This window comes from Papaver somniferum, chromosome 7, assembly GCF_003573695.1.
Source record: "Papaver somniferum cultivar HN1 chromosome 7, ASM357369v1, whole genome shotgun sequence".
NCBI classification, from domain to species: Eukaryota; Viridiplantae; Streptophyta; class Magnoliopsida; order Ranunculales; family Papaveraceae; genus Papaver; species Papaver somniferum.
This window is the reverse complement of record NC_039364.1, coordinates 265,730,087-265,791,034: the sequence shown is the minus strand read 5'-3', so window position 1 is coordinate 265,791,034 and position 60,948 is coordinate 265,730,087. Positions and strand designations below refer to the sequence as shown.

At 36.5% G+C, this 60,948-nt stretch overlaps 2 protein-coding genes and 3 non-coding genes across 6 annotated transcripts; 4 read left to right on the top strand and 1 right to left on the bottom strand.

Annotated features, from left to right (window-relative positions):
• The first annotated feature begins 16,846 nt into the window (after window positions 1-16,846).
• LOC113300856 lies at window positions 16,847-16,929 on the top strand. The gene has a single exon (XR_003335965.1). It is a non-coding gene; the product is annotated as a small nucleolar RNA R11/Z151 (small nucleolar RNA).
• Window positions 16,930-17,217: 288 nt separating this feature from the next.
• On the top strand, window positions 17,218-17,326 carry LOC113300824. Its single transcript, XR_003335936.1, has one exon. It is a non-coding gene; the product is annotated as a small nucleolar RNA Z103 (small nucleolar RNA).
• A 165-nt stretch (window positions 17,327-17,491) lies between these two features.
• LOC113300670 lies at window positions 17,492-17,616 on the top strand. The gene has a single exon (XR_003335877.1). It is a non-coding gene; the product is annotated as a small nucleolar RNA SNORD14 (small nucleolar RNA).
• Window positions 17,617-20,496: 2,880 nt separating this feature from the next.
• On the bottom strand, window positions 20,497-25,210 carry LOC113300340. Of its 2 annotated transcripts, none has more exons than XM_026549566.1 (6): window positions 24,965-25,210; window positions 21,750-23,187; window positions 21,539-21,670; window positions 21,363-21,419; window positions 21,066-21,220; window positions 20,497-20,911 (listed from the first exon to the last, which is right to left on the bottom strand). In XM_026549566.1, the coding sequence occupies exons 1-6, from the start codon at window positions 25,100-25,102 to the stop codon at window positions 20,660-20,662; spliced, it is 2,172 nt and encodes a 723-aa protein (XP_026405351.1). In that variant the 5' UTR covers window positions 25,103-25,210; the 3' UTR covers window positions 20,497-20,659. The 2 variants fall into 2 exon arrangements, with proteins under 2 accessions (XP_026405351.1, XP_026405352.1); XM_026549567.1 differs by having other exon boundaries at window positions 21,539-21,658.
• A 12,602-nt stretch (window positions 25,211-37,812) lies between these two features.
• LOC113296532 lies at window positions 37,813-38,397 on the top strand. The gene has a single exon (XM_026544837.1). The coding sequence runs from the start codon at window positions 37,813-37,815 to the stop codon at window positions 38,395-38,397; it is 585 nt and encodes a 194-aa protein (XP_026400622.1).
• The last annotated feature ends 22,551 nt before the right edge of the window (window positions 38,398-60,948 follow it).

The following is a 60,948-nucleotide window of genomic DNA, read 5'->3' as shown; positions in this document are numbered from 1 at the left end:
TTATTGGTTTTTAAATTCTAAAAATATTTGGACGATGATATTATTGCAGTATTAATCTGTTTTGAAGTATTGCAATATTTTTATGGGATATGTACTGTTTGCGTCCGTGAACTTGAAGGTCTCATTTGTCAAAATTAAAGTCGTTCATAAATTGATATTCGTATTCATAAACGGACGAATGGACTTTTGACAATTACAAAAGTTATGCCTATGCAGTCATGTATTTGATGGAAAATAGGATGAAATCTTTTGTTTGACAAGGATAAAGTCTATTATGTCGTTATGAAAATAGTGATGGAAAATAGAATAGATCCTTGTATGTTATCCACGGTATTGATCTTCATTGATCCATTTTGTTATGTGTTACCGTGAAGACTCCATTGTGTATCTTATGTTGAGCACCTTACAACTATGTCGATTAATATTGACCTTGTTGGTTGTTCCATGAGATGCTATATGTTAAGCATGTTTGAACTAAATTAATCATCTTGATTGTTTATTTAGTTATTTGCTTCGAAAGTCTTCTTTTATCGAGCAAAATCTTTTGACAATTAAATTGATTGCTTCGGTGATTAGTTTGGTTGTGTATTCCAATTAGATTAATTATAGGTTCTCTGGTAATTAATCTAGTTGAGTTTTCATATATTCCACAAGTTCTTGTGTTGAGATATGAAACACTATACTAATCATGTTCTATTGGTTGATGTAGTCGTATATTTCGTAAGGCTTTCCTTATGTTGAGTATTTGAACGGTTAAGGTAGTCATTTCCGTGTGGTTATCTTAGTCGTAGCTCCGTGAGTTTTCTTATGTTGAGCACAATCAATTAAATTGATCACTTTTGTGGTTTGATTTAGTTGTGTATTCCAATTAAATTAATCATGGGTTTACTTGTGATTAATTTGATTGAGTTTTGGATATAGAAAATCATTCATATGGTTTTTGGTGTCCAATTAAAAATCCTTCTTTTCCTTCGAAATTAAGATCGCTCTTTTTGTTCTTTCGGGAATGACATCAAATGAGGGAGAGTTCTTTTGAACTTGTGCTTAATGGTAATATCTTACGGGGTGTGCGGCTGTGGAATTTTATAGGGGTTATCTTGTATCTTAAAAACTCCTTAATGAATGCATTTAGATTTGGCTTTATGATTGCATCTAAATTAAGTTGGTATGTATTTTTCTTTTAGTCTATGAAATGTCTCTTGTGGAAATTTCATTAAGATCCCGTTCTTTTACCTTTGCCAATTTTATTGACAAAAAGGGGGAGAAATAATGTAGTTCACACTACAAATACATATGGTTTTCGGATCATTGTGTAAGGGGGAGTGGTTTCCATGATTGAGATGGAGTAGTGACTAAGAGGGAGTGATACATATCACCATAGTATTATTGTTAAAGCCGTGATGCAATTGGACTTTGATGTTACATAATGATACTATGACACTATATAATAATGATCGAGAATCTTGATTTCTCTCATTTTTATAGCTAAGGATCTTTAACAACGGTGGTGCCAAACTTACAACCTTTCGGATCATTGGAGTACTTGGAAGGACGAAGATTTCAAGGAACGTTGAAGATTAGACTATGGAATAGGAGCCACTTAAGTTTATCTTTTTTGTATTCCATATGTATTAATAGGTTTTCACTAAAATTGACAAAGAGGGAGATTGTTAGAGCATATCTCGGTCGACCTCGCATACGTTGCTATATCAAGCATGTTTTTCAATGTTAATGATCAAAACTATGAGTCTTGATTTCTAGTCTACATAGCTAAGTCTCGGACTAGGATAGAAAAGTGTAGTTGAGCTCAAGGACTTCATGGCGATTCATCATACAACGGCGAAGATCTACACAAGGAATCGTGGAACTTCATCAAAAAAAAGGTATGTGGAGACTTAAACTTATCTATCACTAAAAAGTATATCTATTTTATCTCCTACTTCTTATGAGACAAAAAGTCGTATGCTATATAGACTGGATCATACACATTTGACATTTCGAGCTGAGTATTCACTACTTATGTTTTTCTCGAAATCATGTGTTGGTAAAGCGTTTCGCTTTGATCAAGTTTATCTTCACCTAGTGTCGAAAGTCATGAAAAGTTTCAATTACTTTGAGAATTGCTCTCACGTGAAATGGTCTGTGAATAACGGCTATATAACGTCCTATGAGAATGTCTCAATGATTGGAATGAGGGTTTAAATTACATAACCATGTATTCCTTAATCTGAAGTTTTCGAACTTTGTTGATTGAGAGAAACCGGAGGAATTGGCTTTCCCAAGTCTGCGAACCCAGTCCGCGAAATGACGAAAGTTCTTTTACCGAGAATTTCTGCTGGGATTTTCCAAAAACACTTTTGCGTGTTTAGTCCGCGAACTGGCGGAATTCTCTTTGCCGAGATTTTTTGCTGAGTTTGGAAAACTCTGCCGGTTGCCTTAAGTTCGCGAACTTGTTTGTGAGCTTAAGTGGTTATGATCTAAAGATGTGTTCTGAACATGAAACTTAAATTACTAAGGAATTCTTTATGCAAACCGTGGATATAAAGTTCATGAGCCTATTCATCGAATCGAATCATCTTTGTTTCAATTGTGTCTTGCGTAGTTACATAAGATCTCATAGAAATTGAATAACTCTCTAACTAGTTCATTTGAGTCAATTGAACTAGTTATGGTAAAAAAGAACTAGGTTAATATGAAATGCTCATATGGTTAACCTTTTTGGTTACTATGTTGAACCAACATACACGTACACATTTGGGCATGGTTTTCGCAAACCCAGTAAACATCTACCCAAGTGTGTGTGACAAGCTAAGTTTTCGATCTAACGACTGAGAAATATTAGTTTGAATCTAAATCAGGTTTTCATCTAACGGTGAATATGGATTGCTTTGTAACTAAGGAAAAACCTTGATTTGAAGGCTATATAAAGGAGATATCTAGAATTGTGCAAAACTAATCCCCACACGTCTGTGTGATACTAGTGCGCTCGCTATAGTCGATTCTCCCTTAACATTTGGTTTTCTTATCTAAAACCAGGTTAACGACTTAAAAACTTCATTGGGATTGTGAAGCCAGACCGATACTACTTTTATCGTAGTTGTGTGATCTGATCTTGCACCTTCTGATCTGATCTTGCATCTTCTATCGTACGAGTACAATCTTTGATTGGCTTGAGATCGTGAGAGTTCTACGATAGGAAAGATAAAGAAGTCACAAACATCTTCGTCTCACTGTTAGTGGTTCCTCGAAAAACCGTTTGTGTAGTCAAGAAGGATTGTTGAGAGGTGATTGATTAATCTAGGTTGTTCTTAGGGAATATAAGACCGGATTATGAATTGGTTCATGTTCACCTTGATTTTATATCTTAAGACGGAACAAAACCTAGGGTTTTTCTGTGGGAGACAGATTTATCCTTTGATAGACTATTTTGTGTGAGACAGATCTGTTTATTATCAAGTCTGCGATTTTGGGTTGCAACAACTCTTAGTTGTGGGTGAGATCAGCTAAGGGAATCAAGTGCGCGGTATCCTGCTGGGATCAGAGGAGTAGGAGTACAACTGTACCTTGGATCGGTGGGAGACTGATTGGGGTTTAACTATAGTCCAGTCCGAAGTTAGTTTGTAGTAGGCTAGTGTCTGTAGCGTCTTAATACAGTGTGTATTCAATCTGGACTAGATCCGGGGGGTTTTCTGCATTTTTGATTTCCTCGTTAACAAAACTTCTGGTGTCTGTGTTATTTCTTTTCCACATTATATTTTATATAATTGAAATAATACAGGTTGTGCGTTAAGATCATCAATTGGAAATCCAACCTTTAGTTGTTGATTGATATTGATTGATCCTTGGATATTGGTCTTTGGTACCTTCCAAGTTATTCCTTGTGTTTGATTAAAGACTCGCTATTGTTTTAGCTTGAGTAAATCAAAACAAGTGAGAGATATGGACTCCTTGAGCTACTTTAATCTAGATTGAGTCTGACTGTCTAGTTGATTCTCTAGCAAAGTATTTCGGAGTTATCCCATACAGGCTAAGCGAAATATTGGGTGGTGTTGCTAGACCCCCGCTTTTTCACCTTTCAATCCAAGACTACTCATTTGTATTTTGTTTCCCCCACCCTTCTGATCCATTTTTTTTAGAAAAAGAACCAACACTTGAAGCAAAAACTTTAAACAAATACCTTTTCTTCTTCTCCTCATTCTACTTAAGAAGCAAGAGATTAAATTGAAAATGAATTAGGTATTTGAAGAGAATTTAAGGAGTGAGTTTATGTAATGTGATTGTGTTATATCGAACACAAAGGAGAAATATAGGTCTTCTTTCATAGAGAATTAATTAGTTGCAGATTGCTAGGCTAGCAGATGATAAAGGTGATGGAGTTAATAAGGAGGATTTGCTTTGAGATGTTGACTGCAATTTTTTTGAGACTGGGTGAGTAATGAATAAATTCAAATCAAAGGAATGAAGTTTGAAAGTAGAAGTCATTTACATATGATGGCACAAGAAAGCTTTCATTTTCAGTCTTTTTGAAGGATTCTTTTAAGGAAATGGTAAAAACTACCCAAGGAAAACATTAGAATGAGCACGATACTTGTATTGTTCCCAAGGTAGTCAATATCAGTTGTACAAGCCGATGTTACATGTTTTTACCGGATATCAAAATATAACTATATGATAGCGAATATACCGGCGATACAAAGACGGAAGAATAAAAACATTTATACCGGCTGGTACAGACCGATATATCGGTTTTACTTGCATACCAATGATATAGGGTAAGGGTATTTAGTACTGTCAGAGTATCGGTTCAAAAAGGTGACTAATGAATTTAATTAGTAAAGAACATCCTTTTAATTTCAGTTGTATGAAAAAGAGATCCTCTTGATTATGTTCTAAAGAAATTTAAGATAAGTTACAAAACTAATATGCCGACAAATGTGTGGTTTCTTTGCGAGCAATAAAGTCATCAATTGTCTGAGCATTAAAGCAATGGATGTGTTGCATTTTTTTTGTCATCTTTGTGTTATGAACTTCAGTTCACATATTTCCTTATTCTAGATTAAAGTATTCATAAATATTTATAGTTATAATCTTAATGATGTATTACCGATAAAAATTAATTTGTTATCTTTTGTATAGGTATATTAGACTCGGCCGATACGATACTGATACACTATATTAAATACCTTGATTGTCTCATGATATTACAAAAATGAACTAATAATATTTAAGTACTGGTGGTCATTTTGAATGGGTCTAAGACTTTGGTATACGTTATCTTTTGTATAGGTGTATTAGACTCGGCCAATACGACACCGATACACGATATTAACTACCTTGATTGTCTCATGATATTTTACAAAAATGAATTAATAATATTTAAGTACTGGTGGTCATTATGAATCGGTCTAAGACTTTAATTTGAGATGTATGGATACTAAAATAATATCTAGCGTTTTACCCACTGCACAAAAACTGTTCCAAACCATGACAGGTATTAACTCATCCAAAATAGGATAGTTGCCTTTCTAGTTATCCAACAACGGATTTTAAACCGTAGAAATTTAGGCTTGTTACTTCAACAATTTGTAAGTATTTTTATGGTTTATATAAGACTAGTAAGAAACAGATTGTTGTAATCGGCTTTAGTTCTACATTATATTTTTCTTCTTCTTTTAACTTGATGTGCGCGGGGCCCCGTAGAGATATATTGTTGATTTGGTGCACGCGGGGCTTTACCCCGCCCCGTGACGATGCATTTTTGATTTGGTGTGTCGGGCGATTACATTAAATAGGTGAAGAAAAGATAAGAAATATGTGTAGATGTTATCTATTTATTATTTTTATTTTCAAATATGTGTTTTTAACTTGGAAAAAAGAGTCCTAATATGGTAGGTATTCAACTTCCGAATTGAATTTGGACTTCCATAAAATTCCAAACACGGTAAGTTAAGTTTTCCTGTTGAGTTTGTAATTTTTAAACCGATCATACGTTATCAAGTGTCTTCACCAAAGCTCTCGTTTCTAAAAAAGTCACAAAATGCTTGTTTCGGCCAATAGAAATTGAAGGTTTCCTCACCATTCAACCTGAAAGTTTTTTTTGTCTAAGCTTTTAAGTCTTTATATACATTAACCGATTTTGGATGACCTGAGTTATTAAAAATCACCAACCAAGAATCGGTGTACGAGTACATGAGCATTACGAGTACATGAGCATTACGAGTTCTGGTGGGTGTTACGTATAAAATAAAAATAAAAATAACTTCTACAAAGACTTTTTAAGATTGGAGATTATGGTTCTTTATCGATTTGGGTCCAGTAAGACTGCAGTTGTAAACGCGGATTTTTTTAGAATCATCCGGGTTAGCCGAAGGTTAGATGGAGCCTATGGGACTTTGTCTTTTTCACATACACCCTACATTTATTATAAGGCGACATTTCTCTTCTGTTTTTGGACAACAAAAAGTTGGCGCCGTTAATGGATCGGTATAGGAGATCAAGTTTCCTTCCGAAAGGATTTCTTCCACATGGTTATTCACCTCGTTATAAACTGAATAGAGTTAACCTATTTCCTAGTGAAGTAGGTACTGCTAGTGATATTCAAGCTGATAAAGCTTATGTTTCTGATGATGTTAAAGAAGATTATGGTGATGATAATGGAGCATATTTTTCTGAAGATGTCGAAGAAGAAGATCGTGGTGGTGATTTAGATGGTTATAGTATAGATGGTGAAAGAAATACAGCCAGTGATAGAGAAGAAAGTAAGTTTTTTTTTCCTGTTGATGTTGAGGCAGCTTCGGTTCATTTGGATATTGAGGAAGATCCGGTTGATTTGGATGATTATAAAGGATATGATGCTGGTGATTTAGATTTGTAGGAATTACTGTTTAATCCAGTTTTTCATGACCCGGTTAATGGCTAGTCCACCCGTGAAAAACATTTACTCGCTAGTCCAAAAACTTTATGGAGATTATAAAGTGTATTTTCTAAATGCCTAAAACACCCTTCCAAATCTAATTAGTATCAACACATGTAAATTTACTAATAGTATGTTACTACATACTAATAGTATCATATGGTGATACTACATATTAATATGTATTATACTAGTAGTAACAAAAATATGTTACTAGTAAATTAGGTAAATACTTTACTATATTAGTAGTAACATATGTACTAGTAAACCAGTATACTTGTAGTAGCTAGTAGTATACTAGTAGTAACTAGTGGTAACTAGTACTAATAGTACTATACAAGTAACATATGTTACTAGTATTAATATGTAGTAGTAACATATGAAGTATAACATAACAGTATTAATATATAGTATCAGTACATAACATAACAGTATTGATATGTAGTACATAACATATTGATATGTGGTATCAATAATCAACATAACAGTATTTATTTATATGTATAACATATTTTACTACATACTACATATTTTACTACATACTACTAGTAACATACTACTAGTAACACATGTTACTACATACTACTAATAACATAACCTAACCCATAATATATGTAGTAACATACTACTAGTAACATATGTTACTACATACTACATATTTATTACATACTATTAGTAACATACTACTAGTAACATATGTAGTAATATATGTAGTAACAAACGTAGTATTATATGTTGGGGTTAGTAGAGTAATTTTACTCTTTTCAAAAAAAAATTAGACTAGCGAGTAAATATGTTTTCCCGCTGGATTAGCCATTAACCCGGGTCGGGTTTAGTGGACTAAACAACAAAGTTCTCTTTAGATGTAGAATCCGATGAAGATGGAGATTATGATCCTGGTGAAGATTCTAATTTCGAATAGGACACCACTGGTGGTTCAGATGAGTCTTCTCTGAATTCCGACGAAACTTATCTGGATTCCGATTAGAATGCTGAACAAAATGCTGACGAGAAGGCCAACCAGAATTCCAATGAGAATTCCGACCAGAATGCCGCCCAAGATTCTCAAGATTCTGACGAACCTAAATTACTCACTCCGCAACATTAAGCGGGCTTCTGTTTTGGATAAAAGAATCAATGAAACATCCATAATTGACGAATTTGATGAAGGCTTTATTAGGTTCAACGGGAATTCTTAAGGGAGAGGAAGGAAAAGAAAGTACTGGAAGAGGAAAAGAAATCAAAGTGTGAGGTGGAGAGGAAGAGAAGAAGAGTCAAGGTGATGAAAAGAAAAAGGACGAGGTCCTAGAAACGAAGGAAAACAAACTAAGTACAAGGAGTATATGATATAACAATTATGATCTACCTATTTCAAAACCAAAAAAAAAAAAAGCGGAGGATTGTGGTGTTTCTAATTTTCTCATAATATTTTGGTAACATTTTCTCGTCAAAAAGGTTTGTTTTGTGCGGAATCCATCCGAGCAAGCAAGTGATATTGGTAGTTTGAGCGGTATAACTTTTATTGAACATTGTTGGTAAATGTCAAGAAGAAAAGATTTTGGATGTAGTATTGGGCAGTGAAGAAGTTGATTCTCTTCATTATTCATTTGCATATATATGCTCCTTAGGCTCAATGAGTTACGTCATGTACGTACTTGGTTACAGTTTTTATTTTGTTTTTATAAATGGTTGAGAATGCTCTTATCTATTGCAGAAATATACAACATTGTGATTCATTAGTGTCATTGTTTTTTTTCTTCTTTTGTTACTTTTCTACCTCATACAACATTTGAGATATTGCTTATGGTGCTACTTGGTTTTCCAACCTTTACATGCACTTAGACAACAAGTACTCCCATCCCGTGACACACAAGCTCATAAGAACAATGACTTTTGCAAAGCAAAATAAATAAATATAGCTGTAGGATATCCCATAGTTACATCCAAAGAACAATCCTAAAACTATAAGCACAAGTGTTAAGCAAGTATTTGAGTTTTGAGATGAAGATTTGAGAATCAGCAAGTTAATAATCGATACACATGCGGTTTCCGTGTTAAAACCTAAGCCCACGGGGGTGATTTCACTATAGATGGAAGATGTAGTATTAGGCAGCGAAAAAGTTGATTCTCTTCATTATTCATCTGCAGAAGCTCAAGAGTAAATCAAGATCGAAAATCAAAACTAATTTTTTTTTAAAGTGAAGGCTAGATAGAAAATCATATCGCATTGGAAAGAAAGTTAGATTCATTAACGGAGAAAAGAAGTCGTTTGATACTATAATATAACAACCAACCTTTACATACCAACGCTTGGTGGGTTCAACCGAGAAATGGTCTAAGAACTATTCAAAGTAAAACAAAAATATACGCACTTTTTGGAAGACAGATAGAGTATAAAGTTGACAACTGCTAATTTCCAATCTCTCGATTTGCTAATCACTATTTAAAGTAAATACACTTGTAGTGAAAAGAAGGTGTCATAACTTATAAATGTGGTGGCTAATATGATATAAACAGAAGGTATATATCATAACTTATAAATATGGTGGCTAATATGATTGTTGCAAGGATGTGACTATCAAATACGATCTTGACATATCTCCTCAAAACTCTTCTTAGCTTACTCCAACATCTTAGTATCTCCTCAAAAGTCTTCTTAGTTTACTCCAACATCTTAGTATCTCCTCAAAAGTCTCCTTATGAACTCATTTCTTTTGTTGATAATTCATGTTTTGAGAAATACAAAACTCTCAAAAGAATAGGGTTTACTGCTGAAAAGAGATTTGATCCACAATTCCAAGATAAGGGCTATGTGAAATTCGTTCAAGATCGAAACTGGGGAAAGCTTTTTTATTTTGAAATTTTTTCATTCGATCTGTTAAGAACTCTTTATGCCATTATTCACAACATTGATCATAAAAGACTTACCTTTGTTACTCTTGTTGGTTGTTGTATTCACTATGTCGATCGTAAGACGATTTCAAATATCATCAAATACAATATGAAATGTAATCACATGATTACCAGAGTTGAAATTGAACAAGATATCACTTCAACCCGTCTCGTTGGAAAGGAGATTGACTGGGAAGAAGATAAATTACCAACCAAAGATATACTTTTTTACTTAAGGGTATATTTGTAAGTACAAGAGATAAGTCTGTCTGGAATAAGGAATTTGCAGAACTTGTTTACTTTCTGTTGGAAGGTGATTCACAAGTTGATCTTTGTGGGATCATTATCAGTCAAATGCTCAATATATCAGATTCTATCTCATCTCCAAGAGTCGAGAGACATCTCGGTTTTCCATGTCTCATTATCAAAATCTGTGAATTTACTATGGGAGACGACTTTGATGACATGAAAATGACTAATGATGTATCTAAAAAGACCATAAGTTAAATGATTGGAGGTCAACCCAGAAAACAAATTGTTAAAAGAAAATCAGAGATTTCTGATATAACAAGTCTGAAAATCTTTTAGTTTATCTTAAATTTCTTGGCATACGACTATGATGTATTCAAAAACAGTTAGCCATTGCTGCTGGAAAAGACCCTGAAAGTATGACATGTATTTTGAACATTGATGCAGAGTTTTGGAAGAGCATAGGGAACCAAGAATCGGAAATAGAAAAAGAATATCAAAAGGGACAGACCTGAAGAAAAGGAGTACTCTACTTCTTAAATTCTTATTTCCATAAAAATAGACATCTATGTTTGATTTTTTTCAATTATAAGGTCTATATTTGAATAAAAATATCAATATTAATGAATAAAATTATTTCTTTATAATTTCTCTTGTGATAGTTACCGATTACATAGCCTGTGAATGAATGTTTATATTTTTACTATGTGTATTCGGTTTATGGGATGTCTGATTTCGGTTTTCATTAACCTTAATATTCGATCTCATATGATGTAACCTTTATGGTTTTTGTGGATTTTTGATTTAGCGGGATTAAGTTCTATCCCATGTTGGTAGGTTTTATCAAAGGATCATAAGGTGTTCCGATTGAAACTCATATGTGAAAAGTCACAATATGTTGAATCAATTTATGTTTACATGAGTTGTGTTCAGTATAAACATATGCATTTCGGGTTTTCAACTTTTTTTATTGGCACACATTAATTAAAAACCATTTCAACCTTTCTCTGGTAAAGGTTGTTCTCGTTGTTGTTCTTTTGTTCTTGCGAGAGGATGACAACATACTGGGGGGGAGTTCTTACTTGAACTTATGCTTAATGATATATCTTTTCGGGGAGAAGAGGCTGCGGAATCTGAGGTAACAAACTTGTTAGTTAGTCGTTTTCCTGTTTAAGAAAAGCCTGTTTATATTGCATATATTTTGCTTTTGCTTAACAAAATTTCGGTACAATTGATATGTTCAATTATTGTGTCGTGTGTATGCGTATGTATGATTCAATTGTTTCCGGTTAAGAAAAACTGTGTCAATTTATTTGGCTTATTGTTTGGGATCTTCTTTATGGATGGGTATCAAGTGTTTTTGTTTAACGAAATTCGGTGCAATTGCGGTGCTATAATGTCTATTTTTGTTTCAGTTGCTTCCGGTTAAGAAAATAATTGTGCAAGTCAATTTATTTTGGTTTGTATGTATTATTTATGGCTTAACGATATATTGGATCATTTTTTAGTCCAAATCGATTCCGGATAAGAGAAAATAAGTTAATTTTGATCTTAGTTAGACTTATCAAATTGGAGGATTCGGTTATTCAAGTCTAATAGAATGCCTTGACAAAAACATCTAGTTAACTAACCTAGTGTTTGTCTTGTCTAAAGAGAAAGGTCTAAGTTATTGTCTGAATAATTAGGGGTCCAGATCCTCTGTTTCCAAAAACTATCTGTCTCTCTGTCCCAACCTCTTAGGGAATGCCACGTGTTTTAAAGTTTAATATTATTTTGACGGACGTTTATACATTTATCAATTTTCTGGTATTATTAAAAGAATTATGATAAAAACCAAACAGTTTCAGTAATTTTTGGCTGATCGGCGAAACAGTTCTTATCCCCATCATTAAAAGAAAAATCCACATAAAAGATTTGAATCCACGGAATAACTATTATCACTATGATGAGTATCTTTGATTTTATCAAGCTTGATTTTTTATTTTTTTTGAATTGATTTGAATTCTTTTCCATCACCATCAACGATCCATTGGAAAAATTGTTAGCACACAAAGAGAAATTATACTTCAAAACCTAATATTAACGTATGCTTGTTTCTTTTTGTAACTGAATCCATCACACCCTAAACCCCTATATTAAATTACTAAATCCTGACGTGCACTGGTTTGTAATGAACAAAAAAAAAGGAAAACATTAAATCCTGTCTTCCAATCTCGTTCACCTAGAAACTCAAATCAAATGTTGGTTCTGGTTTTTTATATCTCAACACAGTAAGAAGTGATTGTGAAAGGGAAGAAAACCCCTAAAAGGCGAAGAAGTTTCAGAAAAAAAATAAAGAAGGAAGAAGATGAAGCCGAAGTTGATCGTCTTTTTAATTTTTCTTTTAAATACATAAATAATTTTTTGTTAACGGTGTTAAATCATGATATTAGTGACACACATGTGGAACTCTCTAATGCGTCGGGACAGGGGACATGCAAGTTTTGGGTGCAGAGGATCTGAACCCAATAATTAAAGCCTGATGAGAAAAATAAAGTTAATTCTGATCTTTATTTTGGTTTTATCGAAATAAGCGATTGTATGGTTGCAATCGGTTTAACAAGGGAATTAAGTTTCTTAGTCGATTTGCTAAACTATTACGGAAAATTGCTTCGGGAAATTGTTTCCTTGATAAGATATTAAAACTAAATTACCTGTAGTTTCGGTTTTAATATTGGTTATCTAAAGTGGTATGCGAAAGCTTCGTGCTTAACTCTTATAGGTTGTTTACAAGTCTTTTAGATTTGTAAGATCCTTTCGGTTTGTGTTTTATTTGCTCGAATCTTTGTCATTTTGTGACAAAAAAGGTGATAAATATATGGAGTAAACTAGTGATTTGCAGTCACTAATTGTGCTTAAACGTTATATCTAACGAAAGAGTAAAACATTAACTAAGGGGGAGAAACATATCATATTGTTGTGTAGTATTCAAACTAAAATGACGAATAACAAAGATGTTCGGATTGAATATCTACCTATCTTACCTTTAGGGGGAGTATATTCTTTGTTATGTAAATGTCAACAACAATATTTATTGATTGAATATATGCAGGTTATTGTGTTGTTGAAACTTGGAATCAAGCGTATGTAAAATGAATTCTTGTAATTTGTTTATCCATATGTAATAAGATTTTTGTCACTACAATTGACAAAGGGGGAGATTATTAGAGCATAGATCGGTTGAAATCACCAAGCGTTGGTATGTCAAGTTTGGTTGTCATATTTTGGTGACTCAAAACTTATCTAAAGTCGCTTGATTGTATACTAGAGTCAACTTCGTTTAGCTTAGACTAGAAAGTCTAGGAATATTGAGACACACAAGTATTACTCCGAAGACCTGAAGAAAGTTAAGAAGAAGCGAACTACAACGACAACATCATCATTCCTCTTGAGGTTAGTAATATTGACTTGAGCTGCTTTCATTTCTAATGTATCTTTCAAGTAGTTCTATATTGAGAACATAAATGCGAAGCTGTATATGTTTTACATATTGTATGATACTCTAGTGATGTGATATGATCATATTTGTATGATCATAGTTTTAGGGAATTAGACTACGAAGTATAACGCTTATCTTTTGAACTTCGTAGGTATGACATCGACATAATCTTTTATATATTGTTATGATTATGTGAATGGGTTATGGTGAAGATTTCATCCTAGGAAACAATGTTTTAAATTTGTTTAAAGGAAGTACATTCATCAACTTGTTTTATGAATGGAAAGGGAAATCGCTAGGCTTATTGGTAAGACTATTTATTGCAAATCTTTGGATTATCAATATGTGTGAGATGGTAGAACCGATCGTAACTTTGTTATGTATCTTGATATAACTAATCACAATGCCTGACTTATGATTTTGTATGACTAGTTTTTATTAATTAGTATAACCGATCCTTAGTAATCACCATGATCCTAGTTTTTATTTGGTATGATCGATATTTGTAATTGGTGTGACCGATCCTAGTAATTGGTGTGACCGATCACAGAGTATGTGTAGTCGATCCTTGTAATTGGTGTAACCAGTCTTGGTAATTAGTGTAACCGATCCTGGTAACTGGTCTGACCGATCACAAGCAATACCATGACTATATGGTAACCGGTCATGGTTATTGATGTAACTGATCCTGGTAACTGATGTAATCGGTCCTGGTAACTTGTGTGACCGATCACAAGTGTTTCCATATTAAGGTATCACCGATGCTAGTGATTGGTAGAACGTATTGAACCCACGTATGTGATTTGATATTTGATCAATCATATAGTGATCTTGGAACACAGGTGAACCAATTCTAAACATGTTTGGAAGTGTGGTATAACCGATTCCAAGAATGTAAATCCATGTAAATATGAATAAGGATTTACAGTCAAAAGATGTCAACATACATTGAACACGTTAAGTAACTCTTATCATTTATTGTTCAAATATTCCTTAGTACTCAAGGAGATCCTGTGCCGAAATAAATTAAAAATCTTTTAATTAAGTTTTTTGGTTTTTATATGCTTTAATTACCAGCAATTAAATGCATATCTCTAAAGAATAAAAATTAGTAACGTGCATTAATTTTTCTTATAATGAATTTTCCAAGCAATCATATGTATGCCCTAATAAGGGTGACGACATGAGTTGTCTCTCTATCTCATGGTAAAAAAAGTCTAGAGATACACCTGACAAGCATGAGAAGGTCTCTTTTTTGGGCATATGAAAAGAAAGTCTTAATTCTCCCTCATTCATGAATGATGAGATAGAAGTTAGAAATCTGGGTCAAAAACCTAGATCTTCTCTCGATTTTTTTTCTTGCTAATTCTATCCGTTTAATATTGTTAGTAAATTGTAAGTATTTATACCGTGTATGATGCTGTATGTTCAGTTCACTTGCAGAGTATAATAATACTAAGAGTTCTGTTTTCAGCATAAGGTGTAGTTTTATCATAGTTATGTATAAAATAAAATATAATGATTAGGAGCTGAATAATAACAAACACAAGTTCTTATGCAGTAATGTCAATGATATGTGGTTCTGAATGGTTCTTGTGTGGTAATGATACTTTTTCTCAGAAGGCTGTTAATGTAAGATGATAGATAATCAGTCTAAGTAAGTATGAATTGATGCCTACTGGTCTGCCATTCTTTATTCACTCGTGCATTATCTTTTTTTTGGGTGTGAAGTTATCATTCTTGCATGATTGTGGTTGTCTTTGACACCATGTTTTGAATAAAATAACCATCTAGGTAATATGAACAAATGTGTTATACATCTAATAGGGAAAGTAGATGTCTGCATATAAGAGCTTAGTGAACTTAACTGATAATCCATTTGAATAAAGTAACCATTTTGTGATCATTGGCGAGTAACCTGTTTTAATTTGGTAGATGGTAACATAAGTAAGACATGAGATTTGACTTGGTGTATATGACCATATATGCTAGCCAATAAGTGTTGTGTCTCACTTAAACAAACGAAGCTCAGTTGATTATTAATTTTTGCAGTAGACTTACGAGAAAGTGTGGTCACAGTTTCAACTTTCAAGTTTAGCATGTCACTTGCGTATTTTGGGATATCCCTGTAAGTTGATTTTTGGTGTGTATGATTTATAAAGGGGGATGCCCATAACCATAATTAGTGAGGGTGCTACTATTTGAGCGATCCGGTCAGGATCTGTGAGCATTTATTTGTCCTATATGTAATGGCATCACCCGCGCTAATAGTGGTAATAGGAATAATGGCATATTTATCCATCTGCTCCTTTGTTTTCCCTGCCGTCTTAAAACCACCACCACCACGGGTCAACAGATAATGGATCACCACCACCAACAAAGAAGAACAAGATGCATCATGATTTCTTCACCCCTTTTCCTTTTGCAGTTTGAAAATTCATGAACAAGAGTTGGAGCTCTAAGTTTGATTTTCTTGTTTAAGTTTTAATGATAATTAGTAGCTTAATTGTTTTTAAGAACCTGTTCATAATTAGTTTTTCTACCACTAATTTTTTTACAGGGTTCTCTACCTTCAAAGACACCGATTTTTAAGCAATCAACAAATTTCAAAGGATGGATAGCAGTAGTGTGAAAGTGAAGTATTGCATGATTTATGGGATCCTCAAATAGTGTAAAATTATTACTGTGACTTCACTGCAAAAATTATTACTGGGATCCTCAAATTTAACAATGAAGGCTATGAAGAATCATGGGGGTGAGTTTCATATCCATATGAGATCTAAAAGTTAGATCATGTTTATTGTAGAATACTTGTCCTGACTTTGTATTTTTAAATTGTAGGTACCTTGAAAGATGCCTGCAAAAACAAGAGGTTGAGACTTCTTGGCAAAAGTGAAAAGGCTGTGAAGAATCATATTTATCACTAGTGGTGAGTTTCATAACCCATCCATATGACTGTCAAAAATAATTAGATAGACTTGTTTGAATTTGGTAGATGATAATAAGATTAAGATGCACATTGGGCATGAGATTGTACTTGATGTTATTACTGTTGTATATGTGGTAGCTAATGCGTGTTGTTCCTTTGTCAGGCAAACAAATTAAGCATAGATGATTATTAATTTCTACAGTATCTACCTATGAGAAACAGTGGTAACAGAAATTCCCCTTATTGTCTTGTAGTCTTATTATGTCTTAGAGAGTAGTTTTAACATTTGCTTATCCAGTTCATTGTTAAGGTTCTGTTGACATAATGTGTTCTGGTTTTGATTTGATCTTATATCAAATGCACGAGTGTCAATAGATCAGATTAAAGGTCTAATGATGATAATTGTATATCTTAGCGGATTTGAGTGAGATTTTATCAATGATCTGAATGTTACACACACTGAAACCTGAATCTTTTCTTATTGATCTACTTCCAAAGCTTGCTTCAAGATTATATTCTCCCAAATATTGAGGTTTTGTTTTGTATAAATTAGCCCAAACATTGTTTTGTTTTGTTTGATTGTGGGGATGACTGCATATATAAATTCTTAAGGGGCTGATGCATTAGCTCCATTTTGATCTAAACATTCTAGAGATTTGTGTTTTTTGGTGAACTAAAACAGTTTCTGTCCTTGCTATTTTGCTCTAAAACAGTTTATACCCAGTTTGGTTTGTCTTTGTGAGGAGAATTATTGACATGAAAGTGATGATTCTTTCCCCAGCTGATCAACTAAGATTATAATGTGCGTTTTGTTTAAAACTCTTTTTCAACAGAAGAGGTTTTCTAAGCCACTACTGTGATCCATCTTTACATTCCTTTCTTTAGACAACAATTGTTTTTATCTATTTCTTAGAAAAGCTTTTATTTGCTCATACGGCTTCTTTTACTATTAGGTTGCCTATGTTGGTTTGATCTCTTTCCTCACAATTTGGAAGAAGGAATTGGTCTAAAATGAGTTTTTTTTGTTGATTGTTAATGATGATAAACCGAAGGCTTGTTTCTCAAAAACACTCGTAGTTGCTGACTAAGAGCTTTCGCCTTTCGTCGGGCTTGAGAGCTAATGCTGCTTTATTCCTGCCTTGGATGTCTGAAACATTTTTTACAAATTTTAAAAACTTTACTTGGTATTCTTTAAAGCATGATTGGCTTCTTTTGATTTTAATTGGTGGCTAATTCTGCTTAATTTCTACAACTTTTGTATTAAGAGAGTGAGTCTGGATGGTGGAAATGTATTATGTACTTTGTTGTTTAGAGTACTCGAGATTTTGAGGCTCAATTGTTCAGCAATCGTTGAGAGTTTTGGATGATGGAAGAAATTATTATCAGCAATTATGTAGAGTACTCGCGACGTTGATCCTTCCAGAATCTACATTTCCCGTCTTCATTACAATTGCTGATAATGGTTTTTTTTTTTCCTATTCCTTCCTATCCTTTCTAGACAGTACATTATTGGTGCTTTGATTTCAATAGTTAGCTGCTTGTAATTGCTGTTTACTTCATCAATTTTGCAGGTCATGTAATTTTTGGAATATCATTGCATCTGAATATAGTTGATCAATTATAAAGAACTAGTAAAAAATTTATTCTGTAACTGAAGGATGATACATAACTGTTTTAACTTACGAGTGAATTTTTTGAAGCCATCAATCAATAATTGAAAGATGGATTAGATAGATTTCGTAACATATGCTACCAACTGAAAGAACAGCTGAACTAGTAGAATTGCACCTTTGAGTTCTCCACTGCTACCAGAATCAAGTGATTCTGTTGAACTGGATAACAAGTGAAAGAACAGCAGAATCCTCAGTGAAACCGTCTTCGAGGCTCTCCGGAAAACAGCTGATAGTAACTAGAGAAAGAAGAGAAATTTGTGAAAGTGGTTAAGTTATTCATTCGGACTTAACTTTATACACTGTGCGTACTCTTGTTTTGGTACATATATAATCTGTGTGGATTCGTAGTGATAGTACTTGTTTCTTGCACCTCTCAATGTGAATTATGATAGTTTGGTGATTGTTGAGCATATAAATTTAACTTGAAGTAAAGATTACAATAATATTCATGAAGAGTTGTCTGTTAACATTGGCACGAAATCACTACTAGTACTAAATCTTGCTTCGTCTAATGATGTTTGTTAACAACTTTCCTGCAGGAGGGGACCATGCAAATTTACATATTTCTCAAGTGCTGCTGTCAAGAACAACCATGAAATTCTGAGTAGATGTTAAATTTGTTTGAAAATATATATCAACAAAGTCACTCGCTGTGCTCCTGTACAAGGTGGCGACTCAAAGAGAGATTTTTCGAAGTCTTCAATCTCTGTTGATGTAAGTTTAATATCCTTGTTCCTTCCTTTCTACAATCGCCTTTGTTTCCTTAATTGTAGTGAGGGACTCTGGGTTTCACATGAAGCAGTCCCATCAAAAGATGCACTGTAAATGGAGGATTCCATTTCATATGTCTGGATACTTTTGAGTCTTAGTAAATAGTACCTCAAGTTCAGGAGAAAGCTTTCATGAGCTAGACATAAAAGCTTAGAGCAGACTAAAATATTATTGTGGATGCAAAAGACATGTTCTGATTTCATACTTGTCAAATGCAGGTGCCTTGGAGGACCTTGAGAAATAGAAGTGGTTGCAACTTGGCCGCCAAGAGTACAAAAGCTACGAGGAATCAAATTTTTGACATGAGTGGTAAGTTTCATATACATACGACTGTCTAAGAATTAGAAAGATAGAACTGTTTGAATACGGTACATGGTAGATAATTGGATAAGATGCACACACCGATATGGTGTTTTGACTTTTTGTAGTAAATGTGCTAGCAAATAAATCTCATCCTTCACTTGGGCAAACAAATCTCATCCTTCACTTGGGCAAATAAATCTCATCCTTCACTTGGGCAAACAAAGTGCAGATGATTATTAAATTTTACAGTATGCTTGCATTTGTTGATAAAAGATCTAGTCACCGTGTATGTTTAGTGTTTCATATGCTTACAACCATTTATTTTAGGTCTTACATCTTTTATCGAATCATCGAATTGGGAGATTCCCATCATTTTATCTACGAATATGACTATGAGCCATGTTTATTAGACCTTGTAAATTATGATACTTCGATAAGTGCAGAAATTCATCTGTAACATTGGCACTTAATCACTTCTAGTATTATTAATCTTGCTTCCTCTAATGATGTTTTGGTCATCTTTTCTGCAAGAGGGGACAGTAAAAACTGAAATTCTTAGGTCTACATCAAATGTGGAACCCCAAAACTGAAAGAAGGAAAATTAGTTTTAAGGCAAGTGAAGGTGCCTATGTCATACTCCCTCCGTCCCTAATAAGATGACCTAGTTGTAGTTTGCACAAATTTTAAGGCAAGGAGGAAAGTGGAGTATATTTAACTATTTTTTACAATTATATCTTTATGGGCAATAATTAGTAAAATTTAGAAACGATTTATCTCTTAAACTATATCACGGTTTTTCATAAATTTTATACCGTTGAAAATCATTTTAAAACACCTACGCAACGAATATAAACATGACTATCAAATTATACATATTTTTTATATAAAAAATAATCAATTAAAAGGGTAATTTTAGAAATATTCCTTGATTAGTGAAATAGGTCATCTATTTATGGGACAAAGTTTAAAACCAAGTAGGACATCTTATTAGGGACGGAGGGAGTATATTCTTGAAGCAATGTGTATTAATTTTTCTTCAGAAAGAAATGTATACAACCATTCAACATGGTGTGTAATCTGTATCAACGAAGTTTTGTACATCATTTATTTACTTTTTGGACTTGGCAGTCCATAGTCAGGTTCTTTTTTGTAAAATGGAAAATTAATGAAAATATGAGAAATAGTACAGCACAACTTACTCTGTATGGTTCACACTGCAGGCATTGAACATTACTCTGTCAGGTCTTTTATTTCTTCACATACGGTTGTTTTTTCACTGTGAACAACATTTCCATTCAATAGATTTTTCATTCAATAGGGTCAAAATATTCCATTCAATAGATTTTTCTTCTATTAGTTTTACTGTCATCTTTATCAAGGCACATTTAGCAAGCAGAGTTACATTCAGGTTATAAATAGTGGCACATATCATCAGATAACTTGAAACTCGTTTACTTTCTTTTAATTTCCAGTTGAAGCAAACCTTCGGATGCATTTTCCACACTCATGAGGCAGATATCTCCTTTTTGGAGGTTGTTTGCTTCTGCTAATGCTTTCCACCCACTTGCTAACACTCTGAAACTGGATCTCTCTTGGTAGACTACTGGCCACTTTCTCATGGAAGAATCTCTGAGCACTACAATTCTTTTGCCAGAAGGCTTCCTTCCCCTGACAGCAAACCATGGCAGATCTAATGCCAACTCCTACACGATGTGTTCAAAGCAAAACAGTACGCATTAACTGAGATTCCGCGCCATAACTTATTATCCTTTCAGCCATCAGAAATTCACATAGTAATCTGATGAAAACTTTATTACCAAGGAAATTAAACTGTAAGAATGTTATGGAGAAACTTACGAGATAAGATTGAGTTTCTGCAGGAGCTGATGTTGAGAAATTGACTGCATCGAGTGACAGGGGAGAATTGTAATCAATGTTTTCTGTTTTTACCGCTGTGCAAGCTTCGTATTCAAATTCTTCCGGCTCTGCTTTAACAAAAGTTGTGTGTCTTCCTGTTAAACATAGATTTCAGTAAGAGTTTATAGGTCTCAGGTAGGTAACAATTTCCAAAAAATACAGACATCCACACAGACAGCTATAAGAAGCAGAAACAACTATAAACGCACAGCCACAACAAGAGCAATGGAGACGAACCTTGTTTTTCCTTGAGCTTCTTTTCACGTTCTTTTTCAACTACTTTGGATACCTTCACTGTTATACAAGCATTATATTATTCAGTCCAATTGGATAATCTAGATGATAATCAGTATACTCCAAATACACACGAAAAGGTTTCTTGAAGGCCAAAAGCATACTGGAGAAGAACATACCAGTCTGGTGATCTTTCACTTCCATGGCAACAGGATTTTTGCTGGACCCAGGTGGCAGTGAAGATGAAAACCGAGTCACTCTTCTACTGCTTTCTTGGGGACGATGGTCTCCGAGCAGTACTACATCAGGAACTGCAGATAAATACCATGAATCACCAATGAAAGAACCTTCAGAATAGTAATCGTTAGGAAAACAATAGGAGACACTTACCTACAGCATTAAGTTCATCCACGAGAAGAGGTTCTTTAAATGATGCCGCATTTGATATTTTCAGATTTTCCCTCTCGCTTTCACAGAAACCCACTGCAGGGGTTGAAAGGGGTTGTTTGATGACATTGCAATAACCCGCAAGTTCATCAGCAGCCAACGGGATTTTATCTTCATTCTCAGCATTGTCTTTCCTCTCAGGCAATTCAAAGTCATGTGCGCTGTCACGAACTTCAACAGCAGGTATATCGACAGGAGGAACATTATTCTCTCCGTTCTTGCCAGGTTTTTCATCAACCACGTGATACTGTTCTCTCATCTCAAGGCCGTCCAATTCAAGAACAAATCCTTCTCTTTCCTCTGTTGCATTAGCGTGCACTTGTACTTCATCTTGGTTCTCGGAGTTGCAGTTTCCCTCGGGCATTTCCAAGTCATAGACACCATTAGGAACTTCAACCGAAGGTATATCAACCAGTGCTAGCATTTCTTCAGTTGCATCAGCGAGCACTGGTACTTTATCTTGATTTTCAACATAAAAGTTTCTCTCGAACATTTCCAAGTCATTTACACTATTAAGAACTTCAGTAACAGGTATACCAACAGACAATCCACTATTTCCTCTATTCTTGCAAACAGCTTCTTCATCAAACACATGGTTTTGTTCTTCCATCTCGTGGTCTGTTGATGGATGGGAAGATGTTGCTTTCTCAAGAGCCACTGGTGCCGTTTTCTGTGCTGCATTCATACCTGATTCTGTAATGGGCCTTTCGAAATTAGACAAATCAAAGAGAGGACTTGTACTTGTTCCTTGTTTGTCTGAGCTCCTATCAAACATGTAAAATGGTACTTCCGTGCATTCAACTTGGGTCGCAGGTTGCAATGTCTTCTCCTTATTATGGTTGTCAGAAGCCTTTTCTGCTGCCATCTTAACATTTGCTGTATCATTGGCACTTTTTCTCCTCTCACGCATTTCATCATCAAACCTAGAATGAATAGTTGAGTTTGAACCTTGTTCATGCACTGAACAATTACCAGCTGTTCCAGCAGGGAACTTTGAGCTACTTGAATTTGTTCTATCCCGACTTGCATCACCAAAAGAACGTTTTCCCTTGACTCTTTTTCCCCCATTGTTGTTGGTAGCGGTGCAGTTGGTATTGTTGTTGAAGTTGTTTGTGGTTTTCGCGGAGAAACTTAACTTCTCACAGCCAGTTGATTCGAAAATTTGGACTTGAAAGAATGTGTCAGCAAGATAGCTGAATACCAAAAAGTCCCCAAGTTTTATAGAGTGGTCTATCACAAAATCATTCCATCCTTTGGAGATAGCCAGCGACCCATCAACTTTTGCCAACTTTACCTTCCACTGTTCTCCCATTGCATCTTCAAGGATAATAACTTGGTTATCCAGGGTTGCTATTGATCGAGCATATACAGGAGGAATAAACTGCAGAGGCAGCATAAATAGAAATGAATAAGTGCAAACGTCTAACATAACTATCCCATACAACATACTACTAGTACATTTAGTCAGAATTATCCAAGTATCTATCAACTCTGACCTTTTTACATTAAACCAAGTATGGCTTCATTTATGGTATGAATATACATCGTACGATTACTTCTTTCAAGATAAATCAAAAATTACAAATTGAAAAAGATACCAAGACAAATTTATTCCCTGAGGCAACTGAGCTGCAAGGATCATGTGTGCCAAGCAATTCATAAACATAATGAACAAGAATTTTCACCTTTAAAATTGGACATAACAACAATAAAGCAACTATGGAATTTCACTACTCAGGACTGGAATATTCAGCTCCTGGAAGAGCTATACAACCCTGCTACGGTTAAAGCTATCAGATGTATCAGACCTCGATGGGATAACCAGGATGTGCTTAGATGGAGCCCGACGGAGACGGGTATTTTCTCAACTAAGTCTATCTATTCTAGGCTTGGAGGGGTCTCTGCTGCTACTCCAACATCTATCCTGTTAAGTAAGATCTGGGGAATCAAAGCTACCCCTAAGATTAAGTTATTTCTTTGGAAATGTGTCTCTAACTGTCCCCCAATAAGAGATATTCTAGCTTCTAGGATGGTTTTAGATAGAAACCGGTGTACTATGTGTGATTCTGCTAGAGAACTGTCTTATCATTTGTTAATGGAATGTCATTATGCTTGGTTGGTATGGTTTGGTCTAAGTAGTGCCTATAGAGACAGAAATAGTTAGGATATTCATTCATGGATCCTTTCATGGTTTACCAACCCTCGTAACTGGAAGGATGACATGAAAGACTGGGTTGCAGTGTGAAGCATAGTGACATGGAACATTTAAAAAGTAAGATGCGGGGTTGTATTTCGTCAACAAAGACAAATCCCCGAAGAGCTAATCAAGATCATTGAGAATGAGATAGAAGTCTACTCGGCAGTCTTCAACAGGGTTATTATAGAGCACATCAAGATACCTAAGGAAATGACAAAACAAAACTGGTCTCCACCACCTCCACGTACTGTCAAGATCAACTTTCATGCTTCATACAAGGAAATGGAAATTGATGTAGGACTAGGATCTCTGGACAGAGATAACAAGGGAGCATTTGGTATGGCCATCAGCATTTCCACTGTAGCATCATTGGCAACAATGGCGGAAAGTTTGGCGGCACTTGCAACTACAAAATGGGCAATGGACAAAGGAGCACCTAATGTAATCCTAGAAGGAGACAACCAAGATGTCATCAACTACCTAACACGGAAAGAAGTTAACATAGGTTGGCAGTGTGGTAGGATCTTAGAGGATGTTCAGGAAATGTTCAAAGTCTTCAACTCAATCAAGGCAGTCTACACAGGAAGAGAAGGGAATGGAGAGGCAGAATTTTCACCTTCAAAATTGTATATATACTAAGAGCAACTTCTAGGGGGGATTACATTGTATCAATTTTGGGAAATTTCATGAGTATCTGTAACTACTAAGACAGGAAAACCTACATTGTGTCTCTAATCAGACTACTAATTAAGCTCATATTCAAATGAACATACAAATCTACAAACCCCAAGTCATGGTAATTCTAGAACAACGAACATGTCAGATCCCAATTTCACACTGATCTACACATAAAAATGATACATGCAAATACAAGTAAAATGGGAACTTTTCAATTTCCAAGAACATTAAAAGATGGCCCAAAACAAGAAAATTCCAGAAGTTTGGAGGAAAGGGGCTATACCAGAAGTGTTGAAAAACGATCACCGAGCATGATTTTGAAGAAGGGAGTAACAATTGATGATGGATCTTTTCTACCTTGATGAATCATTACACATTTTTTGCTACATTTTTCACATGCTTCAACTACACCGGAACCCATCTTTTCTTTTACTCTCTAACCCTCTTTCTTTCAAAACCCTAGACTCTTTTCTTGTTCTTCAGCAGAAAGAACTGGTAGAGTTCAAGTACTGAAGATTGATGAGAAGAGTTTAAGTCATCACCTGTCTCTCTGTCGGTGCTGAACCTACATTAATATCGGACTAAATGTTCTGTTCACTCACTTGGGGAAAAGTTGGTGTACATTCAGATGGCCCATCTTGAGCCCAGTTGGGTTAGGCGAGATTAGCACACCCACTTTTCTTGTGTATGTTTTTTCATTTTAATACTCTTTAGTAACAAATTCGTGTATGTTTTTTCATTTTAATATTCTTTCTTAACAGAAATACAGGAAAGAGCCCTCTGTTGTGTGATGTGAAAAAAAAGTTCATAATTCCCGAATATATTCACAACGCAAGATTAAGGAAAAGAAGTCTTCGAATCACTGGCTTAAACCTATTTGGCGAATCCTATGTTGCCCTAGCTAAGTAGAGTTGGGATAGGAAATATATACGGTTGGTATAGGTTACTAAATCTATGGATAAAAGTTCTCTCTCAAAAAAAAAAAAAAGAAACCCTAAAATTATGGTCATTTTATTGTTATCTTTCTATTCATACTGGAGAATGGTGTGAGGGTAAATTACCCGATGGCCACATGTCAACATCTCAAGGGATGGTTTCATGATAAGGTGATAAGATAGAAGCATCGAATCACATGCTAAAAAGTGATTTCGTCCGAATCGAGACGCCTGCTACAACGTTACATGAATGACGCGTATAAGGAGTGGCTAATCGACTCAGACGGTCAAGTCTAAAAATAAGGAATGCATTTAATGAAGGATTAGAAGAGGCGTGCGAAAATCTATATCGTATCAGAAGGCTCGGGCGATCTATACCGTAATCCAAGGATGATGCAGCACGAGGTTCCCAAGGAAGAGCAACACGATGACGTACATGACGAGATGACCCGGAAGGAGAACCAAGCAGGCCATCACGAGGGATAATATATAGCTCGTCCGAAGTAATGAGATGATGTACGATTGATCCACCAGCTCGGTGATACCATTCCTTCACGAGTCTAATTTGTCTATAAATACCAGTCCATGTAGAAGGAAATGGACATGTAATTTTAGATGGTCTTTCTACAGCGAATTCCTGAGAGACATTTAAATAAAGAGAGTGTGAGAAATATAAGTGATATTTGTAGATCTTTCAAGGGTAAGACCTTAATCAATAAATAAGACATCTTCTTTCCCGTGGACGTAGGTCTTCATGGCCGAACCACGTTATATGTTTGTGTGCTTTACATCTTGTTTATCTTTGAATCTTGAATGTTAGTAGTTTTATAGCCTTTATATCTACTTCGATGTAGCCATCAGAAAAGATGCAGCTACATTTTGGCGCTAGAAACAGGGAGGTATGAAGATCTAATCTACCTCCCTAACAGCTCTATATTATTTTCATAATCTCTCCGAGAGAAGTGGATTTCATACCACTGTGTAGAATTCTGTTAAAGATCATGAGTAGATCTGACTCAGCACGATTTACACGATCAATGAAGTCCTGAAGAGCCTCAGAATCAACAGATCTACATCTTCTTCGCTGATTTTCTTTAAGATTTTCGTTCTTTTAAGATTTCTTGTATCTTTCTCAAGATGCTCAGGAGAGTTGAACATCAGAGTAGAAATGAAGCTTTAAACACTTCAAAACAACGCTCAGACGATCTCCTCCATGAAAGAGCTGGGAAGAAGTTTAGGTCAGTAAAATTCATAAGGGAAAATATCATCCTATGAAAGTTGAAAAGATAAGTTGCTCATGATGTTCTTCATCGTTCAAGAAACTCAAATAGTCCACAATCTTCTTCTTAGAAATCTATCTCTAAGTCAAGGGGAAGGATTAATAAGTACATAATCATTCATCAAACTCAATGTTTGTTCAAAATCAAAAGTTTCAAGATATTGAGAAATATTTCGAAAATGGGAAAATATGCTCAATCGTCTTAACTTGGTTTTTCCCAGTAAAGGTATGACGTGTAGAAGGAGGTATTTTTCTAGAAAAGAGAGACAAACAAAAGGCCTTTTTTCCGTCACTGAAACTTTATGCAAGTAGGGAATGTTTTGACATCTTCACATGTCTCCAAAATTTACTGATAAGTCTTCTTGCACTAAAACTGACCAGTCAGAACTATGACTTAGTAATTGCACATGACCTGCAAATTTAGGGTCCCACTTTTCTAGAAGAAGAGACAAATTAAGCATTATTGCATATATCACAGGTAAGGCGATGGTGACGAGACGATCCGCTCGCGGGAGCCAAGGTGAAACTGGTGGAGCCCAACCTGAAAGACTAGACGAGATGGAGCTTGGCGAAACTATGCACAACGGTGTACTCCCAGGAGAGCGGCAACCCGATAACCAATATCGGGAAGGGTTAAATGATAACTCTATCTATGACGAAGAGGGAAATCCCTTCGAAGGACAGGGCGATATCCATTTAACTCAACCAGGAGGGTTGAATCGTTTTCCAAGGCAAACAATAAACAATGAGGTAAAGAAGGATAATCCTTCTAACTTCGGAGACACCACTGCGACCATCCAGCCATCCTGAAAGCACAAAAGACACAGGATGAGAGAATGAAAAAGTTAGAAAGACGTAACAGGAGGCTAGAACGGAAAAATGATGCGAGTCGATAATGCAACAAATTAATAAATATATTTCCACTAATTAACTGGTAATATAGCGGTAGTAAGAGATCGTTCCCATAGAGAGCTGTGTAATTGATATGTCATTTGACTAGAAAAATAAAGTAAATAACAAGGGGGTTTTGGTTGTAAGATAAATATAAAAACAATAAGAAGAAAGGGATGATTAAGGAATCCTTTTCCGTTACCAAGCGATAACTGGATTAGTATACTTATCTATCTTTCGTTAACAGCCATAGCAATATTATCCCCGAAGTTCCTTATGTAACCGGATACCGAAGAGCTCGCACATCAAGTTCTATCCAACCGAACCACCAAGTAGTAGTGTACTCAAGGTGTAACCCAATCGGAAGTTTTAAGTTATGTGAACTTAGATTGATCCTAGCAGTTAGACTCTTAGCGCAAGGTCCACTTACTAGTGTTATCTTCACACACGATTCCTCCATAGAATCCCTCTACGAGGTCTCAAGTTCTCTACTTGTGTAAGGGTTATTCAACAATTACATGGATATCCTAACCCTTTACTAGTAATAAAATGATCAAAAGATTAATCCAATTATACACTTGAACAATCTAGAAATCAATCATAAACCCTAAATATAGCGAAAATAAACGATGATGATTAAAACTCTCAATATATATTTGTATTAATAATAAATCTTCACGCTTAGAACATTGAATTCATCCTTAATTAACAAAGGATTTAGCTATTCATATTACAAAGAAGATGAATAATGGCGGTTTCCCCCTAAAGGGGTAAAACCTAGGTTTTTGATGTAGAACTTGTGATATGAGATGATTGATTATATTTTTAGAGGACTAATACCTTTTTATAGGTTTACATTGCTTGGCCATCAAGTATCTAGTACGGTTCAAGAACCCGACCCAAACTATGAAATAAAGACCTTAATCGTGAGTTTTGGCCTTCCATGGTATGCATACCCGTTTGCATACTTGCTAAGTATGCGTACCGGTATGCGTACCTTAAATTCCAGCAGAAAATTTCGGAACTAAGTATGCGTACCCGTTTGCATACTTATGTCATCGGTATTGGATAAAAATCTTGTTTTGGCCACAACTTCTTCGTCCGAACTCGGAGTGACCTCATTCTTTTTGCATTCTTTTCCTATTTCAATTATCTTCAAGATGGTGATGAGAAATCCTTAATTTGAAAGAGTAAATCTTGGTATTTGGCCCGTCTCTTGATTTTGAGCATTTTGCTCCGTTTCGCCGCACTTCTTCCACTTATCTTGGAGTTGGGCACTTGGAATACTCCTAGCTATTTTCAGCACTTTGTAGCTCCTTTTTTGATGATTCACCTAAGAGAGGAAAATAAGAGAAAACAAGAGTTATAATACGAATACATGCAAGAATCATAGCTAAAACAAGTATGGAACGGACACTAAAATAATATGAATTATGCACTTATCAAATTCCCCCACACTTAGCTTTTGCTAGTCCTCGAGCAAACTAAATAGTACTAATCCTAAATATAACAACTCCATTTCGTTGAGAAAACGGTTACACTTAGCATGTATAACAAGCCTTTAAACCCCTAGGTATCCCTAGTGGACGAGTTATAGTCTCGTGAAGGTTTACAAGAGGTATACCCACAAAACCTACTCCAATTTCTCACCTTGGAAGAACTAATAAGGATAGACACAAACTTAATAAGATAATCAACCTCCATATGTTCTTTAGCTGCAAACATCCCACAAACATTCCAATCATCACACATAAGCAATTACTTACGTGTGACATTCAACCTGATTGCAGAACTCTACTAAGATAGTCATCGTACTTGTTGCAATGTTTGCCACAACACTCGCATACTGAAATCACATGGATAGATAAGAAAGTGGAAATAGAAAAGTGAAGTGTGCAAATGTTGACTAAAGTGAAAGATGTTACCCACAATACTTGTATGAATGTCGTCAAATTCTTATTTATAGCGCAATAGTTGAAAGAAACACCCATTTAACTCGACCACATGATTAGATACTCTAAGCGCATGTTTCTTTTCAGCAAGTATGTGATAGTTGCCTTGGATCCTACATTCCACGCTTGTTTAGGCGACAAATACATGGACAACGTTTCACACATACTGTTATCAAAGTGTCGAGAACCTCTTCAATAGTCTTTTTGACTTGCTATATAATGATGATAGGTTTTTGTTTTCATCGAGTACATGATTAGTCCGCAATTCCGGACCTATCATTTATTAGTGTCGATGAATGAAGAGGAGCCTTATATAAAAAAATTTCAGGCTCACTCTTTATGAGTATAAGACAATTGTCTATGAGGATTTTATATACTCAACCAATGATTACCTTTCTATAACATCCATGGCAGTATCCGGATCCCACCAAATCACTCTAAAGAAACATACAACTGCAAAAATAAAAAGAAAGTGATTCAGTAATGACTAATTGTGAGGATGAATCTTTCAAACGGCTACCATGCTATTGCTAGAAACTGATTTTCACAATCAATTATGAACGTATATATAATTAAGGTTTGTATAATGACAAAGTGGAACTCAATCCATAGTTGTAAGAACGGTTTCAACCTAAAAAGGTTTAGAGTATCATCCTAAATAGCTCATAATTAACTCCAAAAGATGGAGTCTAAAGAATGCAATAAATCAAAGAGTATTAAAAAAAATTATTTTGTATGCAAGCCAAATATGCTTAACTACTCCCCCACACTTAAACTCAACATTGTCCTCAATGTTCAAAACTGAAAATTCTGATTTCTGACATAACAGCCCTGAAAAACTCGAAAACTATACCAATGGGTAGGGAACTATCAAAAACATTCTAAACGAAAGTTGTTAGCCTATGTCTTTTCTATAAGATGTCAAAATGGCACAGTATTTCGATAAACGGTCTGACTTTTATGGCCTCCGGACTAACTGCAATCTGAAAAAGTTCTGTAAAAATACTGAAACTCAAATGTCCAGGCCTACCGCTCCAACTTAATAGAATCCATAATTCAAATTTTCTTTTTGGAAAAGAAATGTGAGTATGTCCTCTTTAAAAGTTGGGGTCAACCACTCAAATCGGACTTCGTATGAAGTCTCGAGAGATGTTTTCGTGACAAGTGCGTAGTCAGAATATTTTCTGACGAGAATTGTTTCGTCAAAATTTTCATTATAGATATAATACTTTGTAAAATCTAAGATGGTAATGCAAGATATGATATGAAAAACTAAGAAAAATAAAAATAAAAGGGATAGAGATACAAAACCGACGGGTTGCCTCCTATGTAGTGCTTGGTTTAACGTCGTCTGCCCGACATTATTGTTATCGTCCGTACACCAATAATATGAAAATTTTGTTATCCTCCCAGATAACAATCTGCAATTCAACTAACAACTTCACAAAAACATTAGCACAAAATATAAATATTGAAGCTATCACTTTATTGAAGTTTCCCCCATACTTAGTTTTTTCTACACTCGGAAGTGGATAGAGAACATAGAATTCGAGAACTTCAAAAGGTTCCTCATCTCGGTGAACCTGCACAATACTCGAATAAAACACATCAAGTGGTGGATACTTAGAAGTAAAATAATCCGTTAAAATTTTGGAAGCACACAACTCCAATCCTAAGTGAGGTATTTTCCTAAAATTTAGGTTAAAAACTCTTTTAGAAGCTCCTTCGATTGGATGGAAAGGATCGATAGATATAGAATTAAGCAAAGGATTAGATAAACCTTGTACTAGATCCTCATTAATTATCTCCAATGAATTATTTACCTCAAGTATATTGTGTCCTCTATCAAACTATTGTTATCTAGCTCAATTGGGTCTTCCACGACTGTAATCAAATTGGTTTCATTCTCAATCTCTAGCTCTTCAACAACCTCGTCATGGGAATCAAAATCCTCTCCTAAAACGTGTAGATCATTGATGCAACTCCTAATTTCTTCGTTTGAGTACGTTACACCATTTATAACAATAGATATGTCATACCCAATCTCCTCCTTTTGAATAGGCGAGTGATCGTTATTATGATCCGGAGTTGGAATAATTGTATCATTGTTACAAGGGTTTTCCAAAGGTTGCTTATCTTCATAATATTCGTCAATCTCGTGATTTTTCATATCCCAACGGGGTTGAAGTTCGGTTCGTATGGCTCTATAATTTCTTGAAGAGTCTTTTACTATGCTGCAGTTTCTTCCAGATGATTGTATCGCGTATAGAGTTTTCTGATGTTTACACGTTTTCCACCATTATGCGCAATCTCCTCTTTTGGAAAGAGTGAAGGAAAAACACGATGAAGAGGAGTAGGTCTTGATTCAGTATCATAACTCTTTAGTTCCAAACTCTCTGTCATCTGCACATTACTAGAAACAATTGATCATAGGCATAACTATCCTTCCATCCTCGTGATTGGTCACTTACATGCCCGTCATAAGGTTGTTGACATGTATGAAAATATCCATAAGGTTCCGTGGGATTTTGATCATACCAAAAGATTGGTTTTGATTATACCCATTGGATGGTTGGTAGTTGGTATATGAATGAGATTGAAAACCATATTGATTACCATTGTGATATGAGTGATCTTGTGCTCCGTACATGTTATTTCCATAAGGAAACATGACGACTCACAAGAGTAAAAGAGAAAATAAAACAAAAATCCAAAAAAAAAAGCTAAATAAATAACAAATCAATTAGCAACTGCTCCCCGGAAACGGCGCCAAAATTTGATGCGAGTCGTTAATGCAACAAATTAATAAATATATTTCCCACTAATTAACTGGCAATATAGCCGTAGTAAGAGATCCTTCCCACAGATAGCTGTGTAATTGATAGGTTATTTGATTAGCAAAATAAAGTAAATAACAAGGGGGTTTTGGTTGTAAGATAAATATAAAGACAATAAGAAGAAAGGGATGATTAAGGAATCTTTCGCCGTTACCAAGCGATAACTGGATTAGTATATTTATCTATCTTTCGTTAGAACCATTCATCATCAATCATAGAATAACAGCTAGAGCAGTGTTATCCCCGAAGTTCCTTATGTAACCGGATACCGAAGCGCTCGCATATCAAGTTCTATCCAACCGAACCACCAAGTAGTAGCGCACTCAAGGTGTAACCCAATCGAAAGCTTTCAGTTATGTGAACTTAGATTGATCCTAGCAGTTAGACTCTTAGCGCAAGGTCCACTTACTAGTGTTATCTTCACACATGATTCCTCCATAGAATCCCTCTACGAGGTCTCACGTTCTCTACTTATGTAAGGGTTCAACAATTACACAGACGTCCTAACCCTTTACTAGCAATAGAATGATCAAAATATTAATCCAATTATATACTTGAACAATCTAGAAATCAATCATAAACCCTAAATATAGTGAAAATAAACGATGATGATTAAAAATCTCTGTTAGAGCACTGCTCGGTTGAACCCACTAGCGTTGGTATGTCAAGTTAGTTGTCAATTTTAGTTGCCAAAATGCATTCTTGATTTAGCATACTAAAGATAGTTTCGGACTAGATTAGGTCTAAGAAGTTGAATCGAAGCTATCCTTAAAGGATGAAGATTGAAGATTGAAGACTACAAGAAGACATCAACAAGTACTTCATCAACAAAGTTATGTGATTGATTTCATTTGGCTTCTTGTTCAATTCTACCTTTCTAATCTATCAAGATAAATGCTCACTCTATGGAACAATTCCAATGACGGTAAATGTACATTTATGTATATATACTTGAGGTTATTTGATTCAAGACATTTGTGACAATAACTTTTATCCTTGGAAACGTTCTCATGTTATAGTGAATGAGCTTACGAATTCAACGAGCTAAGAATCGCTCAATTCCGAGTTATAGCGACAAAGTTATGAGTGATTTATTAAAGTAACGGTTACAAGTGTTGCTGCAACTGTTACAATTCGTTAGTAGGAAACAATCCATGGGTTGCTTGTAACGGTTCACGGACTTGGGCCCAATTACGTGACTAAAAGGCATTTTTGGTCTTGGTGATGTTTCCTTATCTAGGCAAGATGGCTATTGGTCCAAACATATTTGATTACCATATTAAAGTGTTTGTGTTTCCTGCCTAAGTTAAAATGTGATTTATTCACATAAATATAATTTTTGCTAATTAGTTATTTATTTAATTATTTTGGCAAGAGTTGTAACTTAGGAAAGACTCCCATATTTAGGAGAGTCTTGAAAATGGAAAATAGTCAAAACACTTGATTAGCTTCAAAGCTACATTTTTCACTATAAATAAAGGGTTCACGAGTTTACACGTTTTCATCCCCTTTGGAAAATTGGTGTAAGCTTTGAGGTTGTTTTCCACGTCTTATGTTCTTCGTTAAGAAGAGTGAGATAAAAGTCTTTGTATTGGGGATCACAAAGCCAAGTTGGATTTAATCTTCGTGATTGATCACACAACTTGTAATCTAGGTTTTCACCTCTTGTCTATTCTAAGGTTTTCTCTTCTGATATAAAACCATTCAAGAGTCATTGATCATAAACCCTAGGTTTTGATAGATTTCAGTTTCCGATCGTATACCAACACTTGTTAGTCAAAATCGAAAGCTAGAAAGAAAACTTCGATTAAGGTATCTCGTAAAAATCCTTAAGAAGTTGTTGTAGAATTATTAGGGTTTTCTAAACTTGGAAATTGATCTTTGGAATCACCCAAGTTCACTTACGAAAATCAGGTTCACGGACTCCTTGTGTGTACGTATACTGATTGTAAGTTAAAACCCTATTCTACAAGTTTGTTTTGATATTACTTTTACCTAGTAATTGTTTTTGTCAAAATAAACACAAGATTTCCAAAACCTTGATTCACATCTAAAGGGAAATCAAACCGGTGTTTTGTGCAAACAAAATATGGTATCAATCATGTTGTTGTATCTTCTAAAGAGAGCCTTGGGTTCTCCTAGAAGATTTGCGAGAAGAATTCCTAAAGACAATCAGTGTTGTGCTAGGAGTTCTATTTGTGCTGAAGAAGGTATTACATCTAGTCCGAATAGGTAGTAGGAAATTGGTATAACAACTTATAATCAGTGTGTCTTTATTCTGGACTAAGTCCCGGGGTTTTTCTGCATTTGCGGTTTCCTCGTTAACAAAATTCTGGTGTCTGTGTTATTTCTTTTCCGCATTATATTTTATTTATATAATAGAAATATCACAGGTTGTGCGTTAAGATCAATCAGTTCTTGTATCCGGCCTTTGGGTTGTTGACTGAATTGATTGACACTTGAACATTGGTCTTTGGTATCGTTCAAGTTAATCCTCATATATTCAATCGGGCTCGCAAATTCCTATTTGTTGATTGCGGATTGAATAAAGAGATAGAGATATAAAACTCTTTGATATACTTTTCTTAAGATTGAGTCTGACTGTCTAGTTGATTCTCTTGAAAGTATATTGGAGTTAGTCCATTCAGATTGCCAAACGAATTATTGGATGTAGTTGTTAGACCCCGCTTTTTCACTCTCAATATATATTTTTATTAATAATAAAGCTTCGTGCTTAGAACATTGAATTCATCCTTGATCAACAAAGGATTTAGCTACTCATATTATAAAGAAGATGAATAATGGTGGTTTCTCCCTAAAGGGGTAAACTCTAGGTTTTTGATGTAGAACTTGTCATATGAGATGATTGATTATATTTTGAGGGGCCTAATACCTTTTTTATAGGTTTACATTGCTTGGCCATCAAGTATCTAGTTCGTTTCAAGAACCCGACCCGAAACTATGAAATAAAGACCTTAACCGTGAGTTTTGGCCTTCCATGGTATGCATACCCGTTTGCATACTTACTAAGTATGCGTACCTCAAATTCCAGCAGAAAATTTCGGAACTAAGTATGCGTACTCGTTTGCATACTTAGTTGTCTTCGGTATTGGATAAAAAGCTTGTTTTGGCCACAACTTCTTCGTCCGAACTCGGAATGACCTAATTATTTTTGCATTCTTTTCCTATTTCAATTCTCTTCAAGATTCTAATGAGAAATCCTTAATTTGAATGATTAAAGATTGGTATTTGGCCTGTCTCTTGATTTTGAGCGTTTTACTCCGTTTTGTCGCACTACTTCCACTTATCTTGGACTTGGGCACTTGGATACTTGGAATACTTATCTTCTTAGCTCTTTTCAGCACTTTGTAGATCCTTTTTGGATGATTCACCTAATAGAGGCAAATAAGAGAAAACAAGAGTAATAATACGAATACATGCAATAATAATAGCTAAAACAAGTATGGAATGGACACTAAAATCATATGAATTATGCAATTATCAAAAAACTGTAGGATGAAACGCAAAAGAAAAAAAAAATGTACCACTCACTACCATAGAGGAATCCCCCGAGGAGGAGAATCCTTTTGAGAACTTGCAGGACGATGAGCGAGTCCATATCCCTGACAACTCGAACGAGGAAACAGCAGATCACTTTCTCAAGGGAAGCCGAGGTATTCCAAACCAGGAGGACAGTCCATCTGAAGGATCGTCCGATGTCGATCCCAAGCATAGATGAGAAAAGAATACATAAGATGAAGTTCAGACCAACTGTGAGGCCGAGATCCTCGCAGCTACAAACCCCAAGCGAAGGGAGACTTCAAAGTCAACTCGTTCTAAGATAGTAACGTATGTCGAACAATCGGACGAGGACTCAGGACGATCAAGATATCACCGCCCAGAAGCTTCCTTCTCGCCCGAAAGAGCGCAAGGAAGAAATAAAAAGGCCGAAAGAAGACACATTGATGAACAATTGCAAGTCCGACTCTGCCAACTCGAGCGATGTGCATAGAAGCTACATGAAGACAAGAGGGAAAAAATTTGGTGGAAGTATGTAAGAGGCTGGACAGTCTCCCTTATCAGAGAGTCTATTGGCCCAACCATTTCCAAGGAAATGCTCACTCCCAACGTTCGAAACTCCCTTTAGTGGGACTGGCGATGTAATCGAATATCTCAGATCATACTGCATGATACTAACTCAGTGGAATCATTATAATGTAGTGATGTATAGGTGTTTTACAGCCAGTCTAAAGGACGAGTCCCTAATGTGGTTTAATAACTTGCCGAAGGAGTCGGTCAAGTCATTTTCCCACTTATCCGAGTTATTCCTAGAAACATACATACATAACAACCGAGTCAAACCAGAAATCGACATGTTGTTCCAATTAGCTCGAGGACCAAACGAGTCAGTCCGCTCTCTGGTAACTTGTTGGAGAAAATTATGTGCCGAGATGAGAAGGATCCCAAAGGCCTACGCGATCTTGGGCTTCAAAAACGGTATAAGAAAAACAGACCCCATATTCGTCCGCATGTACGAAACCATGACACATTGTCTAGGGAAGTTGAGAGATTCAAGAGGCTTACATATCCCTTGAAGAACTCCAAGACGGTACCTATGACAAATTGGTAAAAGGAACCAATAGTGGATCAAACATGGTAGAACCACAGAACCCTCAGGCGCCAGCCCAAGGAGCAGGGCGACCCAACAACGGGTCCACTCAGTTTGATAAACATCAAAGTGGAGGATGGAAAGTGCGAGACCAAGCCCAACAAAAGAAAGGAAAATTCGAAGACCCAGTCTACACGAAGCTAAACGCACCCATATCCGAGATCCTTAAGAAGATCGATGAAAAATACAAGATTACCTACCCATGGAACAGAGGACAACATCCCGAGCGCACTAAGAACATAACAGATTTCTATGAGTTCTACCAGTTCCTTATCCACACGATAGACTCGTGGAGAGATCTGAAGAAAATGGTACAAGACATGATTGACGAAGGAAAACTCCAAGAGTACATCGCGCAGCCAGCAATCCAACAAACCACGGGAGCACCCGTACATCGCATGGAAATACCACGCGAGGTACAATACTTGGGATGCAACACGATACCGCATTCATCTATCACTACTCCCACACCTGAAGGAAGCATTACAGGACGAATCCATAAGCGAAACTTCGAAGGTGACGAAGTCTTCAGCGTAGAAAAAGACCCCCCATGGAGGAGTGGATGAAAATGCCTATCATTTTTTCAGCCTCTGAGGCACCTGATGGAGGACGAAACCACAATGATTCACTAGTGGTTACGATAGCTATCGCGCTCCCTGAAAACGAGGCCGAGGAAGAAAAGCCTAAGGTATTGCCATGGTCCATGCCTAAGATACTAATAGATGAAGGAAGTTACGTCGAAATTTTATTCTATGATACATTCAAACAAATGGGTCTTAGAGATGAATGCCTATTACCATCTACTTACAACATATTTGTCTTCAATGACTCGTCAACCCGCCCAAGGGGCGAGGTTATATTAGAAATCTGTGTGGGAAAAATCCTCACTTTAACTACTTTCTGTGTAGTGGATGTACTTTTACCCTACACATCTATTGTCGGGCGATCCTGGGTCCATGGTATCAAGGGAGTCTCCTCGACCTATCACCAGAGGCTAAGGTTCCCGACACCGAATGGGATCGCAGAGGTCATAGGGGACTCAGGCGAAGCTAAGTACTGTTACAACATGGACGTGAAAAACAGCGAGAACAGAGTAAACTCCCCAAAAGCAAAGAAGAAGAGGGATAAGAACACCAAAAATAGGATGAAATAGATGCTTACATAGCAGTAACAAACGAAGCGAGACGCTCGGACAATGTACCAGCCTCGGACAATGTCCCAATATCGGACTCACCCATTGTGCCCTTATAAAAATTACAAAACCTCTCGGATGTTAGAGAGCTTAAGTCAAACTTCTCAGTCTCAGAACCTATAAAGGAAGTAAATATCATAACACCCGAAAATTCGGGTATGGTTAAAATTGGAACTCTCCTTGACAAAGAGGAAGAAGAAAAGCTAGTACGAGTGTTAAAAGAATATTCTGATGTCTTTGCATGGCATATGGAAGATATGCCTGGGATAGATCCAGAAATCTGTTGTCACCACTTGAAAATTGACCCAAAGCACAAGCCTATGAGGCAAAAGATGCGAAAGGTGGCGCCAGAGTATCACGAGGAGATTCAAAAATAACTAAAAGAAATGGAGTTATCAGGAGTCATCTGAGAAGTACAATATCCGATATGGATATCTAACATGGTGATAGTACCAAAGAAAAATGGAAGAGTGCGAATTTGCATTGATTTTAGCGATCTCAATAAAGCATGTCCAAAGGACAACTTTCCACTCCCCAATATTGATTAGATCGTAGAAGTAACATCCGGTTATGAACTACTGTCCCTAATGGAAGGATATTCGGGTTATAACCAAATCCCACTCACCGAGGAAGACCAAGAGCATACTGCCTTACGTTTATACTGTTACAATAAGATGCCATTCGGACTAAAAAACGCCAGCGCGACCTATCAGAGAATGGTAGAAAAAATGTTTCATAGTTGGATACATAAAATCCTAGAAGTATACGTGGATGAAATGCTCATCAAGATCAAACTTCCACAAGACCATGCAAACGATCTCAAAGAAATTTTCGAACAAATGAGGAAGTTTAATATGAAAATAAACCCGGCAAAATGTGCTTTTGGGGTAACCTCAGGAAAACTCTTGGGATACTTGGTTACCAAACAAGGCATCGAGGTCGACCCGACCAAGGTTCAAGCCACACCAGAGATGCCCTCTCCTGCAACAGTTAAAGACGTGCAGAGGCTAAATGGTCGATTGGAAGCTTTGGGAAGATTCATCGCTATATCGTCCGACAAATGTAAATATTTCTTTAACACCCTGAAAAAGGGAGAGAAATTCTCATGGAACACCGAGTGTGAAGAAGCTTTCCAAAAAATTAAAGAACATCTGGCCGCTTTGCCAATCCTGCAGAAGTCCGATCCAGGCGAAAACCTTTATATCTACCTATCGGCAACTAACACTTCTATCAGTGCAGTGTTAACTCGCATAAACAAAGAAATGGAAAAACCTATTTACTTCATAAGCAAGACTCTGACATCTTCAAAGAAGAACTACTCCGAAATAGATAAAATCGTATTGTCCTTGGTTTATGCGACGCAAAAGTTGCGCACATACTTTCATGCCTACACAGTGACATTCATTACAAAGGCTCCAGTAGAATCTGTTCTAGACCATGCAGACAGAGCAGGAAGAATATCCAAATAGGGAGCCTAAATCAAACAGTTTGGGGTGAAATATCAAGCCCAAACAACAATAAAAACCCAAGTCTTCGCGGAATTCTTGGTTGATTTTCCTGTAGACGATACAAACGAGATCAAAGAAATCCCGGGAATGGAGGACGAGCTAGAAGATCCGCCTGAGCTGCTTCGCTCGGAAAACCCCAGGAGATGGGAAGTATTTGTAGACGGGTCATGTAATTCGTAAGGATCTGGCATCAGAATGGTCTTTACGACTCCGACAGGCCGCAGGATCGTCTACAGCCTGAGGCTAGAATTCCCCGCTACTAACAACATAACTGAGTACGAGGAAGTCATACATGCTCTACGATTAATAATTACGCTTGGCATCAATGAAGTGAGACTCACGAGTGACTCACAACTTATCATCCGACAAATTGATGGAATATATCAGGCTCTGATGCATGTTTGCAGCGATACCTTCAACTCGCCAACCATTATATCGGGCAGATACCAAACATCACGTTCCGACACCTAAACAGGAACAATATTAGGCACGCGGACGCCTTAGCTTTCCTTGCCTCCATGACAGAAGATCCAGAGGCTACGAACGTAAAAATCCAGAGGGTAATGCTTCCCTCCATACCTATATAAGGGGATATGGAAATCCTTAATGTAGGCACAACAAGCCAAGAAGAGGCTTTGCCCGAGGACGATTGGAGAACCCCGATCGTGAAGTACCTCACCAATGGTGATCTCCCAAGCGATCAGAAGATCGCACACAAAGTGATATCACGATCAGGAAATTACCATCTTAGGGACGACATACAATACAGGCAGTCATATCTGGGACCCCTATTTAGATGCCTTTCCTTTGGTGAAGGCCAATAAATATTAAAGGAAATACACTATGGTTACGCAGGAAACTATAGCGGGGGCATATCTCTATCTCAGAAAGCAAGATTACAAGAATACTTATGGCCTCGCATGGATGAGGACTCAAAGCAGATGGAGAAATCATGTCTAGAGTGCCAAAAATTTGGCAAAAAAAGACATGCACCATCAATGGATTTAAAATCTGTCTTAATCCCATTGGCCATTCACCAAGTGGGGAGTCGACATCGTTGGGCCCCTGCGAGCTGGAACAGGGCATAGAAAATATTTAATTGTTGCAGTGGATTACTTCACAAAATGGGTAGAGGCCTCAACCCTCAGACACATCAGAGACCACGATGTCTTGAAATTTCTTTTTGAACACATCATATGTCGCTTTGGTATCCCAGCAGCCATCGGGTCAGACAATGGGGCCCAACTCCGAGGGAAAAACATTGATCTCCTCTTTAACTGTTTCAAGATAACGAAGAACAAATCCACTCCCATATACCCCGAGAGCAATGGCCAGGCAGAGTCCACCAACAAAACGATCGCTGACATGCTCAAAAAAAAGATAGATGGATATGGGGTTAGTTGGTGTGAGCAATTATACAATGTTCTATGGGCCTATCGGACCACCCGAAGGAAAGCAACAGGGATGAATCCCTTCGCTCTCACCTATGGAACAAAAGAGATCATACCAACTGAAGCGATTATCCCAAAAACTAAGACCGAGGCTTGGGAAAAGAACCTAACCCCGTACATGATACTCTCTAAGCTAGACGATCTTGAGGAAAACCGAGAAATAACCCTTCAAAGAATATAAAACTATCATCGAAGGTTAGCCCGAGAATAAAACAAACGTGTTCATCAGAGGAAATTTAGCCCAGGAGATAAAGTATGGCGCGAGATTCCGCCATACCAGTGCGAGTCAGGAAAATTTGCTCCCACTTTGGCAGGACCACTTACAGTCATCGCCAAGGCAGGCGATGGAGCATACAGATTGCTCAAGCCTAATGAGGAATAATTAGAACGCTCGTGGAATATTAAGTACCTCAAGCAATACAATGCTTAAACAACCTAATGCCTAGAAGGTCAAACTATGAAAATAGGGTTTAAATCCCTGCTTGTAAAAAGGTCATGGAACCTTACTCGAATGTACTCAGGGCTTATAAACCCTCTTTTGGGAATAATAAAATTACTCCTTTTGCACACTTATTTCCGCTTTCTTCTTTTATTTACGTTTATTTATTTGTTTGTTTCTTTTGCTTGTTTGCTTGCAATTTTTTGATTTAATTTTTTGCCTTATTTTTTCTTGCATTTACATATAGAATAATCATACCATATTTGCATTATAACAAAAGCCCATCAATATTATGGCACGGTGCTAGCCACACCTTCGATTCTACAACGAATGATGCGGGTACAATACCTAAGATGCCCGAGACGGACACAGACCTAAGGCAATGCAATCTAGCCAAATGAAGCGAGATGAAGCGGGGGACATCCTAAGATACCTAAGACGGAGACAGACCTAAGGTAATGGCATCATGATCACGAAATCGGATGATGTCCTGCCATAACATTAGATATCCAGAATCAAGGTACCCGCCTTTGGCTAAGGAAAGAATCACTTGGCCGAGATATTCCCCTCCAAGCAACGGTTAATAAGAAAGTGACTCAAAGAACTGATCACTTAACCCAGGGGAAAGTGTAACCTAAACACTATTAAAAGAATCAAGCCCATGAAGACATAAGACTAAGGCAAGAAGGGAAATGTATTATACCCGAAGTCCAACCCGTAAGAGATGGCCTATCCGATTAAGGAACTGATCACTCCTTGTCATTGTCACCCATGGTTGGACCAACAGTATGCATAAAAACCCCTCAGAACCATCAAAATAAACACATTATGTGGAGCAAGAAAAAACTATCATCCACTCCAAAAAATACTTTAATTACAAATATTATTCACTTCACATACAACACGAGGGAGCATTAACCAAAAAAGCCGAAAAAGTTCACAAATCTAAAAATAAAACAAAGGAGCATCACAATTGTGCCTTGCCAGGAGCATCCCGCTCGGTATCCATCTGATCCTCGCCCTCGGAAGCATCAAGAGCAACTATATCACCCGACTGGGGCATCTACGATCCCAATCTCGGATCATCACCACCATCAGACGCTAAGTTATAAAACAAGGGAAAGGTATATATACCTTAAAATATTAAGACGCATCCTCAGCAGCTCGGGCGATCTGCATTCACCATTTGTAAGAAAAAATAATAGTATACACAGATCATGGATCTTTGAAGGACACGACTCATCTAGCACCAGCTAAAAACACAAGAAATTCTGTTATCTGTTGAAAGGCAATCCACGCAGCAGCAGAAAGTGTTTCTTAGCTAAACAGTGTGCAGAAACACACAATGTAAGGTGTTTCCAAGCTGAAAAGTGTGTAAAACCACATAGTATAAAGTGTTTCCAAACTAAACCATGCAAAGATATACAACGACAGATGGAAATCTTCCAGCAAAAATACCAATCCACTAGCAGAAAAATCAATTTCCCTAAACCACCAATGGGCTAAAGACGATATGCGAACAAATAGGTCTTTCCGAGAAAACATCGGTGACTATCTAGAGATTAGATCAAGAAGAATCGACGAATCAAACAAATGAGAGGGCATACCATCATGTTCAAGAAAATATGAATAAACACCTCGCTGCCATGGAGGACGAGGAGGAAAACGTTCACCAGGCATAAAAGAGAATAAAACTCAATTCTCCACCCTAAGAGGACTTTTATATGAATAAAAATCCTCAGAAAATCAACCAAAATTTCCAAACCCAAGAAAGTCAAGGCGCAATAAATAAAATAACGGAAATCCCGTAAGATGACCATAAAAGAAAGAGAAAAAAATTCTCTATCTTAAGAAACCTGTGTACAACCAACCGACGCCTCAAGTCCAACAAGTAAAAGCACACTAAAAAGTGCAGACGTGGCAAAAATCTCACACGCGGCAATAAAGACGGGAAGGTTATGAAGTTTTCTTCCGATCATGCCCTTGGCAAGTTGCAAAGAAAAAAAGCAAAATATGAGGGTAAATTACCCGATGGCCACGTGTCAACATCTCAAGGGATGGTTTCATGATAAGGTGATAAGATAGAAGCATCGAATCACATGCTAAAAAGTGATTTCGTCTGAATCGAGACGCCTGCTACAACGTTACGTGAATGACGCGTGTAAGGAGTAGTCTAATAGACTCAGACGGTCAAGTCTAAAAAGAAGGACTACATTTAATGAAGGATCAAAAGAGGCATGGACGAATCTACATCGTTTCAGAAGGCTCGGGCGATCTATAATATAACCCAAGGATGATGCAGCACGAGGTTCCCAAGGAAGAGCAACACGATGACGTACATGACGGGATGATTCGGAAGGAGAACCAAGCAGGCCATCATGAGGGATAGTATAGATCTCGTCCGAAGTAATGAGAAGATGCACGATAGCTCCACCAGCTCGGCGAGACCAGGCCTTCACGAGTCTAATTTTCCTATAAATACCAGTCCATGTAGAAGAAAATGAATATGTAATTTTAGATGGTATTTCTACAGAGAATTCCTGAGAGATATTTAGATAAAGATAGAGTGAGAAATGCAAGTGATATTTGTAGGTCTTTCGAGGGTAAGACCTTAATCAATAAAGAATACATCTTCTTTCCCATGGACGTAGGTCTTCATGGCCGAACCACGTTATATGTTTGTGTCAATCTTTAATTTTCATATTGTTTACATCTTCTTTTATCTTTGAACCTTGAATGTTAGTAGTTTTATAGCATTTAGATATACTTGGATGTATCCATCAGAAAAGATGCAACTACAAATGGAAAATATTTTGATCAAGAGTCTCGGGATTTCGTTGAAATTGTTCGTTTGGAAATTTCCCGAAAAGCTAATCATATGCTCTTCTCTCCATCGGAACAATAGGGTCGTTAGGGATTTGACAGTGGACTTGAAATCAAATTTCAAAGAAGACCACCAGGATAAAACAATCTCAAGAGGAATAAAAGGCTCGTGCTCAATTATTTTATTTTTTTTCTTTTAAAACCTCTATTTCCATTAATACTTTTAAATCAAGGTTACATAGAGATCAAGTATACCAGGAAATTGAAAACAACAGAAACAACATAGTTGAAGCAGTACATATTGGAATAATCCGACAAGGAAAAGAGAAGGAAAATCAAAAGAACTACCTAAAACAAGCATGATAGACCCGATTAAATCGGAGATTTGTGGTCATCAAGGAATAACCTGACAATTTAATAGATTTTCTTCTTGATTAAGAGTTGCTTCATTAAAGCTTCTATCTGACCGAAGTAAAGTGGCATTTTAGATCGGGAATAAATCGTCGAAAGCGTTTATTGTAGAACTCACTCGAGAGGGCTTGGTAGTCTTAAGAAAGGTTCGAGTCTAATTATCATATCACACTAAGAAGTGACTAAACATGAGTTGTATGCTCAACATCTGGACTGGCAATTTGAATATTCGATGACCCGAAATTGTCGTCCTATTTAGAAAATTCAAGAACCAACAACCATTAATAGGAAATAGAATCACCATCAAGGTGAAAGCGAGAATCGCTATTAATGATGAAGGCTAGAAACACTTAAAGTGCAGACAAAAATATTTAAAACCCTAATTAAAAAAAACAACAAAAGAAAAGTAAATCTAATATCAAATCTTAAAATAATAAAGACGATGGATTATATCTGAGCAAAGAAGATGAAAGAAGTTTTGAGTTTAATTTTTTTGAAGAGAAGAAAGAGACAGAGAGGGAGACATGGGTTTCTCTATTTTGCGATTTTATTTTTCTATTTTTAAATTCAACGTATTATAATAACCAGTGCCGAAAGACGTAGTTATCCTCCCCGGTTTCTAAACTTGCATCTTAAAATATAGTGCTTGCTCCTAGGGTTTAGTATTCTCATTTTTATATTTGTTACTGCCTTAATTTCCGTATCAACCTCTCTTCTGATGCTTCATGCTATCTCAAAATACAATAGCTTTGATCATGAATTCTGATTTAGATGATCAACAAGAAGAACATAATCATCCTCGTTAATCTTCTAATATTTCATTCTTATCATCCTCCTTAATCTTCCTAAGGATTTCACTCGGTTTACATGCTTTCATCGACTTTACTGTTTCGAGTTGATGAGGTTTTAACCCACAAACGACAACGTATCCAGTGAGAGATTCCAGTTCATCATGATTATGAAAACCAATTATGACTTTATAGATCTTGTATACATTACCATTGGGTCTATTACTATAATCTTAAACGGGCATCCAAACTTCTTTGATTTTTTCATGTAGACCCTAGTCGTATTCTTAACATATGGTATGTCCTTTGGTCGGTGAATTCCTTCCTTTCCACTACTCTCGCAAATATTTTCTAAACGATCACGAATTGAATGACGTCCTAAACCTAATGCACATTTTCTCTCCCTTTTCCACAAATCATTGCTTCGCACCGTTTCTCTTTTCCTATACGAAATCAGTGTAATAGTGAGTGGAGGTATCAGTCCCCATCTGAGATACAGGTTCTGGTTGATCTTCGATGATCGCTTCAATAATCTACAAAATATATCAACAAGCCAAGCAAAAGGAATCGGTATATGAGTAACGGTTGGGCTCACCGATTGCTAACAATCGGTCTTTAGAAGTTAGTTTAGGAACTGATTGTGAACTTAATTAGTCTGATAACTACAATCGGTACATTTTGCGTGACATGCACTCAGATTCCTGTATGGGTTTGAAATGCATTCTCCCGTAAACTTTTGTCTCCACAATCAGATTACATGTAAACCTACGTAGCCCGATTATACAAATTATGTTTTTTTTTCAAAAATATCCAAGTGAAAGAATCGGCGTACATACAACACTCACAAAAGCGGATTTTCTCACCTACCAATTCCTGCCTAAATTGTATTACAGTAGTAGGTCTTTATAGTGATAAGCAAGGATCCATTGGGTTCCCAATTATGTGGAAAAACTCACTATTGGTATCTAAGACTGCACCGAATATACCGATTCTGGGTTTCAGGACTGCACCGAATATACCGATTTTGGGTTTCATTTGACAGAAAAAAGAAAAATGAAATTTTTTAAATTTTATCATGTTTTTGGGGTCATGCGCTGCATTACGACCCGTTAGAACGCATAGCTTCCTGTTGGACGCATTATAACCTTTTTCTTCCCGGCAATATTCTTCTTATGCTACAATAATATCCTTAATCATTTGGTTTACAAGGTCTTGTTCATTTAAAAAAAAAATTCAAATCGGTATGATCGAGCATATTAGCCATTAACATGAATAGTTGGCTAAGGTGTTTTTAGAATTATTTCAAAATATCTTATTTACAGGGTGTTAGTCCTCAAGGGAGTTGGGGGAGTTGGGTGTAGTTGTGTTTTTTCCCGTTAGTCGTGAGAGAGTTCGAGGGAGTCTCTTAAAATCCCCGTTAGTCGTGGGAGAGTTTAGAAGAGTCTCCCCAACTCCCTAAAAAAACCCGTTAGTCGTGGGAGAGTTTGAAAGAAACTCTCAAACTCCCTGTTAGTGGTAAAAATTAGAATGATAGGGAGTTTTTTTTTTTTGGGAGTTCTGGGGAGTTTATAGTGTATTTTTGACTAACTCCAAATCTCTCAAAAAAGTAGAGATTTTGGGAGAGTCTCTCAAACTCCCTACACTCAACACACCAAACTCTCTCAAACTCCCAATACTCTCTTACACTCCCTCAAAATCCCCAAGATTCAAAATACATTAAACTCCCTCCAACTCACTCGTGGACTAACCCCATGTTAGTTTTCTAGTCATAGTCCCCAAATAATTCAACTACCCCCAAACTAACCAGGCTAAAAATCTTATACAACTACCCCCAATCTAAACAGGCTAAAAATCTTATAGATTGCTATTTGTTTTTTTAAGCCTTTGGAGCCCGAATGAATTGGGGCATATACCAAAATTTAATGGACCTAGAGCCTTGGCAAAGGGGTGATCAAAAAGAGTAAAGTTACGAAATTGTTCTTGTCAATTCTAGTTAAATCTAACCCATTAGTAATGTATCAATTCATTTCTCCTTCTATACATTTCATCAAATTCAAATGAAATTTTTTTATCGATTAGATTTTTTTTATTGTCGATATACTGTATTACTTATCCTTGAATTTTTGCATATGTAGGTCCTCTGGAAGTCATGCGTGGGTTTGGGGGCATATACTGCAGCGAGAGGACTGACACCCTAAAGGCTTTTTATTCACTTGTTTTGGCTAGGACTGTTGGTCTGAACTCAGGAGTTAAATCCATTTGTGTAATTTTGAATCTGATGAACACAATAAATGTAATTTTGAACCTAATGAAAAATCTTATTTTGAATTTACGAGTTTCAGTTTCAGTTTCGGTGCAATTTTATTCTAGTTTCATTTTAATTTGAATTCAGTTTTATTTGAGTTTCAGTCGGATTATTTCAGACCAGACATATTCAGGCATTCAACCATTTCTAAATTATTTTTTACATTAAAATCTATCTCTACGACCGATTCAATTAGTCATTATCAATACCGTTAAAATCCATCGTTGTTCCGCAACCCCGACACCTAGTCGTACAAAAATAAAACGCTTTATCAGCGACCTATACGCGACCGTTAAAACGGGTAATTTAACTCGTATGCATGACATGTCCAGACAGTCACGGAACTTCTATTTTTCACTATTAGTAGTATTTGACTAGTGTGGTTTCTTTTCCGTTAACAAATAAAAATCAAAAATCTTTCAACAAAATCCATAAGATAAATATAACTAAAATATAATTTCCTAAATTTTAATTCACTAATTAATCTAAACAAATTAATTAAATTAAACAAGATTTATTAGTGCTAATTGCGGGAATTTTTATAAATAATTAAATACCCTTCATTTTTGTTGACCTTGCAAAAATACCCCGAGGGGTAAAAATAATAAAATTTTTGGGGTCAACTGCTAGTTGCGTCCACTTCTAAAAGAAATTTGTGGTAGTTGCGTCCACTTTTCAAAAGATAAAGGAATTTTTAAAAATTGAATTCGGGTATATTTTAAGGAGGGATTTTGAAGGGTATTTAAATAGTGTTCCCAACTAAATAAGGATAATTTAGGATTCTTTGGAAATAAATGGATAAAGGTCTTTCCCACTTCGGAATTTACTTCCAAATACCCTATTTTATTTTAGAACCCTATTGTTGGGGCTTTCTAGGGTCACCAAATAGTAATTGGGACACCCCTCATCAAATATTTATATAAAGACTAATATGATCCCTCACTGATTTTAGATAATAAACTTGATTAATAACACTAATCATGATTAGCTAATTAATCGACACTAATTCATTTCTTTAAATTAAGTGTTGAAGATGAAAATCAAAACAAAAAAAATCAGAGGGAAGAGAAGAAGAAGAAGAGAAAACAAAATTGGGGAAAAAAAAAAATGAAAACCAGTGATTCAAGCAAAACTTTTGATGTAGGTGAACCCTCATCTTCAAAATACGATAATACATTATTACCCATCAACAACGATCGGTTCTTTGCTGATTTTTCAGAAAATCATGAAATTATTTCACAAACTCAAAATAACCCTTATGAACCTTACTATGATTTCGAAGGACCAACCCAAGAAGAAGAAGAAATCGAAGAAACAATTGCTCAAGATTACTAGGTATACCTCTATTCTAACTCTTATTTCTGTTTTTAAGCTCAGAGTTGCGAGAAGTTTCGATTTTTTCCTTCCGAAAACCCTAGGTTTCCAGCCGCCAGGTCCAACCACGGCTGGGAAACCATGAACTCCCATTCGTTAGTCATTATAACAACTCACTATTGATGAACTCCCAGCCGTTATTAGCATGTTACGGATGGGACGATAAATACTCCTGCCCGTAAAAAAAAAATTACGCCCAGGTTTTTTCTACGTGCATGGGAAGCATTTAATACTGTCGGCGGCGGTTAGGTTTCCTGTCTGAAAATATTAAATGATATTTAATGTTGTCGGCGTCGGTTGGGTTAACCAGACGTAACCAGTTTATGACGGTTGTTATGACGGCTGGAATATTTAATGTGCATGGGAAGCATTTAGTACTTTTCGACCCAGCCGTTGTTGTTATGACGACTGGAATATCACTTGTCGACCCAGTCGTATACTATTCGACGGATGGGATATCACTTGTAGACCCAACCGTGTACTCCTTCTCGGCTGGAATATCACTCGTAGACCCGGCCGTTTCGGTGTGTTTAAATTTCTATTGTGAATAATTATGTGACATATGTCATTCTATTATAGATTGTACCGTACATTCCGATGGAAGACCAAGAGGTGGTTATGGAAGATCAAGAGGTGGTTATTGAAGATCAAGACGAGGTTATGCAAGATCAACCCCAACCTGTGAAAGTTTACAAGGACACAAGTGCTCATTATGCAAACAACTATGAGTGGAAAGATAAGAAAGATGCAAAGAAGTGGGCTCGATCACAAGGGCTGAAAAAGATGTACATCATAGTCCAAAATAAACAAGTTGCATTCAACCGCTTTGAAATGGTTTGCGAGTGTATTGGAAAGTATGAGAGCCACTGGGAAAAGGGTAGTAAGTATAAACCAAAAACTGCGAGGAAGAAGGGAGTATATAATATGAAGAAGACCGGGTGCCCTTTTAAGCATAAATTTAAATTTAACGACGACAAGAAAATGTGGTTGATAGACGCATTTATGTGTCTAATATGTCTCTATTGTATGTATTGTTAGTGCTCAATTTTGTATTTATTGTGTTCTTTTATGTCTTTGTAGGAATTCTTAGAGAAATAAGCTCTTGCGGCGATATTGGCTCAAACTGTGGTGTTTTACACCCGAGGATAGAGTACTAAAGGCACCCTCGAAATGCACCGGAAGCGTCCCAGAAATGTGCCGGAGGAATCCAGAAAAATTACTATTTCCACCCCAAAATTACTATTTCCACCCCAATTGCTATTCGCACCCCCAGTTTGGATAGGGGGACACCATCTTCTTCATTTCAAAAAAACTGAATTTTGGCGGGAAAACGTGCATGAGAACTGGCAGAAGTTTGATCGAATTTTTTAACGTGTTATAGGGAGATTAAATGGCTGAGACTTGGCAGGAATATGTGATTAAGCCTAAGGAATATATTTTGGGTGTCGGGTCCGATCGAATTTGGCTAGAATCGTCTAGGAAATTCACGAGTTGGGAACAGGGCAGTTCATGCCTGTCACGGGTTTGAGAGAATTTTTGGAGGAATTCGAACGTGTTCTGATGATGCATGGAGGACTCTAACACACTTTTGGACCGTGTAGAAGACAATTAAGGTGAGTTTCCATGAAATTAACAGCTGCAGATACGTAATCGAAATAAAAAAGGAAAAAAAATATATTATGAACTGCCCGAGTAATGGAAGATTTTTGGGAGTTATTGCAAAGGATTTCGTCTACCTGTTGAGTATAAAAAGACTTCTGGGGTAGAGTAGTTTTATCATTTGTAAACAACTTTTTGAGCAATAAATAATTATTTTGAGAGCATTTTTACTATGATGAGCTAAAACCCAACACTGGGACGACGGAGGAGGCCAAACTTCATACTTGGGGTAATTTTATTTAATTATATATTTACTTTTTGCACCAATTTTAATTGAATTAAGATTTTAATTAATTATTTGTGATTTCATTTGATGGTTTATGCTTAGTCCTAGGGATTTTTGATATGCCATGCTTAAGAAATACAAGTAATATTTTATAAAATCTATCTTGGCAATAAACTAGAGTTAATATTTGTTTTGTTTTGAACTATAATCGCCTAGAATTAAAATTCTGAACCACTTGAAAATGAAAAATGGCCGAATCTTTAGTCCTAGTATCTCTCGCCCATTGTGACAATTATTGTGTATATATTTATTATTTTAGAAAACTTTAATCTTTACAAGTCCGAGCAACGAACTTTTACTTACCTCTTGAAAAATACTATATCAAAATGGCCCGCCGACGCGGACTTGTATATAGATTGATTTATTTTTTTTAGGTTTATTATTTTATTTTTTAGAATTGTTTGTTCCTTTTTACGTTTCTTTTTGTCTTTATTTTGCAGGTTCAAAGTGAAAACTAAGGACTTGGAGAGGAAAAAGCGAAAAGCGAAAAGAGAAGAAAAAAAGGACAATTTTAGGATTTAATTTTTAATTTGTATTTTTTTTTAGAGTGTGTGAGGAAAACTGTAATTTTTTTTATTTATTTATTTTGGAATTTGGACTTTGAACAATTGGACTTTATTTTTTTTATTTTTTTTTAACCCTACGGAAGGGTATTATTAAAAAAAAAATAAAAAAAAATTTATATAAACTGTGTGCAGGGAAGGACGACGATTACTATATCGTCTCGGCCCCTCGGGTTCGCACACGGCATAGGAGTCGTGGCCCGAGTCGACGACAACGGTTCATCGCCCGTCTGGTACGGGAGGTAAGTCCAATCGAAACACCCGCGAATCTCCTGCAAGCGGGTTACTGTCTGCCTTAAGGTGATCATTGATTGAGGACGAATTTGGACTGTTTTTAAATTCCTAGTAAAGGGCAAGGCCTGGCCAATACAAGATAAGGGTTCGGATTTCATCACCGCTCCCTTCTTGCCCGCCTTAGGAAAACGAAACCTAACGCGAACCCAAGCTTAAAATTTGGAATAGAACGAGACCGATAGGGTAACGAGCTTAATAGGAAACTCGTTCGAAAAATATTGGTTGCTCTTTAAGCACACTCCAAAGTTCATGATGGTTTCTGTGAGTTGAATGCGTGATTGCGCCGCCTTGTGATAGCGGTGAGGCCTTGGGTATCAAAGCTCCACTGAGCTTCCCTCGCCTCAATTCAACTTACTTTGACTCGGATTGATTCCAGAGGGGTTTGCTCAAATTGCAACGAATTCCCTTTCGAAAGATAGAAGCTGGTCTAGAAAGAATCTAAGTGGAGCCATCATGCTTTTTGTTTGCTAGAAATATTTAGGTTTGTTTTGGTGGAGTCGAGTCGGCCTTGTTTGTGATTGTGTAGAATTCCCTTGCAATTAATAATGTCGAACTGGTATGATAGAAGCCAATACAATGAGTATCGACCTGATTTTGATTATGGACATCATCTTTTTTATGACCATGTTGGGAATAGTGGTTGGGAACGCCATCCTTTGGAAGGATATGGGTCATACCCTGGTGAGCCCAATTACTATCCACACATGCATCAGTCTTACGAGCAAGAAGATTATAGTACTAGTTCTTCGTCTCTAGAGGATACAATCAAACTATTGAAAAGTAGTCCTTTTTATGATCCTTCTGATAATTCCTCTTTATTAGAGTCAACACGTAAGTTAGCTGAGTCGACGCGTAAGTTAGCTGAGATGAATAGTATAATTATAGACGAAAGAACAACAATAATGATTGAACCTTCTTTAGAAGACCACCTCAAGCGGATAGCTGAGACGAACGAAAGAATTGCTCGAAATTACTTGAATTGCCAATATAGTGTATCCAATAATACCCTTGAGAATGAAGATAGTTATTTACACAATCAAGAGAACGAGGTTATAATTGGTAACACTACTTATTTAGATAAGGTTCAATCATCTTCGTACTATTATGATGATGAGGATAGTAGTGATGAAGAATCTGAAATATGTAGGCATAGTGATCAGGAATCTAGTAATCCAATTGAGATTTATAGTGATTATATTATTTCTACTTCAAATCCAAATAATTTTTATGATTATTCACCTATTCAAGAGGATGAGGATTTGATTAGGAATACCACCGTTTTAGACGATGTAGTATTTCCTTTTGATTACGAAGCCGATAGTGGTTTAGAGGAACGGGTTTATTCTGAAAATGCTGTTTTAGAGTCTAGCGACTCAGAAACAATAATCTTGAATGAAGAACATAGACTCGTAGAGATGAGTAAAGATGCACTACCTGATAAAAACTTAGAAGAATTAATTGACCACTTCCAAGAATCTGATGACCTAGAAATTAGGGAGATTGTGACTAGTCTATCTAGAGACACTGAAAACTCTAAGTTTGGGGGTGATTATCACTTTCCTAGTGCTTTACCTTTAACTCTCAGAAAGTCCCCTCACATAGGACTTAATATCCATTCCTTAACCATCTTACAAGATTATCTTCATACTAGGTTTACCGAACCTAATGATGTCCTGAAAAAAGTTCAGTTATTAGAAACCCATCCTCTGGTTGATGTGGTTTGCCCAGGCTATGATACTCAGATTGACTTTGTTTTCCTACCAAATAGTTTTCTTCCAACTGTGGGAACGTTTCAAATGAGTCGAATATTAAGTTCTGAGACTAAGCCTAAGTACTTTAGGTTAATAGAATCGACACATTTTCCTAAGAATGACCACTACTCTCACTGTGGTCAACTTTGTAAGTCATATCTGATTGACTTAGAGGATCCGCAATTATTTAGGTAATTACTTCGTGATTCTAAGTTCGTATTTGAGTTTTTACAGACTCTAAGACCTAATAATTTGGATCCAACCTATGAAGAAACACATCCAATGAAAATATTCTATTTAGACCCTTTCATAGAACCTGAACCTGAACCACAATTAGCGATAGTTATCAGGAAACTAGGTAAGGGCATGCTAGTGTTTTTCATTTCGTTGGTTCACTGCAGTTTCCTTTTGTCAGCTCTTTTTGGTTTTAAAGACCCACAGTTATTCCGGCTACTGTTATACGGTTCGAGTTGACTAAACCTTTCCTACGTCTGGCTGAAGACTTTAAACTTAGCACTTCTTGGGAGGTAACCCAATCTCATGCAACACGGTAATATCCTTTCTTAACTCTTTCGCTTCAAATAGTAATTGTCTCTCCTTGTTCATGCTTTTAATTTCATCTTTAGAACATTGAGGACAATGTTAGATTTAAGTTTGGGGGTATGGGAGAAAATTTTTAGTTGCATAATAAATAACCTCCAAAGCCTAGAAATTTACGCCTATTAAGGATAGCACTAACCAATCTAAGTGGATGGAAACATTTTTGTTTTAGGAGTTGAGGAACCAATCTGACTAGATGGAAACATCTATAGAGTCTATTCATAAAAGCACAGAGCTCAGGTGTTAGAAATAACATGATAGTTTCGCCATATATTGTCGAGTCCTTTTCACTTTCTATTTTTAGTTTTCTTTTATTTCAAGTGATTTGGTGGGGCACACGATTCAAGTTGTTACCTTTGCTAGGGTGAAATAGAGTGACTGAGTTACCTTTTCAAAAAAAAAAAAAAAAAAAAAAAAATTAGACCGGACCAGTTAGACCAATCGGAATAAGTATTAACACTTGGATAGCAATATGCGTGTGTTCTCCCTGTTTCCGTCGCCTAAGCAAGCGTGGAATGCAGGACCCGTGGGAACTATCGTGTAATCTGCTGACAAGAAGCATGCGCTTGGATCCAAAAGATCTATTCATGCCGTTAAATTAAAAAAAAAAAATGGTTATTGTTATGTGTAGTCAACTGCTGGTTCCCTTGTATTTGCCAGTTTGTTGATCTAGATTTAAGTTATTGACCACTGGTTCCCTTGTATATGCCAGTGTGTTAATATTAGTCAGACCGGTATCTCAGTCATTTAGGTTAGGTTCACCTTGGCAGAGGCCTTCAGACAGATATGGGAAACACCGTTCACTTTTCAACCATCTACATTTTTCTTTTTCCATCTTCTTAATCTTTTCATGTGATTAGTCTGACTCCGAGTATGATGTCCATCGTGAAACTATCTTAGTAGAGCTCTGTCACTTATATGAATTTTAGTATGCTTGAGTGCAAACTCGTGTACAGCAATTGGAATTTCGCATCAGGGTTCTTCCTCTTAGAGTCAATAATTGTATGCCAACCAAGGAGGTTCTTTAGTGCTTTCCAAGGTTCTGCGTAGATAGCTAGGGTCTGGAGTATTGGTTTTTGTGGGTACACCTCTGATAAACCCACCCGAGATTAACTCGGTCATTTTTCAAGAATAAATTTTGCTCGAGGACTAGCAAATAATAAGTTTGGGGGTGTTGATAGACGCATTTATGTGTCTAATATGTCTCTATTGTATGTATTGTTAGTGCTCAATTTTGTATTTATTGTGTTCTTTTATGTCTTTGTAGGAATTCTTAGAGAAATAAGCTCTTGCGGCGATATTGGCTCAAAAAGTGGTGTTTTACACCCGAGGATAGAGTACTAAAGGCACCCTCGAAATGCACCGGAAGCGTCCCAGAAATGTGCCGGAGGAATCCAGAAAAATTACTATTTCCACCCCAAAATTACTATTTCCACCCCAATTGCTATTCGCACCCCCAGTTTGGATAGGGGGACACCATCTTCTTCATTTCAAAAAACTGAATTTTGGCGGGAAAACGTGCATGAGAACTGGCAGAAGTTTGATCGAATTTTTTTTAACGTGTTATAGGGAGATTAAATGGATGAGACTTGGCAGGAATATGTGATTAAGCCTAAGGAATATATTTTGGGTGTCGGGTCCGATCGAATTTGGCTAGAATCGTGTAGGAAATTCACGAGTTGGGAACAGGGCAGTTCATGTCTATCACGGGTTTGAGAGAATTTTTGGAGGAATTCGAACGTGTTCTGATGATGCATGGAGGACTCTAACACACTTTTGGACCGTGTAGAAGACAATTAAGGTGAGTTTCCATGAAATTAACAGCTGCAGATACGTAATCGAAATAAAAAAGGAAAAAAAATATATTATGAACTGCCCGAGTAATGGAAGATTTTTGGGAGTTATTGCAAAGGATTTCGTCTACCTGTTGAGTATAAAAAGACTTCTGGGGTAGAGTAGAAGGTCGTCGAGAGTTGGGAGGAGAGAAGGAACGCTGCAGATCGAGAACCATGATTTCTCTCTGCTGCTGCTGCTGCCATTGATGAAGATGAAGAACACGAAGAACGGACTCGCAGAAGCAGTCGTTTATCAACAGCGTCTAAGACGCACACGCGTGGGTCGTTGTTCTTCGTACAACAACAGTTATCATTTATCGTTCTTTTTGTAACAGCTGAACAGCGCCTTTGCAACAGTTATTTCTGTTGCGATTTTTCTGTTCAATTGTTTTACTCATTTTTATCATTTGTAAACAACTTTTTGAGCAATAAATAATTATTTTGAGAGAATTTTTACTATGATGAGCTAAAACCCAACACTGGGACGACGGAGGAGGCCAAACTTCATACTTGGGGTAATTTTATTTAATTCTATATTAACTTTTTGCACCAATTTTAATTGAATTAAGATTTTAATTAATTATTTGTGATTTCATTTGATGGTTTATGCTTAGTCCTAGGGATTTTTGATATGCCATGCTTAAGAAATACAAGTAATATTTTATAAATCTATCTTGGCAATAAACTAGAGTTAATATTTGTTTTGTTTTGAACTATAATCGCCTAGAATTAAATTCTGAACCACTTGAAAATGAAAAATGGCCGAATCTTTAGTCCCAGTATCTCTCGCCCATTGTGACAATTATTGTGTATATATTTATTATTTTAGAAAACTTTAATCTTTACAAGTCCGAGCAACGAACTTTTACTACCACTTTCAAAACAACAACAAAATGGCGCCGCTGCCGGAGAATAGAACGAGACTGATAGGGTAACGAGCTTAATAGGAAACTCGTTCGAAAAATATTGGTTGCTCTTTAAGCACACTCCAAAGTTCATGATGGTTTCTGTGAGTTGAATGCGTGACTGCGCCGCCTTGTGATAGCGGTGAGGCCTTGGGTATCAAAGCTCCACTGAGCTTCCCTCGCCTCAATTCAACTTACTTTGACTTGGATTGATTCCAGAGGGGTTTGCTCAAATTGCAACGAATTCCCTTTCGAAAGATAGAAGCTGGTCTAGAAACAATCTAAGTGGAGCCATCATGCTTTTTGTTTGCTAGAAATCTTTAGGTTTGCTTTGGTGGAGTCGAGTCGGCCTTGTTTGTGATTGTATAGAATCCCTTTGTAGTTTATATTTCTTCGGTGATGAATCCTTTTGAGGAGACGCCACCTGCGATGACGTTGCGAGAATATATGTCTAGAAATTCTCGTTATCAAGAGACGTCTTCGGAAATGACTCTTGGTGAATATATGCGTGGACAGCGATATATGGATACTCCAACTTTTATTGAGGAATCACCTCTAACGATCTATGAGAAATATTATAAACATAGACCATGTAGTTGGGAACAAAGCTTGAGAATTCGTGAATATCAAAAATTATATTGTGATGATGATGAGGAGGAGGATGGTGATGATGATTATAATGATATTTCTAGTTCAAATCCAAATAATTTTAATAATTATTTACCTATTCAAAAGGACGAGGATTTGACTAGAAATACCCCCGTTTTAGACGATGATTACGAAACCGATGATGGTTTAGAGGAACCAGTTTATCTTGAGAGTACTGTTTTCGAGTCAAATGATTTAGAAACAATAGTCTTAGAAGAACTCGTAGAGATTAGCGGGGATGAACCTGACTTAGAAAAATCAATCGCCCACTTTCAGGAATCTGATGACCTAGAAATTAGGGAGATTATGACCAGAATCTAATGATATCCCTCACTTGGGACTTGACATCAATGCCTCACCCATCTTACGAGACTATCTTCGTACTCGTTTTCCAGAACCTAATGATATCCAACAAGAGTCTCAACTGTTAGAAACCCATCCTCTGGTTGATGTGGTTAACCCAGGCAATAATACCAAGATTGATTTTGTTTTCCCACCAAATAGTTTTCTTCCAAATGTGGGAACATATAGATTTCAAATGTGTCGAATATTAAGTTGTGAGACTAAACCTAAATGCCTTAGAAAATTAGAATCGACACATTTGCTTAAGAATGACCACTACTCTCACTGTGGTCAATTATGTAAGTCAAACCTGATTGACTTAGAGGATCCTCAGTTATTTAGGTTATTATTATTTTGTGATTCTAAGTTCTTATTTGAGTTTTTCCAGACTCTAGGACCTAATAATTTGGATCCAACCTATGAAGAAACGCAGCCAATGAAAATATTCTATTTAGACCCTTTCATAGAACCTGAACCTGAACCACAATTAGCGATAGTTATCAGGAAACTAGGTAAGGGCATGCTAGTGTTGTTCATTTCGTTGGTTCACTGCAGTTTCCTTTTGTCAGCTCTTTTTGGTTTTAAAGACCCACAGTTATTCCGGCTACTGTTATACGGTTCGAGTTGACTAAACCTTTCCTACGTCTGGCTGAAGACTTTAAACTTAGCACTTCTTGGGAGGTAACCCAATCTCATGCAATACGGTAATATCTTTCCTTAACTCTTTCGCTTCAAATGGTAACAATTTCTCCTTGTTCATGCTTTTAGTTTCATCTTTAGAACATTGAGGACAATGTTAGATTTAAGTTTGGGGGTATGGGAGAAACTTTTTAGTTGCAATAAATAAACTCCAGAGCCTAGAAATTTATGCGTATTTAGGATAGCACTAACCAATCTAAGTGGATGGAAACATTTTTGTTTTAGGAGTTGAGGAACCAATCTGACTAGATGGAAACATCTATAGAGTCTATTCATAAAAGCACAGAGCTCAGGTGTTAGAAATAACATGATAGTTTCGCCATATCTTGTCGAGTCCTTTTCACTTTCTATTTTTAGTTTTCTTTTGTTTCAAGTGATTTGGTGGGGCACACGATTCAAGTTGTTACCTTTGCTAGGGTGAAATAGAGTGACTGAGTTACCTTTTTCAAAAAAAAAAAAGACCGGACCAGTTAGACCAATCGGAATAAGTATTAACACTTGGATAGCAATATGCGTGTGTTCTCCCTGTTTCCGTCGCCTAAGCAAGCGTGGAATGCAGGACCCGTGGGAACTATCGTGTAATCTGCTGACAAGAAGCATGCACTTGGATCCAAAAGATCTATTCATGCCGTTAAGTTAAAAAAAATAAATAAAAAAAAAAAAAATGGTTATTGTTATGTGTAGTCAACTGCTGGTTCCCTTGTATTTGCCAGTTTGTTGATCTAGATTTAAGTTATTGACCACTGGTTCCCTTGTATATGCCAGTGTGTTAATATTAGTCAGACCGGTATCTCAGTCATTTAGGTTAGGTTCACCTTGGCAGAGGCCTTCAGACAGATATGGGAAACACCGTTCACTTTTCAACCATCTACATTTTTCTTTTTCCATCTTCTTAATCTTTTCATGTGATTAGTCTGACTCCGAGTATGATGTCCATCGTGAAACTATCTTAGTAGAGCTCTGTCACTTATATGAATTTTAGTATGCTTGAGTGCAAACTCGTGTACATCAATTGGAATTTCGCATCAGGGTTCTTCCTCTTAGAGTCAATAATTGTATGCCAACCAAGGAGGTTCTTTAGTGCTTTCCAAGGTTCTGCGTAGATAGCTAGGGTCTGGAGTATTGGTTTTTGTGGGTACACCTCTGATAAACCCACCCGAGATTAACTCGGTCATTTTTCAAGAATAAATTTTGCTCGAGGACTAGCAAATAATAAGTTTGGGGGTGTTGATAGACGCATTTATGTGTCTAATATGTCTCTATTATATGTATTGTTAGTGCTCAATTTTGTATTTATTGTGTTCTTTTATGTCTTTGTAGGAATTCTTAGAGAAATAAGCTCTTGCGGCGATATTGGCTCAAACTGTGGTGTATTACACCCGAGGATAGAGTACCAAAGGCACCCTCGAAATGCACCGGAAGCGTCCCAGAAATGTGCCGGAGGAATCCAGAAAAATTACTATTTCCACCCCAAAATTACTATTTCCACCCCAATTGCTATTCGCACCCCCAGTTTGGATAGGGGGACACCATCTTCTTCATTTCAAAAAAAACTGAATTTTGGCGGGAAAACGTGCATGAGAACTGGCAGAAGTTTGATCGAATTTTTTAACGTGTTATAGGGAGATTAAATGGCTGAGACTTGGCAGGAATATGTGATTAAGCCTAATGAATATATTTTGGGTGTCGGGTCCGATCGAATTTGGCTAGAATCGTCTAGGAAATTCACGAGTTGGGAACAGGGCAGTTCATGCCTGTCACGGGTTTGAGAGAATTTTTGGAGGAATTCGAACGTGTTCTGATGATGCATGGAGGACTCTAACACACTTTT

Coding starts and splice junctions, on each gene's coding strand:
- LOC113300340 (XM_026549566.1), bottom strand. CDS start 25,102: ATGGGTTCCGGTGTAGTTGAAGCATGTGAAAAATGTAGCAAAAAATGT. Junction 21,671..21,749: donor GGATGAACTTAATGCTGTAG/GTAAGTGTCTCC, acceptor ATTTATCTGCAG/TTCCTGATGTAGTACTGCTC. Junction 21,420..21,538: donor AGTGAAAGATCACCAGACTG/GTATGTTCTTCT, acceptor CTTGTATAACAG/TGAAGGTATCCAAAGTAGTT.
- LOC113296532 (XM_026544837.1), top strand. CDS start 37,813: ATGCCTATCATTTTTTCAGCCTCTGAGGCACCTGATGGAGGACGAAAC.